General features: G+C 46.9%; 2 protein-coding genes across 2 annotated transcripts in view; both read left to right on the top strand.

The window, feature by feature from the left end:
* The window catches only part of CYP26C1 (cytochrome P450 family 26 subfamily C member 1), a 7,875-nt gene extending 5,456 nt beyond the window's left edge, over positions 1 to 2,419 (top strand). The window contains exons 6-7 of the mRNA XM_024739544.1: positions 1 to 88; positions 2,017 to 2,419. Coding sequence (XP_024595312.1) covers positions 1 to 88; positions 2,017 to 2,394 — 466 coding nt within the window. The 3' untranslated portion in view covers positions 2,395 to 2,419. The remainder of the gene's footprint in view (positions 89 to 2,016) is intronic.
* Positions 2,420 to 4,133: 1,714 nt separating this feature from the next.
* On the top strand, positions 4,134 to 10,638 carry CYP26A1 (cytochrome P450 family 26 subfamily A member 1). The gene is made up of 9 exons (XM_024739537.1): positions 4,134 to 4,612; positions 5,010 to 5,116; positions 6,682 to 7,347; positions 7,541 to 7,765; positions 8,016 to 8,306; positions 8,396 to 8,554; positions 9,042 to 9,176; positions 9,681 to 9,833; positions 10,103 to 10,638. The coding sequence occupies exons 3-9, from the start codon at positions 7,159 to 7,161 to the stop codon at positions 10,442 to 10,444; spliced, it is 1,494 nt and encodes a 497-aa protein (XP_024595305.1). The 5' UTR covers positions 4,134 to 4,612; positions 5,010 to 5,116; positions 6,682 to 7,158; the 3' UTR covers positions 10,445 to 10,638.
* The last annotated feature ends 54,207 nt before the right edge of the window (positions 10,639 to 64,845 follow it).

Below are 64,845 nucleotides of genomic sequence, written 5' to 3'. Positions count from 1 at the left end.
GGCCGGCTGCGTGGTCAAGGAGGTGCTGCGCCTCCTGCCGCCCGTGTCCGGGGGCTACCGGACAGCCCTGCGCACCTTCGAGCTCGACGTAAGTGCGCCGCGCCGCCCGCCCCGCCCCTGCCGCCGGCCGCGGGAAGGTGGGGTAGGGGTTAGGACCGAGCTGTCTACTCTTCCCCTCTCCGGCCCTCCGCTTTCCCTCCTGGAAAATGGGCTGAATCCTCTTCCATTTCCCGGGAACCACGGTTGAGGGAGCAAAGCAAGGTTAGGGACCCCGTACACTTCGGCTTTTGGCAGTGGTCCGGGTGAATCAGTTAGAGCCGAGTTTTAGAATAAAAACATCCTTTTCTCCGCCCAGCACCCGCTTTTCAGCCAGTGAGGCTGGGTGGGGCACAAAGAGAGACCCCCACTATGTCCCGTACCCCATTTATCTGGCTCCCTCACAAGAAAAAGGGATTAATCATTGTTACCAGTCCAGGCCTCCGGCTGAGGCCGGATTCCAGGGAAGCGGGCTAATTAAAGTATGGGGTATGATCAGGTTGGCATGAGCTGGACAATGAAAGTTAAGGTCTAGGACTGGCTCCATCTCTTAATGACCCTGGGCAGTTTCCTTCTCACTCTGGGCCTCAGTTTACTCTCTGGAAGGAAGCTGTCTTGGTCCCTTCCAGCTTTGACTCCAGGTGGGGCCCGGCTGTGCTTCGCAGTGGCAGCATCGGGGGAGGGGAGCCCTAGCGCCGCTAAACTGAAAGTGTTTGCCTGAATGGCTGCCCCTGCATCCCCCCTACCACCAGCCCAGTCTCTGGGCAGCTCCAGGCAGAGTGGGCACCTCCTTCCCTGACCCTTACTTTAAGCTAAACAGCAAATGTCCCTAGTGCATTGCATACCAGGATTTGAGAACCCCTAAGGGAATGGGATTGTGCCCCTGAGTTGCTGTCATGGAAAGAAAGGGGTTCAGAGCCAGCAACTTCATCACAAACTGGTGTGAAGAAGAGACTGATCTCTAGCTGAATGAAACCAAAACATTTTGGGAGCTGGCATTTGAACTGGAACAGTGACGGGTTAGGATGGGGACAGCACATCACTGGGAGGGGATGGCCCAGACAAAGGTAGGTGGATTAGTGAGGGGTTTAGAAGTGTCGTGGATGCTGAATCTTGGAATTCAGACGTCATGCAGGCGCTGGGGTGCAAGACCTTAGAGAAACCGCAGGAGAAGGGCACTGGACCACCAGGGTGAATAGAGGCAGGGGTCTTAGCCATCCTCCAGGTTCCAGATGGGAAAACAGGCCTAGAGAGGAGAGGGAGAGCGCCTTGGTGATTCCAAGATCTGTTTGCCTGTGAGAGCCTCCTGAAGCTGTTCAGGCAAGGGAAGCAGGATGCTCGGGGCTGGAAGACATCTCAAAAGTGGATTAGCTGAAAAAGTTGGAGGTGAGCAAAGGGAACATGAAAGCTGCCTTCCAACAATTTAATTGTCATGTGCACCTTTTTAGAGTGTGGCTTCCTGATCTGAACATTACTGTACAGCTGATGGGTGGCGAGGACAGAGAGGCAGTTTTCAGTTGAGTCCCAAGAAGAGCTGTAAAATTGAGATGACCATAAAGGAGCTGTCGTTGGCATTGTTCTGACCCAGGGAACTGGTGGGTGCAGGACTAGAATTTAGGTCTCCCGATCTAACGTGAGAACAAAAAAGACAAAAAAACAGTGAAACAAATAATAGAGCACATTTACTGACCACTAATATATATGGCCAGACCCGTTATTTGAATCCTCACAACAAGATGGGCATTTTGTTCTCACTTTATCAGTTAAGAAACTGAGGCTCAGAGACTGAGCATTTAGCCCATCGTCACACAGCTCACCAGGGAAGGAGCTGTTATGGGTATGCAGAGCGGTAGCTTCCGGGTTAGACGCGCCTCCCTGCTTGTTTTCGGAAGCCTGTTTGATATACCCCAGGTGGAGGATCGGTTCGGGCTGGGTTTCCGGGTGCCTCGTGGTCAGGCGGGTCTCCTCACCTCCCCGCAGGGCTACCAAATCCCCAAGGGCTGGAACGTGATGTACAGCATCCGGGACACGCACGAGACGGCCGCGGTGTACCGCAGCCCGCCTGAGGGCTTCGACCCAGAGCGCTTCTGCACTGAGGGCGAGGATGCGCGGGGCGCCGCCGGCCGCTTCCATTATATTCCGTTCGGCGGCGGTGCGCGCAGCTGTCTCGGCCAGGAGCTGGCGCAGACTGTGCTCCAGCTGCTCGCGGTGGAGCTGGTGCGCACGGCGCGCTGGGAGCTGGCCACGCCTGCCTTCCCCGCCATGCAGACCGTGCCCATCGTGCACCCGGTGGACGGTCTTCGGCTCTTTTTCCACCCGCTTGCGCCTTCGGCTGCGCAGGATGGGCGACGCCTCTGACCCGCTGCGCCGCGGAACCTGACTTGGCCAGTGGCAGCGGAGCACTTGCGGAGCCGCCCATCTGCCTTTCCCCAGTACCGGGTCGGGCGCACTCTCTAGTTCACCAAACGGTTACTGAATGCGGCTCTGTGCCGGACTCTGCGGGAGGAGACGCGTGAGCCACCGCCACCGCACTGGAGAAGTGCCCTGGCCAGTGGGAAGGTGCCTCCTGCCCTCCGCATACACCCTGAGGAAGGAAAGGTGGTGGGCCAAGTCTTTTAAGCCATTCCCAGGATTTCGAAGCAGGGATGGAGGGAACATCTCCACTAGAAGCCAAGCCCGGGAGGAGGCATACGATTGCAGGGCCGTGGGGAGGCTTGCTAGGGGAGGATTGGGCCGTAGAACAATGCGGGACCTGCAACGGTCGCGAGGAAGAAGGGACGCCGGGAGCGCATCTCTGGCCTGGCTTTGGGCCATAGGAAGACACCGAGAAGGCGCCCAACGGAAGGCCTTCAGGCAGCTGGCCTCCGCCAGGTGCGCCCTAGCCACTCTGCAGGTCTCGGCAGAAACCCAGAACGGTGGGCGCTTCCAGGGCTCTAAACAGGCTCAACACTGCCGGATTCTGCTGGCGACTTCTTAAAAGAAAAACTCCTAGTTCAAGAACACGGTTAATCTTTCCATTTATACAAGGGAGAATAGGCAAACGAGAGGACTCTTTAAGGCTGGATTATTTTCATGGGAGATTGAGACATAAAGACGTTCGAGGTATTTGTACCCAAAACAGAAAGGCCAAGAAATAGTTTCCTGCCAATAGTTGGGTGAGGGGGCTACAGCTTAGCTGGGCAGCTGCTCCCTGGTGGGAAAGTGGGATGAGGGCGGAGGGAGACTCAGGAAAGACCCCCTCCCCTTCCCCCAGAAGGACCTACCCTGCATATATCCAGAGAGAGACTAGGAACTGGGGCAGCCTGGGGTCCAGGCTGCTGGAACTTCTCTCTTGAGCATAGCTCCAGGGAGCTGGGCTGTGAATTATCTCCAGGGTAGTTGGCTGCAGGGACATCCTGGTTTACCGCTTCAACCACCTTTATTACAGGGGAGAAACTGAGGCGAGAGACTGGACCACTCAGCCAGTGCTCTCCTCCACCCCCATCACTTACTCCCTGCTCCAGCTCCCAGGCCTGTGGCTGCTGCGAAGCTCTTGGCCTTTTACCCTTTCAATGCGATCCCTAGATTGGCCTAAGGACTCTCTGGACCTTTCCAACACAGAAGTTCCCAACAGTGTTTAAATCTAAACCAAGAGCCTCCGGCGTCATTATTCCTAACAGCTCACTGTAACCTGCCACCCACCTTCGGACAGGCTGGGGGCAGTTGGACATGATGGGTGAGTCAGGAAAGTTGCCGCCAAGGCCTGAGCTGACCCCTTAATGAACCAGAAGAAAGCTGGTGCCCTCCTGACCTTACGTTTAAGGTGGATCCTGGGGCCAGAAGGAAAGGGGGAAGCAGCAGACACAGGCAGGGTCGGTAGCTCAGTGCAGCGGGCCCTTCCGAGCTCGGCTGACACCGCCATAACCCCCTCCAGGGCAATTCATCACCCACTGCTGACCACAGGCCCTGGCGCCAGGCCATGGGATCTGCAGGCAGGTGACAGAGCCGGCAAGAAGTGGTGGATCTGGGGGCCTGCCCTCAGGGCGCTCCTGAGGCTGCAGAGACAACATCTCAGCCTGAGAAACTCCACTAGGCTGAGGTGGTGGGAGGACCAGGGCTTGGGGCTGAATCTGACTTGGGGAGAGAGACTGGGGGAGGGGGCTCTCAGAAGCCCAGACTTAGCTGTTTCCAAGAGACCTGGTTTACCTGCTGGTGGTCTGCACTAACTATAAGCCCCTGTAGGGGCAGCTCCAATTTTGCTCTAATTTCCCATTGATACTTCATTCTCAGTAATTTCCAAGAAAATCTGAGCTCTTGCTTTAGTAGCTCTTGATTCTCTGAGGAAGGAGCAGGTGTGGTTCTTGCCCTCCTGGACTTGGCGTGCTCACCAAGGAGGTAGACAGTAAATAAACTCACAGACAACAGCAAGAACATGTCTGATGATGATAGTGCCGTGGAGAAAATAAAACAGGCCTGCAAGGCACAGTGCCGGGCAGGCTGGGGCCTGGGAAGACTTCCCTGGGGTGACATTCGACTTTGGAAGGAACCAGCAAGCGGTGAGCTGGGAAAGAGGCACCCCAAGCAGAGGGAACAGCAGGTATAGAACCCTGGGATGGGGATGAGTGCTCAAGACAAGGGAAGAAGGGGTTGGAAGAAAGGTGGAAGGCGGTGCTTCAGCTGCCTGGGCTCCCCTGACCCCAGTCAGGAACTCACTCCCCACCCCCCAACCCTTAGCAACAGGCTGTTTTGCAGACATCTTGGAAACATTTTATTTTCCAGTGAACCCTCTCCCCACCTACTGCCACCCACGAAAGTTTGGCAAGAGATCTAGATCAAAGTTCTTATTGGGCTGGTAATTTATGGGCCCCTTCCCCTCTTCAAGATGTTCTTTAATGATCCTCACTATCCCATTTAATCCTTTCCTGCCGATCGCCCCCTCGGGTCTCGATGGGCAGGTAGATTAAAACATTTTTCCCCCTTGTGGCAATTTCCAGCACGCAGGCCCCGCTCATCTTGTGACCCGGCGCGCGCTGAACTTGGCGAGATGGCCCTGCAGAGTTCACTCGGATGTCACGGTCCGGCCTGCGGGGGTCACAGGCAGGTCAGGCCGGAGGATTGGGACTGGGCCCCAGGTCACGCCCCCCGCTCGCCAGCTTTGCTCACCGGCCGGAGGCACTGTCCAGAAAGGGGCGGGCCCGGGATTTCTGAGAATTACCTCCAGCGCGTCTCGACCCGGTTCCAGCCGGTGCCCCCGAAGTCGTCTGTCACTGTTTACAGTTGTGAAATCGTTAGAAGAAACAACAGTGGGAGAGACCCTTCCCTAGAGCCTCTGAAACGCCAAGTAGGTTTACGGAGAAACGCCGACTCTCCGAAACACATCCTGGGGCGACCCAGGCTTGGAGCGTTTCGGCGAGTGTGCGGTCCCTGCGACTCCGCAGACACTTCCCGACCCGCCGGGTTTGGGGACCACCGCGGGAGGGCCGCGTATTTAACAGCTGTCAGGATCAAAGTATATTCCATCCCCAAGGGACGCTTTCCAATGAGTGAGGCATGCTCCTGGGAGAGCCGGCTCTTCAGTTTTAAACAAACATATCATTGCTTCGTTTTAGGCGCGACTGGAGGGTTCATCACTCAAATCAAAAGGGGGCGTGTGGCCCTGACTGGTCCGAGGCAGTTTGGACCCAGTCCCACTGGCTCGACCAGGCAGGAAGCAGGGAGCGCACGTGCGCTTCCCGCAGTGTCCGAGCTCCAGGCATTGGCTGCAGGAGCAGCCGACTGTATAGCTGGGCAAAGGCCAGAAGACTCACTTCCCAGTACGGATTCCCTCAACACTCTTATCAGCGGCTGGCAGAGGCCTGAGTTTAGGACCCAGTCCCCCTCTCGCCTGGGTGGCTTTCTGCCCGGTGGGAGCTGGGAGAGCAGAGGATGGCTCCAGTGCCCGGAGCCCAGGTCACCTTGGTAACGTAGCCTAGCGTGCCTGGAGCTGGGAAGAGTATTTGCAACCAGGAGCCCCTTTTGGAAACTCACAACTTCCCCGTGGTGTAGACAGGCCAGGAATGATCACCTCCATATTAAGGAGGAGGAAACAGGCGCAAGGATGTGCGGTAACTTGCCCAAGGTCACTCAAGTAGAGATGGAGCTGGGACTCACAGCCCAGACTCTGGGCTTTCCATCCATCCTCCATCTCGGTGTCCTTATCCGGCCAGGGCTAAAGACCCTCTTCCCCTCTGCCTAGCTGGAGCTGCTAACCCCAGGGCGCTCGGAATCTGGCCGGCTGTGGCAGGATCGCAGAGCTCTGGTTGCCGCCGAGCCGCGGATGAATTGTCACCGCGGTCCCCCACTGGGGAGTCAGAGTTAGGGCTCAGACTTGTGCAGGGCTGCACCTGGAGTCCTGAGGATCTGGAGCCTCTCTTGTACCTTAAGTAGGACTTTCCAAGACTTCATGAGTGTGGACCTCCTTGAGGGGTTTGGAGAGCTGGCAATCTATGGTCAGCCGGTCACGACTCCCCGCGACTCTCGCTTGGGTCCTGGCCCTGGGCTCTTCTGCGGGATCTTTGGAAGAATCGGGAGGCCTGCGTTTTGCTCTGCGTTCTGCACCTTAGTTTCCCCACCTGTGGGACAAGGAAGCTGGACGATCTCTTAACGCACTTCCCTTTGCTCTCCCAGCAGGTGGAAGGGGGCCCACACGGCGCCTGTAAACGGAAAGCCAGTGCAGGCAGCTCTGGTCTGGGACCGCCCGTCGGACCCGGCGGGAGGGATTCCAAAGAGACCGCCAGGAAGCCCAGGGTTTGGAGTTCCCGCTCCCCAGAGCCCGGGTCGGCCCCTGCCAGCGTCCCAGAGCCCCGCACAACTTGTATGGGCGAAGCAGGCTGCTCCTAGCCCCTGCACCCCAGGAGGCGCGCTTCGAGGGAAACCGCCACCGCGCCGCCTCTGCCTCTGCGCGGAACAAACGGTTAAAGATTTTGGGCAGCGCCTCGAGGGGGGAGGAGCCAGGGGCCCAATCCGCAATTAAAGATGAACTTTGGGTGAACTAATTTGTCTAAGGTAACGTGGGCAGCAACCTGGGCTGCCTATAAAGCGGGCGCGCGGCAGGTTCGGAGCTCTGGCGACGGCGGCAGGTGGCGCGGGAGGTCGCGGCGCGCCATGGGGCTCCCAGCATTGCTGGCCAGTGCTCTCTGCGCCTTCGTGCTACCGCTGCTGCTCTTCCTGGCAGCGATCAAGCTCTGGGACCTGTACTGCGTGAGCAGCCGGGACCGCAACTGCGCCCTCCCGTTGCCCCCCGGAACTATGGGCTTCCCCTTCTTTGGGGAAACTTTGCAGATGGTGCTTCAGGTAAGGGAGATAGGGGCGGGACAGGGCGGTTTCCCGGAGCCCAGGAGCCCGACTCGGCTCCAGGCTTCCACTGAAACCGGGGTAGGCGCCCCCGGGAGGGAGGTGACTGAGGCTAGGATCAGTACTAGCCGGAGGCTCGGCGCTCCCTGGCGCCCCCTCACTCCCGCCTTTCTCCTCCGCTTTCCTCTCGCAGCGAGGGAAGTTCCTGCAGATGAAGCGCAGGAAATACGGCTTCATCTACAAGACACATCTGTTCGGTCGGCCCACGGTGCGGGTGATGGGAGCGGACAACGTGCGGCGCATCTTGCTCGGGGAGCACCGGCTGGTGTCAGTCCACTGGCCCGCGTCTGTGCGCACCATCCTGGGCTCCGGCTGCCTCTCCAACCTGCACGACTCCTTGCACAAGCAGCGCAAGAAGGTGAGGGCGGGGTGGCGGCGCCTGGGCAGGAAGGGGGACCCGATTCGCGTGAGGGGTTCAGGCAAATAGGTGCTGGGCGAGCGCCAGCTGCATAAGGCGTCGGCTAGGGACCCTCTCAAACCCAGTGTAGCTTTCCCAGCCGGGAAGTGCCTTGGGTCTGGTGGGGTTGTGGGTTTCCGGAAGGGGGCCCCGGAAGGCGAGAGGGGCGGGTGGGGCCCGGTTTTAACACTCTTCCCTCCTCGGATCTCAGGTGATTATGCGGGCCTTCAGCCGCGAGGCGCTCCAGTGCTACGTGCCAGTGATCGCCGAGGAAGTGGGCAATTGCCTGGAGCAGTGGCTGAGCTGCGGCGAGAGCGGCCTCCTAGTCTACCCCCAGGTGAAGCGCCTTATGTTCCGTATCGCTATGCGCATCCTGATGGGCTGCGAGCCCCGGCTGGCGAGCGGCGGGGAAGCAGAGCAGCAACTGGTAGAGGCCTTCGAGGAAATGACCCGCAATCTCTTCTCGTTGCCCATAGACGTGCCCTTCAGCGGGCTGTACCGGGTAAGGGTGGCATGTAGGGTGCGGAGCTAGGGGCTCCGGGAGCGCGGGGTCCGGGCTTCTGTTCACCGCCGTGCGCTCTCTGCGCTCAGGGACTGAAGGCGCGGAACCTCATCCACGCGCGCATCGAGGAGAATATTCGCGCCAAGATCTGCGGGCTGCGGGCGGCCGAGGCGGACAGGGGCTACAAAGATGCGCTGCAGCTGTTGATCGAGCACTCGTGGGAGAGGGGAGAGAGGCTGGACATGCAGGTGAGTGGCAGCTTCAAGGAGAGGCACGGCGGAGTTTGATCCCCTGGCTTTCCAATCGCAGTTCCTGGGGTCCCCAAAGTGCCCGCCTGGGGCCCAGGTTCCGAGAGTGGGAAGTCCGCCCAGACCCCAGGGATGGGACACAGAAGTTGAGACACCTGGTCCGCGGAGCTGTGGCGAGAGGCTTCGTTCCCTATCCCTTCCAGGTTTTAAAGGGAAAGTTGGAATTTGCAAGATGTAAATAAAGAAGGTTGGGTGATTATAATACAACCAAGGCTTTAATTTAAGAGTTCCTGGGAGAGTGGGATCTTACTGGCCTTCCTGCTCTAGCTGAACTAAAGGGTCTTAGCATTTTATTTAAATGGATTTTCTGTCAGCACACTTTCAGCCCTTCTCATCTTCCCTCCAGAACCCCCAGTTCTATTCTGAGTAGTCGCTCTGTAAAATTGCATGCAGACTTGTCAAAACGTTCGTCTTAATCCACTCTTAGGCACTAAAGCAGTCTTCAACTGAGCTCCTCTTTGGAGGACACGAAACCACAGCCAGTGCAGCTACATCTCTGATCACTTACCTGGGGCTCTACCCACATGTCCTCCAGAAAGTCCGAGAGGAGCTGAAAAGTCAGGTAAGGGAACTGGGGGGTGGGGGGATTACCTTAAGAAACTCAGCTACTCTCTAGCCAGCTTCCCAAAAGGTAAGTGTGCTTTCCCGATGAAAAAGACGGAATCTTGAGCTGTGATCCCACTCGGGCAGCGTTCAGCCTTGTACTTCTTCCTCTTCTCCCCGTTTTGCAGAACCTTGGAGATTTTCAGATAGGTTCCACTTGGATTTGTGTGTTCAAGGGCATGAATGGGGAACTCCTGGGGGACTGTGGTGGCAGCCAGCAGTGGTGGTGGTGATTGGGGGGAGGGGAGAAACTTGGTGGTTCTAACTGGTGAGCAGCATTCTCTTGGAACTGTAAACAGATAGTGGACTTGGGCCCAGGGGTGGAGGCAAATGTTTCCCCCTCACACTCTCCCATCGTGAGGCCCTTTGGGTCCAGCCGCTACTTAAGCCCTGTTTACGTCTGCTGGGCTGATTTTATTGGAGCACAGAATAACCGTTCACCTCTGTGTGACTGTTTTGATAGGGTTTACTTTGCAAGGGCAATCAAGACAACAAGTTGGACATGGAAATTTTGGAACAGCTTAAATACACTGGGTGTGTTATTAAAGAGACCCTTCGACTGAATCCCCCAGTTCCAGGAGGATTTCGGGTCGCTCTTAAGACTTTTGAATTAAATGTAAGTTAAAAGTTCTCTCCCTCCCACCCTTACCTTCTGTGTTGTAGTTTTAAATCTCCCTTTGTTTCTCTGTCCTTTGACTCAAATTTCTTAGGCTTTTGATAACATTGTCCTGCCTCTGAATGTCTGTCTCTCTGTTTCTCTCTCCACCTCCCCCTCCTCCTTTCTTTCAGCTCATAACTCCTCCAAGGATATCAGTGATAGATTTTTTTCCTGTTGAAGGTTGAATTCCAGTTTGTCAGTCCTTTGGACTTCATAATCTTTTGCAGGGATACCAGATTCCCAAGGGCTGGAATGTTATCTACAGTATCTGTGATACTCACGATGTCGCCGATATCTTCACCAACAAGGAGGAATTCAATCCTGACCGCTTTCTGCTGCCTCACCCGGAGGACGCATCCAGGTTCAGCTTCATTCCATTTGGAGGAGGCCTTAGGAGCTGTGTAGGGAAAGAGTTCGCAAAAATTCTTCTCAAAATATTTACAGTGGAGCTGGCCAGGCATTGTGACTGGCAGCTTCTAAATGGACCTCCTACAATGAAAACGAGTCCCACCGTGTGTCCTGTGGATGATCTCCCGGCAAGGTTCACCCGTTTCCAGGGGGAAATCTGATGGACGGGAATGCCCAGACCTCAGACTTATTTGAAGAGTACATATGCGTTTTTACCTAGTGTCATGTTGATTTTATTATATTTGATTTCTAAATGTATATTATAATATTTATGTGTCTCTTCTACAGTACCACAGTCTTTAAATATTAAAATAATGAACTGGATAGTTTACAAATAAAGTAAAATCTCAAGGTGCTTGTGTTGCATTTAATATTCCTGTGGGGGAAACTCACCGGTTTTATATTTGTATATTTAACCAGATTTCTAAATGTCTACATTCATGGCTTGTCATCTCTACATATCCATTTTCTGGGAGGAAGAAACTTTAGCTGTTTTTTTCTCTTAACAGTTATTAGAAAGCATGTATTATATGTGTGTGAGTTAGTCTAAAGGTAATTTTGTTAAGTTTTCGATGATAATTTAGATTCTCTATTTGGAAAATCTATCAAAGTTAATTAAAAATTTGGGGAGGGGTTTGCTTTACCTTAGGGAAAGCTGAATTTGAAAAGAGAACACTTTGAGAAGATCATCTAATATAACACCTTCAGCCACAAACTTAGTATGTTTAATAAACATAATAAATCTACGGTGTCACACAGTGTCAGAACTGTTTCCTGAAATTAAAGTTTTAGGTAAGACAAAGTTATTGACTAAAATGAGACCCCAAAACACTGGCGTGTTTCCTTTACTCTGAAGTTGCATATGAAAACAGTATTGGAAAAGGCCAATCTCTGGTTTAGATAAGCGAGTCCAGGTTTCCTTTATTGAAAATAAGGCAGGAGGAGTAAATTTAACAAACTGACAGATAAAGTTTTTATCTATGCCAGGCAATAGGGTGTGAGCCTGACATGACTGATAAAATGGCCCAGTCATGACCCTGTGAACCTTGGCTAACCTCCGTGAAAACGCAGTTTTGTCACATTTCTGACCCTGGCATAGCCATGATCTGAACTGAAGGCCAGACTCTCAATCCAGAAAGGTTAGCCCAGTGACTTGCTTATGCAAGCACATTTTCAGTTTTGAAATGGCACAATCTGCTTACTGAAACTCTGATGGCTTGTAGGTTTTGGACTTTAAATTTTTCATTACAATTTTAGAATTTGGCAATACTGCAGAAAAACTAGGTGGTCTAAATAGGTGTTTGAGAAGGGTTCTGACTACAATGAGAATTACATGTTCTACCTGACTTTAGTTTTTTAGGTGGAACTTGGATTGTAACTTAAGGTTGGAATCCTCTGTTTTTTAAGGGGTGTTTACATAATAATTTATATATAATAACCTTATAAATGCCTTTTTTTTAAATGAGAAATTACAGGCTTTTTTTTGTTTTCAGACAAAGCTTTAGTGTACTGTGGTGTACAAAGCTGACCCCCCACCCCCCCATAACATTCGCCCGGGATCATTCCAGTTAGGAGCACACTAGCCCGAGGACATTATTTCGGATAATTTATACAAGGTCATTTTTTAAGGACTTCAATACTTTTCTTTTTGCCAGAGGACAGTCAGTGTTTCAAAACCCTGTCTTCGGTGACACCGTGACCGCGTGTCTCTATGAGCAGAGTGCAGAAAGAAATTTGAGCCATTTTAGCATATAATTTAATTTTCGAAATCCACCTATATTTTTTATCCGGAGAGCTCTGAGGAAAGTGCTTCTGGGTTGCATCTCCCAGGGCTACACTTAGCTTAATTAGACTCATCGATTACAGAGTAGTGCGGAATTTTCCGAAAATACGTTAAGAACACAATCTTTGATAATGTGCTTAGTGCTGAGTAAAGGCAGGTTCAACGTGTGTTCGCGTGAGGCGGAATCGATGTTTGTGGCTGCCGCGTGGACGTTAGATGGGCCCTGGTCACAATGTCTGGGGCAAGCGTGTTTTACAGCCCAGCCTCCTCTGGGTCAGCGTTCACGCGTCACCCAGTGGAGAAGTGTTTCAGGAGGAGGCCACTGTTCCAGATTTAGACTTGGCCAGCGTTGTGGAAGGACGGGAGACCACTATGAGAAAGGACTCTTTGGGGCTCCCAGGGGCCTGGCACTGTGATGGAGGGTGCTGTGCCCTCCTGGGCCTTGGGTAGACCTGCCAAGGGGGTCAAGTTGGTGGCCTCCGTCTCCCCTTCCACACGTACCCCTTGCCCTGGCTACCTCCCATCCCTCCTTCTCTTCAGTCAGGGGTGTGGTGCCACCAAGGACAGACCATTGTCAGGACTGGCATATGAAGGCATCCAGCTTAGTCCATAAAGCACCAGCATTCAGAGGAATTGTAGTCTTCACACAGCTTAGCCCTGGGAGGCCCAGAGAGGGCCTGTGATTTGCCTGGGGCCACCCAGGGAGTGGCAGAACCAGGAAAGGCCTCCTGCTGCTTTTTCCTTCTTCGTTCTTTTTTTCCCCAACATCTAGTAACACCTGCCTGATTTGTCTCCAACTTTCTGTTGCCAGAAGACCCAGCAGTCTCCACATCCTAACTTCCCTTCACGTCCCCTGCCACCACTCCCCTGCCCTGTGACACTCCAGAGATCAATTGTCTTGCAGGCAACTGGGGAAATGGGAGCAGCGACAGGAAGCGGCTTCTCCCCCCAGACCCCTCATCTCCTTCTAGGTTTCAGGGTGCTTTTTGTACCTTGCCACCCCCCAGAGGTCCACAAGGGGGCGGGCTTCTCCCTTCTATGCCAAGCTCAGCGACCAGTGGTTTCCCCACCAGTGTCCATGAAATCCAGGGTCCACAGACTCTGGCCTGGGGCCTGCTTTTACCCCAGACAGTGAGAGGCTACAATCACCCAGGGCTTAGCAAATACTCAGCCTCAGGCCTGGTCATGGCTTCCCAGCCCCTCTGGAAGAGTCACCCCAGGCGGGGTTGATCTGGACCGTCTTTTAGCTTCTGAAGTAGCCACCATCCACTGTGGCTTTGGTTTTGAGCGTTGCCCACGTACTGCCCATGACTTGACCTATGTTGCTTTCACTCTCCCTGGAAAATGGCTCTCGGTTTTTAGGGAGTGGGGCCCATGTTTCTCGAGGGACATGTGCGTACTAGTCAGGGTTCAGACGACCCTCGCCAGGTCCAGGAGCCGCCCCACAAAAGCACTGTGAGAGGAACTAGGAATGTTTAGAGAGGCTGTGGAGGCCCCACCTTCCAATAGTTAAAGTGCTGCTGTAGTAAATGCGGGTTCAGACCTGTTCTGAAGGACAGAGCGTGCACTGAGGAGGGTAAGCGAGAAGGAAGGAAACGTTAGCACCATATAAGGAAAACACTTTGAGGCAACTAGAGCCCTCTGGTGATGACACAGCCAATAACCTACGTCCCTCTGCAGCTTTTTTTGTACCTTGCCACCCTGGATTTCATGGACACTGGTGGGGATACCACTGGTCGCTGAGCTTGGCATAGAAGGGAGACAGCAGCTCCCTGTCAAGTGAGGCATCCAAACTGAAGCCGATAACCAAGCAGCCATAAGGATTCTGACACAGAGGGAGAGGTTGGGTTACATTTCTCCCAAGTTCCCTTCCAAAGTTCAAGAATTGTGATTCTCTGAGACTTGATTCTGTATTAATTCAACCGCTCAGATACTCACTTTACTTTGAAATGCGTTAACTCCAATCTAGGGAGACGGGACGTCCTGTCATCCTCTTCCAGAGGCATTCAGCAGTCCTTGGTGATCATTCTGTCAAAGCTCCAAGCCAGATGTGGAGGGGGACCCAGGGAGGCTGGTGCGTGTCTTCACAGAGACGCTGAATCCCTGCGTTGATTGCTGGGAGACCTCTCTCCTGCCTTGTGACCTGTTGCTTGCAGGTCCAGGTCCTGTGTCTGCTCCTGCAGCCCCTACGCCTCTCCCAGCTGTGCCATGCTGACCGTCCTCTTGACCTGGTGTCTGGGGCAATGCCCTGAGACGTTCCCCAGAGCTCCCTGAAAAGCTACTCAAAGGCAGGAGCTGTGTCTCATCGTTGGAATCTTGTAAATTCATTCTCATGTGCTTCCCTGCCCTCCCCCAGAACACACTCACACATAAGAGGTGTTCTCTGGGAGAAAATGTTTCTTGAGGCCAATCGACGCCATTCACCTTATGTCTCTCCAGCTTTGCGGTGCCATGTTTTTCTTTGAAAAGTGAAACTTTCTTCCTTGGAAAATCTCAGCAGCCGCAAGCTTACACGGCTGTGGTTTAACAGCATGTCACATTCCTGAAACCGATGCTCCATGGGTATTTGGCCAAACAAGCTTTCCTTCTTTTGAAGTAGAGTCAACTCGAGTTAGAACCCTGGGACAGAGTGGAAACTTAGCCCTGGATTACGAGGTGGGTTTTCTGGGTGAGAGTTATCATGTTGCAATATTCATAACCAGGCACCGCAGCACAGAAGCTGACCCACAGCTTACGAGTTCTTACCACTGCCAAACCCCTCCCTAGTCTATCGAGGGGTCAGAAATCTACTCACTCATCTCTGACCACAGACGCTTCAAGTATTTTATCTGGTCACTAAAAGATTTATTGAACTCAAATGCTTTGTGAAAAGAGGACAAGGTACTTCGCTTACAACAGACATTTGACAAAACATGTTGATTGATTCATTAAGTACAGCCATACCATCCAACATAACGGTGATTTGTTTAATGATAGAGGAGGGGATTTGGTACTTTGAAACGGAAAGTTCATTTAATCGTCAATTAGTCACAGACTTTTAGAGCTGGAAGGGAGATTATGGATAGATCATCCGAGCCCCTCGGTTTACAGCCGAGAAATCTGAGGCTCCAAGAAATTTAAGGCCACGACGGAGAATCAGGACTGGCAGTCCAGTGTCTGGGACATCGCAGCGTTAGTCTTCAATTAAAAAAACATAGTGTTTATTTATATACATGTCAGGAATAAAGGCAGGTGAGCAGATTAATTGAGACTAAGTTGCTTACAGGTTCTTGCTTCTCACTGTGCCTCTGAGAGCACCTGGGTACAGATTGCAGGCATTTCTGGTGGGGCCGGGGGCTGGGTCTGCGTGTTGGTAGAGCTGGACCCTCAGACATTTTAAGTTTCTTCTACCGCACAGCCGAAAATTGTTTCTGTTATGGGTTAAATTGTATCCCCCTTCCCAGGGGAGAAAAAATGCTGAAGTTCTAACCCTCAGTACATCAGAATGTGACCTTATTTGGAAATAGGGTCCTTACAGAGGTAATCAAGTTAAAATGAGGTCTTCAGCTGTGTCCTCATCCAATCTGATTGGAGTCCTTATAAGAAGGGGAAATTGGGACCCAGGGAGCCGCACGTAGATCCGACATGATGTGGAGACACGCATGGAGGATGCCACGTGAAGATGGAGGACTGAAGTGATCTGCAGCCTAAGGAAGGCTGAAGATTCGCTGACAAACCTCCAGAAGCTAGGAAGAGTCAAGGAAGGAGTCCCCTGCAGCTTTCAGAGGGAGCCCCCTTCAGCCTTCTAGACAAGAACTGTGAGAATTGATTTCAGCCTTCTAGACAAGAGCCGCCTCCGAAACTGTGAGACAATCAATTTTTGTTGTTCTAAGCCACCTAGGTTGTAGTACTTTTAAAAATGGCAGCCCTAGAAAACTAACACAGTTTCCAAAGGCAAGAAACCTTGTTTGTGAGAAACAGTGGTTCTCAATGTTAGCATGCATCAGAATCCCCTGGAGGGCTTGCTGAAATTCAAATTACTGGGCTTCACCCCAGAGTTTCTAGATTGACCCGAGAATTTGCATCTCTAGCTAGTCCCCAGGTGATGCTGTGGCTGCTGGTCCCAGGACCACGCTTTGAGGACCACCGACAAAAAGTTTCTGATCTCTAAGTCAAGGATCACAGACTCATGGGTGCCGGGAGGTAATTTAACAAGTGATATGAACCAGGGAGAGAAACAGCTGGGGGAGGCAAGTGTGTTAATGCAGGACATACCAGTCCACTCTAAAGGGGCAGGTGCTGCTCAGTCTGGCCTATCCTTGACCTGTAGAAATGAAAGCTCTTCCCATTTTTCAGGAGGTGCTAGAAATTCAGATTTGCATGGGAACATTCTGCTGTTTAGATGTTCATAACTAATTCACATTAAAGAAAAATGTGTAGGCGTATGTTTGAAATGGATGGCCAACGGGGACCTACTGTGTAGAACAGGGAACTCTGCTCAGTGTTATGTGGCAGCCTGGATGGGAGGGGAGTTTGGGGGAGAATGGATACATGTATATGCATGGCTGAGTCCCTTTGCTGTGCACCTGAAGCTATCACAGCATTGTGAATCGGCTATACTCCAATATAAAATAAAAAGTCCAAAAAAATGTGCAGGCAGAATAAAACTTGTTTCTGGCCCTGATGGCTGCCAGTTTGCAACATCTTGGGGCTTTGATCCTTGAGAAGTTTTCAGAGTGCTTGATTGGGAATGGCTTGACTGCGGTTCTGTCTCGGAGTCTCTCATAGGGTTGCAGCTAAGATATTGGCTGGGGCTGTGTCACTTGAAGGCTTAGCTGAAGCTGGAAGATCCACTTCCAAGGTAGCTCCCTCACAGGGCTGTGGGCAGGAGGTCTCAGTATCCTGCTATATGAATCGCTCCTAGGACTGCTTGGGCATCCTCACAGCATGGTAGCTGACCGACCTCCTTCAGAGCAAGTGGTCTAACAAAGCGGCAAGACAATACTGAAGCCTCAGTATTTTTCATGACCTGGCCTTGGAAGTCACACTCCATTTCCACAGTGTCCTGTTGGTTACACAGTTTAGCCCTATTCATTGTAGGAGGGAGCCACATAGGGATGTGAATACAAGGAGGTGAGGACCATTGGGGGCCATCTTGGAGGCTGGCTACCATACTCAGTTTTTGAGTGCTCTCTCTTAGAAGCATTTTCATCTCTTTTCTGGGCAGTGCTTGATTTCTAATATTTTCATAGTGACCCATCACCTATGGGAACTTACAACTGCCATCAGAAAAGCTCTATTACAGCATTTCTCAGGTGCATGGAGTCTGAGGGGTCATGTGCGCCAAGGTTGCAAGTTGGAGACCCTTGGGTAGAGCCTCAGAGTGGGCGTTTAAGCCCTTCTGAAAGTCTCCAACCAGCCCACTTCATTCATTTATATTACTTTTCAGGCCTCTGAGTTATCTGACCCCGCCCTAATCCAACTGTTCTGTTTCCTAGTACTCAGGACTTTCAGTGCAAAACTGAATAGTCCTGGGAGAAGTCAGATGGTTTGTCACCCTAATCGACCACATTATTTGAAAAATAGGAAAATTCAGTTCAGGCAGCAGATGTGAATCGATGAGGTCCTTACAACTCAAAGTACGGTCCATGGACCAGCATCTGCATCACCTGGTTGCTTGTTAGAGATGCAACATCTCAGACCCTACCCGAGACCTGCTGAATCAACCTGCAGTTTATCAAGAGTCCCAGGCGTTTCTTATGCACATTGCAGTCTAGGACTCTGAATAGGAGCAAAGCCTGAACTTGGGCTCTCTGAGGATTCAGATTTGCTGTCCATGTGGATGAAATAGATCTGACAATGACCCACTTGTGCTGTGGTAATCTGACCTTGACGTACACATCTTATTTTTTTCTTCCTGCCTCCCAGATTCCCCAAACTGAAGGGCCTCTAAAGTTTCATTGTTGGAAGGACCCTAAAGTTCCCAATTCTCACCTGGGTTTCAGTAGTGGTTTTCATAAATCACTTTTCACAGTTGAAATTCCTCCCCCTTGCCCAAACAAAATGCCATAAAAGCACAGATTAGGGGAGGTTTCTGGGCATTTAGGTTATTTCCAGTTTCTGATGCTCCAAGCAACTTGCAATCAGTAAGTGACCTTGTTTGTGCAGACTTATATACAAACTAGTGCTTTACTTCTGTAGGATTGAGTCCTGAAAGTGAGGCTGCTGGGTCAATGAGAACGTGCATTTAAAACTGTACTGGAGAGCCAAAAAAGGTGTCTATCTAAAGAGGAATGTTTGAAAAAGCAGTGGTTCATTTATGTTATGGCAAGTTATGGAGTCATATTAGGGCGTATATGATAGACTTCCACTGACCTTGAAGGATGACTACGATGTACTGTTAAGTAGGGAGAAAAAGTTGCAGAGGGAGTTAGGTTATTGGCTGGGAAAATTGAGGGGGATATTTTGCAAAGAGATTAATCACACTTTCTGAGTACATTTATGAATGCTTCTTCTGGTTGTAAAGAATATGTGCTCATTTTGTAATTAATTTTAGGAGAGAGGAAAAGTGAAGGTGCTGTGGGTGAAGTGAATGATGCTCTAGAGGTGAGCCCTCAGTCTCCCCTCCCCTCGGACCCTTCCCCCCTCCAACCTTCCCCACTCTCTCTCAGAAACCACCGCCCAGTTGCAAGCATCCGATTGGCTGAGCCCAGTCACATGCCCACGTACCGGCTGCCAATTGCAGGCAGAGGGGTTGTCTGACCTCCTTTGATCCCAGGGGCCTTCGGGCCCACCTACCTCGGGATAACCTCTAAAGAGGAGGTGTGTTGTAATGCAGCTTGTCCATAATCAGCAGCTAAAGTGGAAAACCTTGCAACACTAGCCTTTTGAAAAGCTCTGTGCGGTTCGGAAAGCAGTTTTGAGTTAATTAACCTTTTTTTCATAGAGTGAAAATAAAAGTAACAGCCAGACTTCAGTGAGCATTTACTATATGTGCTAATATTTCACATTGTCTCATTTCGTTCTCAGGACACTTCCATGATGCAGGTACAGTTTTTAATACACCTTTTGCAAATGGAGCTATTGAGGCACAGAATGGTTATGTAACTTGCCCAGAGCCACACAGCCAGTAAGTAGTGGAGTCACGATTTGAACCCAGGCTGTCTGAGTAAAAGGTTCTAATCATTACATTATATTGCCTACAGGTTTATGGTACTTGGAAGGGGCACTGATTTTATCTAGAATAATAGTGATTCTTCTTGTCACTGAATGCTTAGTATGTGCCAGGCACTGTCCTAACTTCTATATATGAATTAATTTAATCCTCACAGCAACCCAAATGAGAAAACTGAAACTCGGAGATGTTAGCAACCCATCCAGAGTCCCTTAGCTCTTAAGGGGCACAGTCAGGGGTCCAGCTCAGAGGGTCTGTCTCCAGAGCCCACACACTCAGCTCGACACTCCAGAGCCATCTGTCCCTTTAGTCATCAACACACTAACCCACCTTTTCTTCTCTACTGATCTGAAAGCAGTTCTCTTGAGAGATACAGAACTTTGCGCAATTGTCAGGATAACCTGGCGGAAGCTATGGGTTTTATTTCAATTTTCCATTCTGTTCTGATATTGAAGATCTGGCCCTAAGCTGATGTCAGCTAAAATAATTTAAATTAAACCTGACCACTGTCATTTGTGAGGATTTGTTGGGAAGAAATCTGAAAAGACAAAGGATGTGTGTATGTGTGTGTGTGCACGTGTGTGTATGATTGTACAGTCATAAATTTCCATCATTAAAGAGTTGATGGGAAAGAATAATAAGAAGAAAAGAGATCAATAACATTTTCATGTTAAATTGTTACACATATAAAGATATGGCTCTTTTGCGGGGGGATTTATTCTTAAGAGGGAATGTGTTTTTCTAAGTGAAAATACAGTTTATCCTCAATTTGAATTGAAAATCCTTCCAAAAGCAGAGTGAGAAGGAAGGATAATGCCTAATGGGAATGAGTTTTTTTTTGGGGGGAATGAGTTTTTTCTACTTTGTTTTATAAAAACTTCCTGAGACAAGCTTTAAAAAATCATAATTATTTTTAAAAAGTCAGGTATCATCCTGATCTGAAAGTTTTAGATAAATCAAAATAACCAGATCATTTTATACAATATCAACTTGGTTTAAGATGGGGAAAAAAAGACACTCAATACTCTTGCGGCTGAATGACTGGAAGCAGAAAATTGCAGGGTGTCTTTGGCAAACTACAGATCTAGAAATCAGATTTGTCCCTAGAGGATAAACCACATCATGGAGAACTGGCCTGGAGAAGTGGGGGAAGAATTAACGTTTGTTTGGCACTTGTTAGGTGATTGATATTTACATATGTTACCAGAGTTCATCCTCAAGCTCAAGGAGGTAAAGAGACTTGTCCCAAGTTCCCCAGTTGGTAATTGGTTGTGAGTTTATTGGAGAAGTTCAGAGGAGAGGAAGTTAGGGCACAATTGGGTGTGTCAAGGAGAAGACAGAAGCCAGAGACATCTGGGCGCTGGATGTGCTTGGGCTCTGTGATGCTCTAGATCAGGAAATGAGGAGTTGCAGGAGCCCAAGCTTAATAGCAATGGTGACTAGGCACAGGTGAGGTTCCTGAGAGGGACGGGGACCAGAAGCAGATGCTGGTTTGGGGAAGAGATGCTGGTTTGGGTGGAGACCCACAGGACATCAGGTGGACATGTCCACAGGCAGGTGCTAGGTCTGGTTTTCAGGAGAGCTTGGCTGTGGACCCAAGTTTGGAGGGAGAGAATGCTGTTCAGCGGGCGTGGTGTCTAGAGGTGTGTAGAAAGGGAGGGGGGTGGAGAGCTGGGTAGCCAGGATCTCTGAAGCCAAGGGAGGAGAGAGACAGACTTTTGTGGTTGTGGTTTTTCGAGGCCCTTCAGGAGGTAACTCCCAAGGGCACAGAGCAAGGTGTAGGCCTGAGAGAGAGAGAGCTATAAAGGGAGGCTGAGACTTTTTTTTTTTTTGCAGTATGCAGGGCTCTCACCGTTGTGGCCTCTCCCGTTGCGGAGCACAGGCTCCGGATGCGCAGGCTCAGCGGCCATGGCTCACGGGCCCAGCCGCTCCGTGGCATGTGGGATCTTCCCGGACTGGGGCACGAACCCGCGTCCCCTGCATCGGCAGGCGGACTCTCAACCACTGCACCACCAGGGAAGCCCAAGATATTCTTTAAAAGACATAAAAATTGAATTTTGAGGAACCAAGCTTTCATTACAAAACAAACAAACGGGACAAAAATCTGCTTTGTCGTCCCTGTCTTCCATCTTAATGAACATTAAGATCTTCGTTCATAATGATAACACAGCGGAATGAAAATGGCATTTTGTGAGCTTTAGGGGAGGCTGTGGGTCAACTGAGATGAAGGAAGACGAGAGGGGGAGGGGAGCCTCTATATAAATTTCAGGTGACCGCAGCATGGCTGGAGGAGAGGCCTAGGGCTGTCCATTCCCCAACCCTCCAAGGTCCCCGTCTGGCACTTTCCACACATCCCAGCAGGAAAGCCTGGGGAACAAGGTAGGAGGGGCCAGTTCTCCTTGTCCAGACAGTCCTGGGCTGTGCTCCTGCCTCCAAGGCCACCCATTTGCCAAGTGGAAGAACTCCTCTGCTCACCGAGGAAGCAGCAGGCATCAGCAGAGTAGGCTGGATGCACACCCGGGGGGACTGGCAGAATTTTGTCAGCTCCCGGATCCTGGTAGAGGGGTGGCTAAGGGATGAGGCCAGGGAAGATCTGGGGGCTTGCTGAAGAGCCTTCCCGCTCATGTCTCTCGGGAAGCTGGTGGCTGCCGTTTGAAGCAGGTTGTGTGCATTCAGGCAGTGCTGCAGGGCAACTACCCTCATATGAGAGCCTGCTCTGCCCTATTTTGAAGAAGAGGTGATGCGTCAGCCAACTTGGGCTGCCATAACAAATACCGCAGATCAGGTGTCTTAAACAAAAGACATTTATTTTCGCACAGTTCTGGAAGCTGGGAAGTCCAAGATCAAGGTGCCAGCCGATTCAACTCCTAGTAAGAGTTGTCTTCCTAGCCTGCAGATGGCTGCCTTCTTGTTGTGTCACAGGACAGAGAGAGAGAGAGAGAGAGTTCTGGTGTCTCTTCCTCTTCTCATAAGGATGCCAATCATATAGGATTAAGGCTCCACCCTTAGTATCTCATTTAACCGTATCACCTCCTCACAGGCCTTATCTCCAAATACAGTCACTTTGGAGGTTGGGACTTTAACATATGAATCTCGGGGACAGAGAACACACAAATATTCAGTCCATAACAGGTGGGAAATTTTAATCTGCTTCCCAGCTTCCAATCAGACTGCTTTTGTCCTCAGGAGTCACAGGCTGTATAGCTGGAAGAGGCACTTCAATTGTTTTCTAGATGGAGGAAGTGAGACCCAAGGAGAAAGTGCTTGTCTGCAGCTGGATGGGAATCCTGGAAGCCTCAGCCCATGTGTATTCAGGTGACCCTGGCTTTCCCAGATCCAGCCACAGAAAGAGCTTATATCTGTTTGTGGACTGGATAGCCTTCTCACTTCGCAGAACATATGGCAGGACATGGCTGTGGGGAGCTATTAAGTCGGTCTCCCACCTATTCCGTCCACCTGCCACGACTGATAAGCTGTCTCTCAGTTGCCATCCAGATTCCTGGGTGAGAGTTTCATTGGTCCAGCTGGGGTCAGGTGTCCCCATGTAGGCCTGGGAGGAGTGGAGCATTCAGGGTTTCTAGAAAAGAGACGAAAGTATTGTGAGTTAGGAACATGTTGCCGATGTTACTTCAGAAGTATTTAAGAGAGGATGTGATTTTTCTCTTATTGGCAAATGCTGTTCGCCTGTCTGTATCATCTAGAAGAGTTTTATGCCCCCCCTTTTTTTTCTATTTTGAGAAGTAGGATCTTTCCCTTAGTGGGATATCATACATTTAATATATATTTTTCGTATTAGCTGGAATAGAACTGTCATGCTATGTGATTTTTTAAAACTGTATGGCGAAGGCTACTTTTAATTAGCATTCCCATGGATTTTGTTTTTCCCTTTTCTATTTTTTTTTTTTTTTTTTGCGGTACGCAGACCTCTCACTATTGTGACCTCTCCCGTTGCGGAGCACAGGCTGCAGGCGCGCAGGCTCAGCGGCCATGGCTCACGGGCCCAGCCGCTCTGCGGCATGTGGGATCTTCCTGGACCGGGGCACGAACCTGCGTCCCCTGCATCGGCAGGCGGACTCTCAACCACTGCGCCACTAGGGAAGCCCTCCCTTTTCTATTTTAATCCAAAAATTGAGCTAAAAGTATAGAGTTCCTTTGTTTTGGGGTGCCACCTAGAAGGAATATTGTACAGTCAGAACATTCCTATCTGTGGGTTTCGCATCTGCGGATTCAGCTATGAATGTGAAACCTGCGGCTACAGAGGGCCGACTGTACTATGGTTATTTCCCATCAGGGACTTGAGCATCTGTGGATTTTCGTATAAGCGGGGTCTCCTGGAGCCAACCCTCTGCAACTACCAAGGGGTGACTGTATTTTTATTTTTATTTTTATTTTTTTTGCGGTACGTGGGCCTCTCACTGTTGTGGCCTCTCCCGTTGCGGAGCACAGGCTCCGGACGCGCAGGCTCAGCAGCCATGGCGCACGGGCCCGGCCGCTCCACAGCATGTGGGATCTTCCCGGATCGGGGCACAAACCCGTGTCCCCTGCACCGGCAGGTGGACTCTCAACCACTGTGCCACCAGGAAAGCCCTGTATTTTTATTTTTTCCTTTTTCTGTTTTTAGGCAGAAATGTGACTCTCATGGAATAAAGAACTAACAGTAAATAAGCTCCTACATCTTCCTATCGCAATTTCATGTATAAACCTATTAAAATGCTTGGGCCATTTAACAATGGTAATTGGTGCCCTCTGAAGTTCTGAGTGAGTCCAGGAACTGCTGGTGCTGACAGCTTTTTCTTGGGTCTCTTGGGGGAGTGAGGATCCCTGGAGCTCAGGACCCACCTGCAGCTGCTACCCCCAGTACTTGTTCTCCCAGTCCTGTTCCTCCTGCACAGCCCTTTACGGTCCTGGACCACCTAAACGGGACGTACCAAGGCCCCTGCTTAACTTTCAAACCCATGGAGTTTTCCTTTTAGTTCTAGGAACCACTGTGGATTTCCGCTCCCCAGGGCCTTTGCACATGCTGTCTCCTCTGTCTGGAATACTGCCCCCACCACCCCCTGCCACACACACTGTTTGGTTGGTTGGATCTTTGCTTAGATCCCGTTTATTTTATAACAATACGGTATCCTTCACAGCACTTGCTACAACGCATAATTATTTTATTTCTTATTTGGATGATCACCTGACCATCCTCCCCCGCAAAGCAGCAAGCTCTGTGTTCAAGGTGCCTGCTATGCAGTAGGAGCTCAATAAGTATTAGGTGAGTGGAAAAAAAACAAGTGCTTGGGAGGGGACAAACTCCACCTGCCTGAAGGACTGGCTCCTGTAGTGGGCTTTGCTGGCTTGCTGGCCAACTAGTTACTAATCTCACTTGCTTCTTCCTTCTACCTGGGCTGATCTTTTAGCCACAGTCCCAGCTTCCTGAGGCCCTGAAAACTATGTCCTCCTGTTCCCTTTCTGTCTTATTCTTTTCACAGACTCTCAGCTGGCCTTAGACCCAGGCATTCAATTCACTTACTCAAGAAATATTCACTGAGGGCCAGGATTTCAGATCCTGACCTGGTGTTCCTGGCCCAGTGAAGCAGCCCCACCCTATATACCTCCACAGTTTTGTCCTCCACACACTGGCCACAATGATCCCTTAAAAATGCAAGCAGGCTCATGGTGCCCCTCTCCTCAATACCTGCAAGGGCTCCCCTTTTACTTTCTGAGTAAAAGCCAAAGAGAGGCGTGACAATAGCTGAGGAGGTCCTGTGTGCTCTGGAGCCCCTGCCCTCCTTGCTGCTCTGTCTTGTCTCCTGTTTCTTTTCCTCTTTCTCCAGCTGTGTCTGGCCCTCTCGCTGTTTCACAAACACACAAACCACGCTGTCTCAGGGCATCTGTGCTTGCAGCTACTTACATACCCAGGTGACTCAGCCCTTTATTACCTTTAAGTCCTAGCTCGACTCACATGTCAACTTCTCAGGCAGCCTTCCCTCCTACCCTATTTAACATTGCTTCCTTCCTCCGTGCGCCTTCCCTCTCTGCTTTCCTGACTTTGTTTTTCTCCAGAGCACTTTATCACCATCTGATATGTCATATAATTTCCTTATTTATCTTGCTTACAGTCTGTGTTCCTCACTAAACCAAAGGTCCTTGAAGACAAGGGTTTTTATTTTGACATCGTTAGACCCCTGACACCTAGAACAAAATGTCTGGCCCATTACAGGTCTTCCAAAATCATTTTTGAATGGATGAGTACACATTTCAGCCAAAAGGCATCCCAGAAAGAGGTGGAACTCATATGCCTAAAGACGATAGTACGCTTCATGTTGAGGGTGGTGGAGGTTTCCCCAGCTGCAGACAGGGACGGTCATCCCCCTTCTCCCTGAGATGAGCGAAACCTCCTAAGTTATACACAAGAGCCTGAGCTGGTGTCACCACCAGGCTCATGGAGGACTGAGCGGTCATCAATACAGGTTGAAAGGCAACTGACCATGGAGATTGTCTTAGCCTCTTCTTCCAGGAACATTCTTTATAGTGGCTTAGCTCTTGTCCAACTCTCTGGGCCCATCTGATACTCAGGAGGAATGTGGTTATGGATTAGGGTTATTTTATGAACTAGAAAGAGGAGACAGGGTAAACGGGGCTGAGATCCATGCCTTTCTCCATGGACCAGCTCAGTGTGGGGTGAGACAGTGGCGGCTTCCTCGATGTGCCTTTCATGGCTGGGGTGAATGTATGTAGCTTTCCCAGGTCAGATGTTGGTCTCTGTGAGAGGCTGTTCCTCAGAGGGGATGGTGTAAACACCCACGAGGTGGGAGAAGGGAAGGGAAGTGGGATTTGGCATGAAAGTTTTTTGTCTCATAAATAAGGTGTGATCTTTTCATCTTTACTGCTGTCTGGATTATTATCACTTACCCCTGCTCCAAGCTTCAAAGAACAGATCATATGTTCAGCTTCTGTGTAAGCTTACGCTCTGTCAGATGCTGGGGACAGAGGGGAGCTCTCACGGTCCCTACTCCTGGGAGAGTGAAGCAGGCCTGGGATGTGCAAACTCAGATCCCGAAGTGAGTGCACATTTAGACCATTCTCCTCCCTTCTATCTGCACAGGCGAGCACTTCACTTATTTATGCATTCATTCCGTCATTATCTATTCTCTCAGTCACAGTCACTGTTGTAGGCAGAATTTTAAGATGATCCCCAAGATTCCCAGCTCTTATATAGTCCACTTCCCTTGAATGTGAGAGGGATTTGTGATTGTGGTGGGCTGTCATCCTTGTGGTTAGTTTGCATTGTATGGCAGAAAGGATTTAGATCCCTAAGCAGTTGACTTTGGATTAATCCAAAGGGAGCTTACGGTAAGTCCCCTACCTACGAACCTTCAAGTTGCAAACTTTCAAAGATGCGAACGTGCATTCGCATGTCCAATCACGGAAGTTAGTTCATGTGTCTGGTGTACATTGTCACATGCGTGAAAATATCCTCTACAAGTGGTTGTGCTTTTGTGTACTTTACTGTACAGCACTGTGTAGAGTACTATAGTACAGCATCTTTATTTCAAGCCCAGGAGGTCAGGAAGCAAGCGTAAAAGCAGCGGTAGATAGCAGATTGACTTAGCAGCCAAGGTACTCAGGACATTCCACACACTGTTCTCCCTTTTGATCGTTGACAGTGACTGTTCAATGACAATGGTTGAAACAAGGCATTTCTGAGAAATTTAGAATTACTGGGCTGATTCAGTCAAGTAGACGTTGGTCTTGTGTTCTCTGCCCCAGGTTCCTTTCTTCCCAATGTCTGGCTCCAGTTCTTCTGCTCTGGGGGGATGGAATTTCCACTGGAAAAGGTTGGGCTACCCTGAGCCCCTAATTAATCTAATTTTTATTATTCATGCAGTAGAATTTGAGCTGCCTCTAATCACTTGAGTGAAGAATGCTTTGTAGTCTGGTTGGATGGGGATGTAGGAAGCATAATTTGGTCCATTATTTTTGGAGGACAATCTTGGCAACATGTATCAAAAGCCTTCAAATTATACATATTCTTTGACCCAAGGTTTCTAATTTTAGTTTTGGAGCAAATATTTAACTATAAGGATGCTTGTTGCAGACTGTATTATTCAAAACAACGTGGTGTCCACTGATAGGGGATTGGGGAAATTATGGTACATCTGAACAATAGACTATTATGTAGTCATTTAAAATGACCCTGAAAGCTAGGGACTTGGAGAGACATTTAAGGATATTTAGTCAGTTTCAAAGCACTAGGAGTGAGAGAGTCAGTTCTGGAATCAGATCTCCCGGGCTGAAATCCCAGCCTCACTGTTTCATTGCTGGATGACATTAGACAAGCTACTTAACTTCTTTAAGCCTCAGTTACCCCATACATGGAATAATAATTACATCATCACTCAGAGCTATTGTGAAAATTAAACGAGGTAATCCACGTGAAGTGCTTAGTGCAGCCTACCTAGGCAAGGTAAGCACTTGCTCAATAAACGTCACTATTATCATGAACCCACTTTTGCTTTCAAAAACATATGCATTAAAAACATAAGGAAGAAAGGAAAACAGAATGAGAATGGTTATCTCTAGGTGGTGGGATCACATGCGGTTTAATTTTCTTCTGTGTTTTCTTTATTTCTATTATACATAAAATCCACTCATGTAAGAAGGAAAAAGATCAAAGCGAGGAGAAGAGCACTGTGTTGATTTGTTGAAACCCCCAGATGAGTTGCTCAGCGATTCCTCTGTCGGCTTAGAAGCACCTGAGGTTGGGTGCAGTGGGGAGAATGGGCAGGAGCTGGGCCCAGCCAACCCCACACACTGCCCACGCTTGCACTGCCCACGCATCCTTCCCTGCCTTGCCCAGCCCATGAGGGCCCCAGAAGCACAGCCTGGGAGCTTAGCTGCTCAGGGAGGTGAAGCGACCTAAGTCCGGGAGACAGGAGGTGCCCCAGTCATCTACGTGTCTGAATCTTATCAGCCCAGCCGCCAGGAAGAATTCATTAGAAGGCCCCCACCCCCACCCCGCCCCTCCTGCCCTTGTGTCTGCTCTGTCAGCCCGGCTGTTCATTAGCATGTGTGACAAACTCCTCAAACAGAAGCTTTAAGCAGAACCAAATTGTTTCAATCTCCCTGGAGTGACAGCGGGGGACTTCCCCAGAAGTGCCTGACAGAGAGGGGTCTGGGCTGGGGCCTGAGCGATCAGGGAGGGTCCTGGAAGTGCTCTCCTCAGCCTGGGAAGGTGAGAGCAGAGCCTGGAGCGGGAGAAGGGTGTCCCCGTGCAGACATTCAGCTGTTGGTTGGGGACAACTGATAAGCTGACAGGGGCCCAGGGTTGGGGGGGGGAGTTGGAGCCACACACCGAGAAGGGCATAAAGGTAGGGGCAAAGGTAGGGGTTGGGGGCTGCTCTTCCTTTCCAGTGAATCTGCTGAAGGCCGTGGGGAAAGGGGCTGAAAAGGCTCTGGGCCTGGGGGATAGGGGAGGGGGCGGGGATGGAGCAGCGCCTGGTGTCGTGCTGACCACAGCCATGCCAGCCTCCATCCCAGTTTCTGTGCAGCAGGGAGGGCAAGTGACCAGGAAATCAGATGCTGCAAGAAATTGTGAAGGAAAATGCTGATTCTGGGCAGATTTTTAATTTTAATTTTAATTTTTTTAGGCCACGCCTCACGGTTCGTGGGATCCTATTTCCCCAGCCAGGGATCGAACCCATGCCCCCTGCATTGGGAGCATGGAGTCTTAGCCACTGGATCACCAGGGAAGTCCAGGGCAGATTCTTAAAAATTTATTATATATATGTATTACTTTGACAGCTCTATTGAAGAATAATTCACATACAATAAACGGCACATAAAGTATACAATTTCATAAATTTTGACATTGGTATACACCCGTAAAACCATCACAACAATTGAGAGGAAACATATCTATCGCCCATAAAAGTTTCCTTGTAATCGTCCATAAAAGCTTCTCCTTTGCAATCTCTCTCACCTGTTCCTGCCTGCTTCTCTAATGCCTGGGAGATCACTGGTCTGTCATTATAGATTAGTTTGCATTTTCTAGAATTTTCTATAAATGGAATCATACAGGATGCTCTTTTTGTGTTGACTTTTCACTCATTATAATTATTCATGTTATTATGTGTATAATGACTTGTTCCTTTTTGTTGCTGAGTAGCACTCCATTATATGGATATACCACAATTTGTTCACATATCCACCTGTTGATAGACAATTTAGCTTCCAGTTTTTAGCCATTACACATAAAGGTGCTATGAACATTCATGTACATGTATTTGTATGGACATGAGCTTTCATTTATCTTGGGTAAATAACTAGGAGTTGAATGACCAGATTATATAATGGACATATGTTTAACTTTTAAAAAACTTCCAAACTGTTTTCCAAAGTGATGTACAATTTTACATTTTTACAACCAGTATAAGATAGGTCCATTTGCTCCACACCCTTTCCAATGCTTGGATAAGAACCTTAAAACAATAATCCTCCAATGGCAATTCTCTTCTCTACGCCTATTGTTGAGATATGTATATCTTTCAAGTCAGTAACTGGAGTAATCGTGGGGTTCACCTCATTTGTTCCCTGTCTTTCAGGGATCACAGTCCTTTGTTGCCTGATGTCCAGTGTCTTGAAAATTATTGTTTCATATATTTTGTCTCTGTATAAAAAACATATTACATATAAATCTCTCATTATGTTGTTATTTTTTGGTTAAAACTATCAATTATTTAAAATATATATTTGTGTAATTAGAGCAAATCTTCTGTATTTGCCAATGTAGTCACCATTTTTTCTTTTTTTTTTTTTTTTTTTTTTGCGGTACGCGGGGCTCTCACTGTTGTGGCCTCTCCCGTTGCGGAGCACAGGCTCCGGACGCGCAGGCTCAGCGGCCATGGCTCACGGGCCCAGCTGCTCCGCGGCATGTGGGATCATCCCGGACTGGGGCACGAACCCGTGTCCCCTGCATCGGCAGGCGGACTCTCAACCACTGCACCACCAGGGAAGCCTGCTCTTTTCATCTTAAAAATCCTCTTTTCTTTCTTTGTTTCATTTTGGATTGCTTCTATTGCTATTTTTTCAAATTCACTCTTTCCTTTTTCTGCAATGTCTCATCTGCTGTTAAGCCCATTCAGGATACTTTTCATCTCAGACATTGTAGGGTGCATCTCTAGAAGTTCAATTTTAGTTAAACTTTTCTGGTACCTTCCTTGCCTCTACTTAACTTTTTGAACACATGGAATGTAGTTATAATAACTGTTTTAATGTCCATCTCTGCTAATTCTGACATCTGTGTCAGTTCCAAATTGGTTTCGACTGGTAATTTTTCTCTTCATTTTGAATCATATTCTCCACCTTTTTTACATACCTGGTAATTTTTTAATTGGATGCCAAACATTTAAAATTACATCTTGTTTGTTGTTAGGTATTTCTGTATACCTATAGATATGATTGTATACTCTCAGTGTCTTGATCTTTCCAGACTCAGCTGTGTTTCTTCATACTGGGGAGTCTGGTGGATTCCACCTGGATTCCCCCTCTGTGTACTGTGGCCTGGAAACTCTTTCAAATTAGAAACTGGAGCAATCATAGAGTTTGCCTCGTTTGTTCCCTCTCAGGGATCACCGTCCTTTGTTTCCTGATATACAGTGTCCTGAAAATCATTGTTTCATATATTTTGTCCATACTGTTTGGTTGTTTTGGGCATGGAGGCAAATTTCGTTTCTGTTTCTCTTTCTTAGTTGGAAATGGAAGAAACTCCTCTTATTTATGGTGGTAAAATTCAAATAACATAAAATTAACCACTTTATTTATTTATTTTTGCAGTACGCAGGCCTCTCACTGTTGTGGCCTCTCCCGTCACGGAGCACAGGCTCCAGACTCGCAGGCTCAGCGGCCATGGCTCACGGGCCCAGCTGCTCCGCGGCATGTGGGATCTTCCCGCACCGGGGCACGAACCCGTGTCCCCTGCATCGGCAGGCGGGCTCCCAACCACTGCGCCACCAGGGAAGCCCCAAAATTAACCACTTTAAAGTGAACAATTCTGAGACATTTAGCACATTCACAATGTTGTACAACCACCGCCTCTATTTAATTCCAAAACATTTTCATCACCCCAAAAGGAAGACTATCGAGCAGTTCCCCCCCATTTCACCCCTTCCCTCAGTCCCTGGCAACCACTCTCTGCATTCTCTCTCTATGGTTTTACTTATTCTGGATATTTTATATAAATGAGATCCTACTATATGTGACTTTTTGTGTCTGGCTTCTTTCACTTAGCATAACATTTTCGAGATTCATCACCTTGTAGCATGTATCAGTACTTCATTACTTTTTTTTTTTTTTCTGCGGTATGCGGGCCTCTCACTGTTGTGGCCTCTCCCGTTGTGGAGCACAGGCTCCGGACGCGCAGGCTCAGTGGCCATGGCTCACGGGCCCAGCCGCTCTGTGGCATGTGGGATCTTCCCGGACTGGGGCACGAACCCGTGTCCGCTGCATCGGCAGGCGGACTCTCAATCTCTGCACCACCAGGGAAGCCCAGTACTTCATTACTTTTAATTACGAATAATATTCCAGTGTGTGTGTGTGTGTGTGTGTGTGTGTGTGTGTGTGTGTGTATGTGTGTGTGTATACCATGTTTTGTTTATCCATTCAGCCATTGATGGACATTTAGGCTGCTTCCATCTTTTGACTATTGTGAATAGAGCAGCTATGAACATGCCTGTACATGTGTCTGTTTCAGTATCTTTTCCAATTCTTTTTGAGTATATACCTAGGAGTGGAATTGCTGTGTCATAAGGTAACTTTATGTTTAACTTTCTGAGGAACCGTCAAACTGTTTTCCACAGTGGCTGGACCGTTTTACGTCCCCAGACTTTTTTTTAATAGTCAACCTTTTGGCGTATAATTTACATATCTTAAATTGCACGCATTTTCAAGTGTACAGCTCAATTAGCTTTAGTCAAATGTATACCTTTGCCGTAATTACCATCACGGTCAAGAAATGAAACATTTCCATCACCTTAGGAAAGTTTCTCATGGCTGTGGAGTCAACCTGCCCTCCAGTCAGCCACTGATATGTTTTCTGTCCCTGTAAATTAGTTTTGCTTGTTTTAGGACTTCATATAAAGGGAATCATGCAGTATGTATTCTTTTGGATTTGACTTCTTTTGCTCAGTATAATGTTTTTTAAGATTCATCCATGTTGATATGTTCATTGTAGTTTGTCCCTCTTGATTACTGAGTAAAAATCTAGTTTACTGACACCACAATTCATTTATACATTCATCTGTTTATGTACTTTTGGGTTGTTTCCAGTTTGGGGCTGAAAAAAGTAACTATAAGAATTCGTGAACAAGTCTTTTTGTGGTCATGTATTTTCATTGATCTTGAGTAAATACCTAGGAGTGTACTTGCTGGATCAAAGCGTAGATGTATGTTTAATTTTTTAAGAAATGCCCGGGCTTCCCTGGTGGCGCAGTGGTTGAGAGTCCGCCTGCCGTTGCAGGGGACACGGGTTCGTGCCCCGGTTCGGGAAGATCCCACATGCCGCGGAGTGGCTGGGCCCGTGAGCCATGGCTGCTGAGCCCTGCGCGTCCGGAGCCTGTGCTCCGCATTGGGAGAGGCCGCAGCAGTGAGAGGCCCACGTACCGCAAAAAAAAAAAAAAAAGAAATTCCCAAAATGTTTTCAAAGTGGTTATCAAGTTGGTTGACGATATTGCTCCTTAATGACTTTTTTGCCTACTCGCTGTATCAAATTTTGAGATAGGAGTGTGAAAACATCTAACCACAATTATGGATTTGTCTATTTCCCCCTTTATTTCTTTTAGTTTTTCTTCATGAGTTTTGAATCTCTATTATTAGGTACACACAAATTTAAGATAGTTACACCTTCCTGTAGAATTGCCCCCGTTATCATTATATTTTTAATCATCTCTTTTATTTCCAATGTATTTGCATCTTCAAAATTAACCTGTATCTCTTATAGATAGCATGTGTTTGAGTCTTACTTTTCATCCAGTTGGATCATCTCTGAGTTTTGAATAGGATTCTTACATTTAAAGTCATGATTGATATGGCCGTGTTTAAACCTCTTATCCTGCTACTTGTTTTCCATTTGTTTATTCAGTTTTTCTGTTTCTCCATTGCTCCTTGTCTGCCTTCTTTTGGGTTAATCAAATATTTTTTGATATCTCACTTTACTTTATTTGTTTATTAGCCATTAAAAAGATATTTTTAAGTGGTTTCTCTAGGACTAACAGTATGTATCCTTAACTTACTAAAGTCTGTTTAGATTCGATTTTACCACTTCAGACTTCATATATCACACTTCATACTGAAACCTCATACTTCTGACGTCCTACGTCACAAACGTAATAACCTTCCAACAGAATAATTCTATTTACCCACTCCCATTTACAAGAGACCTCTTATTTCATACAATAGGCAAGATTAAAACAAATTGCCTTCAGTGAGCCCAGCACAGGGGAGAAAATGGATATGTAAAGGAAGAATTGTATTTCAGGGAGATAAAGAGAGAGGGAAGCCTTAAAAGGAGGCATATGTGGTCTCAAAGAGGGACTTATCCAATAAGATCAGAGAGGTTGGGAATCCAGGAAGACTTCACAGAGGAGGTGCTAAAATTGGAGTTGTAAAAATAAGTATGACTTACCAGGAGCAAAAAGAGAAAAATGGTGCCATGGGCAGAAGGAACTAGAAAGTACAAGTAGTCCAGTGTGTCTGGAGCAGGCAGCAGCAGGCAGCATGGCAAGAGTGAATAGATGAGGCTGACGTTTAGGGCATTATCTCTGGTTCATGGAGTGTATCATGTGTATCCTGCTGAAGTTCCAAGTCCAGTGCATAGGTATTAGGGAGCCACTGAGTAGGGAACTCTAATACATTCAGATTTGTTTTAGCCAATGAAGGCTGGACTGGAAAGGGGCAAAGTGGGAGAGCGGAGAAAGGAGTTTGCAGGAGCAGTTGGTTGTCCCTGTGAGAAAAAATGGCTGCTCCAAGGCACCTGGAGAGAAAGGCTACAGAGGCAGGCACTACAGGGAGTTGAACCACAGGACCTCATAATCGAATGAATGTGAGGAACGAGCGTGAAGGAGGTGAAAGTAACACTCACTAGGACAGAGAAGCAGACCGTGGTCAATGTCAGGAGAAGGGGGAAGAGGAAGGGTTCAGGATGGGGCATGTTGAATGTGGGTGTGTCTGCGGGAAGTATATCTGGAGATGTCCAAGAGACACAACTGCAACTATGGTCTGGTGTTCAGGGCAGAGAATAATGGAATTGGGATTCATCAATGGATGGCAGAGGGGAGGTGCCTGGCCGCTGTGGTTACGGATGAAACTGACCAGAGGGAACAAGTAGAGTTAGAATAACAGGAAAGAAAGGAGGCTTGGAAAGGGACTGAAGGGAAACCATCCAAGAAGAGGGTGGCTTGCCAAGATTCTACGCTCTGAGGGACCATTACTGGTTTTATTCACTTGTTAAATATTCCATTTGCCTTTTTGCTTAACCTAAGAGGACATTACACACTAATTGAGCAGGTGGGGTTTTTATTCCGTATTAATGGAGCAGTATCTGTGTCTCAAAGCCTAGGAGGATGGGTCCAGTGATATTTCAATGGATCACAACCCTTCCCTGGGCAAGAGAGGGAAGGATGAGGCACCCACGCCGGCTCTCTCTTTCCGCTGTGTCTCGACTTGTTGAGCACAGCCTCAATGGAGATAAAAGAAGCCACTGTTCACACCATTGTAAAGCAATTTTACTCTAATAAAGATGTTAAAAAAGTAGAAAATAAAAACAGAACAAAACTAAAAAGAAACAGATAATTAAAAAAAAAAGAAGCCACTGTTTACTGAGGACCTACTATGTGCTAAGCACTGTAGAGACCATTTACTAACATTATTTGTCCTTCCAACCTCAACAGGGAAGTGTGATAAAGCTATTAGCTCATTCTACTGGTAGAGAAAAACCCCAAAGGCTCAGAATTCTGGAATGTGCTTGTGACCTGAATTCTTTGTCATATTAACCTTTTTTTCCTTTCTAGTATTTCTGCCCTCGTCTTTTTCCCATTCAAACAGAAAGTCCGTCCTATGTTCCTGAGCTCAAGGTAGATTTGAGACAGAGCTTCCTGGTTTTTTGTTTCCAAAAGCTTAAAAACTTTAAGAATAGTATTTTGAGAAGGGAAGGATTTTATTTACACTAAAAAAAAAAAGCTTCCTGGGGCTGGGGGTAGGAGGTAATGAGAGTGAAGAAACACCCCCACCCCCCAGAACTGCAGGGAAGGGCTTTGTGGTGAGCCTTAAGTGAGGGAACAAGGGGGCAGCCTCCCAGAGGGTCCCTTCAGCAGAGGCGGCACAGAAGGGGGAAGAGAGAAGTGTTCTGCCGATGCCTTGCAGACGAGAACAGGGTTATCCTGGGGGTGAGATGTGTGGAGCCATGCCCGATGGGCCCTACTTCTTTACCAGATCTGCCCTCCCCCCTCTTCCCCTCCCAACCTGAATGCAAGCCCTGGGAAAGGAAGGGGACCAGTGGAGTCTGGTGAACTGGCTTTCAAAGAAAAGAAAGAAGCCCTGATTTTGTAGCACTTGCTGATTTTGTGGTGTAACTGCTCCATCACGGCTGATTTCAAGCTACCAACGTGAGGTCACTGTATGCAGAGTTGGGAAAAGCTGTGTACAGTCTGCTCTCATGAGCTGGGGCAGGCTGGCTCCCACCACCACTGAAACCCTTCTGGAACACTCCCAGAAAAGTCTAGAATCATCGTTTCTTATGCAAAATAGAAATGAAGTTGTGCTTTCAAAACATACGAATGCATCTTTCTTGTCTACCTGATTTATGAACAGAGATTGTATCTGTTACTTAATCTAAACACCAAGAAAGTGGCTGACCTGGGATTTGAACACAGGGCTACCTGACTCCAAAACCTTGCCAGCCTTGTGACGGATTCTGTTCTCTAGACTGAGGCCCTGTGGGGGAGCCTGGCCTGTGGTGCTGTCTGAGATTCTGCCCCCATCCTCCACTCTTGCCCTTCCATGGTCCTATAAGAATATCCTTGGCTGGGGCTAAGGCAGTAGTCAGGGTCATCCTTTCAAACCATCCCTCTCCTGCTCTAACCAACAGTTCCCTGGAAATCACTGGGTGAGAGGTCTAGAATTTACTTTCAGATTCTGGACACAACAACCTAATCATGAACATTAGGTGAGTGATCGCTGGCCTTGAGGGACAGGAGTGGGTCTGGTGGGTCGCCATCTTGACTCTGCAGCTCACTTTGCCCGCCCAGCTGTCCATGAACTTGGAAGTTGGGAGGTAGCACTCACTTTTCATGCTCACTGTGGTAGGTCATTTAGTCACCAGAGGAAGGGCAAATATGTGGTATTCATGCCACCATTTCTCTTTTCTAGGCTTCTGGTCCACATCACCAATTTGTCACGAGAGTTTTTTTCTGCTGAGCCTAGACTAGACTTCATAAGCCTCAGTGTTGCACTCCAGAAGCAATAACCAGGTAGCTGGGCCAGGTAGCAAGCCCAGATGCCGGTCTCTCAATTCCAACCTCACCCTTCCATACCTGCTTTGGGATGCTGGGGCTGGGACTCTGCCCAGCAGGGGGAGCTAGAGGGAAGCTGCCAGGCTTGGGGATGGAAGGGACTGGCTCCTTGGGGTCTGGTTGTGTTCCTGTGCGTGTCACCTGGGCAACGGTCCTTCACTCCAGCAGTGGTAGTTTCTTCCTCTAGTAAAGGCTGAACCCGGTTTGTAGTTTTCCCAACACACCTATAAAACCAGCCTGCTTGTGCGCCTTTAGAGACACTGGCACCAGTCTGCCAGCCCCTTCCTCATGGGTCTGAGTCTTGCCTCTGAGGGACCCTCCTCCAAGCTTCTATGTTTTATTAATTCCCTTTGGGCCCTGGCTGTAGGGGTATAGCTACTCCTGCAGTTGCAACCTCCGTGATACCCTAGAGTTCTCTTTTTACTTTTTGGGTTGCCTAGTTCACAATTCTTTATATTAAATTCTGTCTATAAAAATACCTGGTGTGATTTCTGTCCCCTGACTCGACCCTGATTGATATAATGCAAACGAAATAAAACCTATTTGCCATCCCGGGACTAGGCCGCTCTGTGGTATTAATGGCAGAAGCTCTGCTACGTAAAACGTGCTGCTTTTCTATGGTTCCAATATAGTGCAAACCTAACTCCACAAGCACAGTGAGGCAAGATAAAGTAGAAAGGGCCCTGGATAACTGTACTCTCTGGGGCTGGGGTGTCTGGGTGGCAGGCTCCCCTCCCAGCGCATGTATTAAAACTCCCACTTTATAGCTGGGTGGGAGGGAACCTGAGAAATAAGCCTCCTCATCATAGAAGATAAATCTGAGACATCAGAAAGGGAAGGGAGTTGACTGAGGTCACACAGCAAGTGAGTGACAAGGTGGGATTGGACCCCAGGTCTCCTGAGGCCCTGGACTTCCTTGGATCACCAGCTGGTTCTTAACTCTTGCCACGCGATAAACATCTAGGCTTAAGATAGAGTTCGTGCCAACTCGTTTTTCTACTATATTGAATAAAATGAAGAGAAAGATGTTTCTTTTCCAAAATTGCATAAAAATTGTTAAGACACTTGTTCTTTGTGCTTGAGAGGACCTGATCACTAAGTGTAAATGCACCACCCCAATGCTAAATTTTTAAAAATTAATTAATTAATTAATTTTTGGCTGCGTTGGGTGTTTGTTGCTGCGCACGGGCTTCCCCTAGTTGCGGCAAGTGGGGGCTACTCTTCATTGCCGTGCGTGGGCTTCTCATTGCGGTGGCTTCTCTTGTTGCAGAGCACGGGCTTTAGGCCCGTGGGCTTCAGTAGTTGTGGCACGTGGGCTCAGTAGTTGTGGCTCACGGGCTCTAGAGCGCAGGCTCGGTAGTTGTGGCGCACAGGGTTACTTGCTCCCCAGTATGTGGGATCTTCCTGGGCCAGGGCTCAAAGCCGTGTCCCCTGCACTGGCAGATGGATTCTTAACCACTGCACCATCAGAGAAGTCCCCCCCAGTGCTGAATTTTTAAATGTGGCAACGTAATCTGAAAGCTTGCACCCACGTAGACGCAGCTAGTGGTGAGACTGAGGGAGAGTTCCTTGACTGCTATTTCCTGTAAAATGGCAATTCTGACCATATTTACCTCTCGAGGTCAGTATTGGGGCAAAGTATCCCCTTAATAGGTGGGACCTGTTGTTGACGAATGACTTTGATAATTGCTTCTAATGCAATATATCCACTTCTTTTTCCCAATTGGTCCTTTCGGTCCTGAAAAAAACCCTTTTTTTTTTTTCCAGTAGCACTCTTCTTGGCATCAAGCCTGAGCTCAGTGAATGCTGGAGGATGATTAAGCTGCCAGTATCGGCATGTGGTGTTTTCCTAAGAGCTCTGTGAAGTAAAATTCCTACCCAAAGAGGCAGCCGAGGCCATGTCTTTGGGGGACTTGAGGACGTGTCTCCTGTCACCTCTTCCTAACCCTGGGAAAGGTCCCTTCTGGTGGCTGAGCAGGCCGAGTGGTCACACTCCTGGTGACCCATCAGTGAGGTCACTGAGCATGAGGCCTGCTGGGTGTAGCCTCCAGGAGAAGGGGCCCCTGAAGGCCATCACCCAGCCTGTCTGGGTTCACACCCGGTGATTTACCGAGCATGGGGGCCACCAACACCTTTTATGTCCCTTCCTTGAGGCCAAGGGAATTCAGCGAGCGGAGAGGTGGCCGGGAACCCATCCCTGGGTCACTCTGCAGAACTCTCCCATCATTGATGGTGTCCCTTTGCCCTGGAAAACAAAACCTAGGCCCCTTGACTTTGGGTTACCACACTTTGGCACCACCTTTGAAGCTATGATCTGAATTTATGACACAAGTGTGAAAGACCATTTCAGGCTCTGCTGTCTTTCCCGGCCTCTGAACTTGACGTAGTCCAGAGTAAATCACCCTAATAGCCACCAGGCCGCATTGTTGCAGGAGGTTTTATACCCGTCCCTAATAGCCACCAGGCTGCATTGTTGCAGGAGGTTTTATACCCGTGCTGGCAGTTATTTAGGGGACCAAGTTGCGTTGCCAAGTGTCAAGTTATAGTTGTCGCAACTGTTGCCTCGTGCATAATTATGAAGAGATGTAAGGAGCCAAGGTAGGTTCAACGCAGGACTTTCAAAACCTGGGTTCATGAAGGGGAGGGAAAAAACAAACAAGGCAACTGTTTTCTAGCCCACGAAGAGGTCTCCCTTCTCTAACACTGTGGCCAAAAAAAAGCCACTTTCTCCTGGGAGAAGAGGTGGTACAGGTCACCAGGTGGTCCCTAGACTCAGTGCTGAAGAAAGGAGTGTGTGTTCCAGGCCCCACAGGTGGCTGGGAGCTGGGCCTGCCAGGCTTTGGGTCCTTAATGTACAGAGGGGGTGATGGGGAGAGACAGTCCCAGAGACACTGGCCGACTGAAGCTGTGGCTGGAAAATAATCCTTACTTTCGTCTCCACTCACATTTGTACCCAGTGTTTGTGTTTATGACGAGTTGTTGCATTGCATGTGGGCAGCCGTTTACACATCTGCAGCCCCGGAAGGCCCCGGAAGGCATACTGCCCTCTTCATTGGTAGAGCCCAGCGACATAGGCTCAAATAGCCAGACCCCAAGATGCATGACTTATGGGTGTGTGAGATTTCTCTCCTGCCCTTGTAGGATGAGATCTGTCACCCTTGGGTCAGATAGGTTCAGTGATGGTCTCAATTCCCCCCTTTTTTTCTTTTGTTAAAAACGTTCTTAGTAACTTTATTCATAAGAGCCCCAAACTGGAAACAACCCAAATGTTCATTAACAGGAGAATGGATAAAAACAATTGTGCCATTTTCACATAATAGAAGAGTACTCAGAAATAAGAATGAACAAACTCTTAAAACACCCAACAACATGGATAAACCTCAAAATAGTAGGCTAAGTGAAAGAACTCAGACTAAAAGTCATATGCTGCACGTTTTCATCTCTATTAAGTTCTAGAATAGGCAACGCTAATCTATAGTGATAAAAATCAGAACACTGTTTCCCTGTTTGCTTACTGGGTAAGGGTTAGTCTGACAGGAAGGAAGCATGAAGGATGCTCTGGGATGATGGAAATGATCTATATCTTGATAGTGGGCGTGTTTAACAGGTGTATAATTTTGTCAAAACTTCTTTTCTTGCTGGTGTCGAGCATGGTGATGTCTCTGCTTGTTCATCCAATGATGGAGGATGCAGAAGGGCAGGAGGATGGGGAAGCAGATGGCTCTAAAAAGGGCCTCCGGGCTTCCCTGGTGGCGCAGTGGTTGAGAGTCCGCCTGCCGATGCAGGGGACGCGGGTTCATGCCCCGGTCCGGGAAGATCCCACATGACGTGGAGCGGCTGGGCCCGTGAGCCATGGCTGCGGAGCCTGCGCGTCCGGAGCCTGTGCTCCGCAACGGGAGAGGCCCCAACAGTGAGAGGCCCATGTACCACAAAATAAATAAATAAATAAACGAACAAATAAATAAATAGGGCCTCCCCGTCTGGGTGGCCCCATCTCCTTCATACGTTCCCTGAGGGTCTGACCTGTGGTGCCTTTTCCTTCTTAAGGCTTCCTGCCCTTGATGCACATGCTGTTTAGTAACTACTTTATTATTACAATGTAACTGAAAAACAAATACATTCCCATAGTAAAAACTCAACAAAGAGCATGTAGGGAAAAGAAAAGCTTCCCTCCTCAGACCTCAGGCGCCCTCTCCTCACCCCCCAGAGGAAGCCACTGCTATTGCGTCTGGTTTGGGATGTCCATTTTTGTATTTACTTTTACTTGTATGAAAACGTTGGGGACGATGGGGAGGGAGGAGCTGTGATTTGCCTCTGGCCCTTGGCTGTTGAAGGGCAAGGACAAGGCCGACCAAATCAACAGTCAGCGTCACATCTGAAAGCAGAAGAGCTGCCTTTGTGCCAAGGCCTTGGGAGGTTGGCGCAGGTCTTTCAGGAGGGAGAGGAGGGGCGTGGTAAGCTGTGTAACAAAGCATTATTCTTCCAAAAACCCTGAGGACTGGGGTTCCAGAGTTGAAAGGTAGGACTTGCCCTCTGTCAAGTCTAGTAGGGGAGATGTGCAGAGAATTCAAACACAAGGCAATGATGACATACAGGTGCAATAGCTACAGCGCAGAGGGAGCAGAGAGGAAGGGGGAGTAACTTAGTCGGCACGAGGTGCTGAGCAAAGGCTTCCTGGAAGTAGTAAAGTCTGAGCTGGGATTTGAAGGACCAGGAGGAGTTAGCTGGGTGGACAGGACTATCGGGGAACCATGTGTGCCACAGTTTGGTATTTGGGAAATTGTAGCCAGGTTCACATTGTTGAGCCTGAAGTGTGTGGGGGGGTGGGTGTGAGCACACACGCACGCACGTAGGTTTGTGGTGGTTTGTGTGAGTGTAGGGGTGAGGTTGGAGGTGGAGGTTGAGAGGCACGTGAGGGTTGGATTATGAAGGGAATTGCCTTGACTGATGGTTGGGAACAAAGCGTGTTTCCTTCACCTGTTCCTCATTCTACAAATATTTATTGGGCACCAGCGTGTGCCAGACATAGTGCTAGAGTCTGGGCAATGATGGAAAACAGGCGCCAGGGTCCTCATCCTCATGGACTGACATTTGAAGTGTGTGTGTGAAGGGGGAGCCGGTGGGCTACAAACACAAATGCGTGCTCTGTGAGAATAACGGGGTGCTCAGGGGAGCCCTCCCTGAGCAGATGATGCTGAAGCTGAGACCTGAAGGATGAGAAAGATCTGGAAGACACATCCAGGCAGGGGGACAGCGGGCAGGTCAACCGTGGGAATGAGGAATGGAAGTGGAAGCCACCATGTTCCCAGGTGAGCAGAGGTGACCAAGCCAATGATTAGGAATCCTGGTAGTTTGGGGGATCAGAGGGGACCAGTTTAAGATGGTGCTTGGGGAAGCAGAATCTGGCTGCCAAGTGGGGGTGTGCATTAGGAGTGCAGGCACCGGAGGACCCAGGGGCAAGTGGTCAGGGCCCGGGGGGAGGGTAACTCCCTCCCCTGACCCCAGCCCCACCACCATCCAGTCCATCTCCACGTCTGGCTCACTGCACCTCCTCAATAATCACAAGACCATCCAACCCTTTCCATTCCCAGTTCCCACTGACATCCCACCTTCATATGGTGCCCCTTAATTGGTCTCTGTGGCTCCATTTTTTTTTTTTTAAGATCTACTGTTTATTTAGTTAGTTAGTTTATTTTTGGCTGCATCGGGTCTTAGTTGCAGCAGGCGGGCTCTTCGTTGCGGCGTGTGGGTTTTTTCTATCTCTAGTTGTGGCGCACAGGCTCCAGGGTGTGTGGGCTCTGTAGTTGTGGCGTGCAGGTTTCAGAGCGCATGGGCTCTGCAGTTTGTGGCACGCGGGCTCTCTAGTTGAGGCGCGTGAGCTCAGTAGTTGTGGGTCGTGGGCCCAGTAGCCCCGTGGCATGTGGGATCTTAGTTCCCTGACCAGGGATCGAACCTTTGTCCCCTGCACTATAAGGTAGATTCTTTACCCCTGGACCACCAGGGAAGACCCTCCATTCTTAACCTCAGCAGCCAGAGTGATGTTTTAAAAAGGAAATATGATCACATCACTACCCAGCTCAAAACCCTTCAGATGTTCCCTGTTGCCTTTAAGCTTCTCAGGATGATGTGGCCAGGCTGGGGTCAATATCGTCACCTCTCAGAACTCCCTGCTCTCCCCGCAGCTCCCCCATTCTTTTCCTGTCATAGAAGGTTTTTTACTGCCCTGAACTTGTCTCTCCTCACTTGTCTCTGGGCCTTTCTGTGGGCTCTTCCTATAATTTTCGTCTTCACCTTTTGTCTCCTGTGACCCCCTAAGTGGTCTCATTTCTGTTCATCTTCTGGGTCACTTTGTGCGGGAAAGCTTTTCTGGTTTGCCAAGCCTGGATTAGGTGGCCCCATGGCAACGCACCTACCCTCATCCTAGCTCCTTTCATGCGGTGTCGTGACTGCCCTGTTTCTTGTCTGTGTCCTGGACTAGATTCCAAGAGAAGGGCAAACTCATTTCCTTAGCCCTTCGCACGGTGGCTTGTAGCTGGTGCTTGATAGATCTTTGTAGCGGGAGGACGGAAATCTGAGATGTGAGAAGGAAGAATGGGTTGGGGGAGTCAGGCTGAGGAAGGAGGAGTTTGATGGAGGCGATGGAGGTGATGCAAGGGCTGGTGGCCGTGGGACAGCAGCAATCATGATGGTGAATATTCCCTGGTCCTTACTGTGTGCAAGGCACCGTTCCAGGTGCTTTACATGTATTAGCTCATTAATCCTCCTGAAAATAATGTGAGGAGGATACCATTAGTATTCCTGTTTTACAGATGAGGAAACTGAGGCACAGTAAGGTTAAGTAACTTACCCAGCGTCATACAACTAGTATGACAGTCCACCAGTGGTCAAGCTATCACCTGGTGTTGGTGGCGCTCCTTGAAGTGACTTTCTAAACTGGGCAGCTTGTGGATAACAGTGAATTTCGTTAACAGAAGAGACTATGCTGGTCAAGAAACTCAGCGCTCCTTGGTGACGTAGTAACTGGCTATACTGCAGGTCACTATTAAAAATTTACATCTGTTTATGGACCCCAAAACAACTCTTGTAAACCTGGGGTAAGGGCAGGTGTGGCATGGGAAAGACAAAGATGAATCATTCAGTCACTCAACAATATTTATTGAGCACTTGCTCTGTGCTGGACAGAGGGCCAGGGCTGAGCTTACAGTTGTGAAAAAGTAAGATGGCCCCTCATGGAGTTTACATTATAGTGGGGGAGATACACAAGAAACAAGTGAACAAAAAGTTACTACTTGCAATTAGTGTTATGTAGGCAACATATGAGGGTGGTGACGGTGGGGTTCTGGGTGTCGTGAGGCATGCAAGCCAGTTTTAGTGCAGGTGCCTTTGGGGTCTCACTAAAAAGATGGTGGAGAAATTTAGGATGATTTCAGGCTGTAGGAGTTGTTTGAAGCATGACGCCTCTTTAATACAGCGTGGTTCTCTTGAAGAAAGTAAGCAGCAGGGAGCAAGGTCAATCCCTCTTGAATGCTTGTTAAGTAGCCCTTACAACATTTACTCACATACCAAAGGGGCTATTTCATCAGGACGCCACGACTAAAAGCGGCCCTTTTAGGTCCCTCAGACTTTGCTGATGGGGTTGTAAAGCAGTACAATCTTTCTGCAGAAAGTTTGCAATATCTACCAAGAGTCTTAAGAAGGGCATTGCATTCTGACCCCAAAAATCTCCCTCCAGAAATTAATCCCAGAGAAATACTCAGAATTGAGGACAAAAGATTTCTGATAAAAAATGTATTTTTCAGGGTAGTGTAAATTGTATAAAATTGGAAACCATGAAATATATGTAAATAATCATATTTACGGTACAATCATTTCCAATGAATATTCAATCCTGAGAAATGTTCACCATATAAGTGACAAAAGCAAAACATACAAATATGATAAAAACGTTAAACAATGGTAAGAGTTTTTTTTTTTTTTTTTTTTTTGCGGTACGCAGGCCTCTCACTGTTGTGGCCTCTCCTGTTGCGGAGCACAGTCTCCGGACGCGCAGGCTCAGCAGCCATGGCTCACGGTCCCAGCCGCTCCGCGGCATGTGGGATCTTCCCGGACCGGGGCACGAACCCGCGTCCCCTGCATCGGCAGGCGGACTCTCAACCACTGCGCCACCAGGAAAGCCCGGTAGGAGTCTATTTTTAACAAACATAGAGATATATGCACATGGAAAAGATGGCAAATGTTATTAGTATCTCTGGGCAGAGGGGATTTCGGGGGATTTTCATCTTCTTTGAAACTTGCTGTGTTTTTCCAAAATATCCTGAATAATCACGTCTCATTTCTAATCAGGAGAAAGACATTTAAAAATGTACCTTTATTCTTAGGTAAAGAATAGAAATGTGTTCAAAGGTTAAACTGCTTCTGCTACTTCCTGACCTGAATGAGTTACAGAGGCTTGGAAAATAGGCAAGAGGAAAAGTGAATCTCCCTCAGGAAAAGTCCTGCAGGTTCCTTAACCCCCATGAAGGTTTGTCCATCCCTTCTCCTCTGCTACTTTAACACATCCTCTGGCAGTAGTGAGAATGAGTCTGGCACATGAGGGGCCAAGGAGTACTCCCCCAGGTTTGCTGGCAAGCCCATGCTAGCACAAGTGAAAGACACAGAGGAGCTAAAAGCAAGAACTAACAGGTGTTGAGTGCTGGCTCTGCACCAGCCCCAGTGCTAAGTGTGACACACACAATCACTGTCTTCTGAACGTATTAATTCATTGAGTCCTCATAGTGACCTTATGACTTTGGTATTTCCACTACTCCCATTTTAAAGATAGGGAACACTGAGGCTCAGAAGGATGGTGTACCCTGTGCCACACACCTAGTAAGTGGTACTGCCAGAATTTGAATCCAGATCTGATGGTGCTAAGTTGCGGAGTGGGAAAAACAATGAATTCGGGAGGAAAGGAAGGGGAGCAAGACAAAAGAGGGGAGGAATCCAGTGTGGGTACAAGCAGGAGTCCAGTAAGCACAACATCCTCTCCACTCTGTAGAGCACACCAGAATGGGGTGCCAAGAAGCAGTTCGGAGTAGAAGAAAGATGGCCACCTTCACATATGTGGGCCTCAGTGATTCTAGCACTACCTCTTACGAGGGCCACACCTGTGACCTAGACCAGGGTTTCTTCCCTTCATGAGCAGCAATAAAAGGATTAAAAGAGAAATTGCTTGTGACTGATCATGAGCGCTGGTATTTGAGAAAGTTTTTCTTTTTTTTTTCCTGTACGTGGGCCTCTCACTGTTGTGGCCTCTCCCGTTGCGGAGCACAGGCTCCGGACGCGCAGGCTCAGCGGCCATGACTCACGGGCCCAGCCGCTCCGCGGCACGTGGGATCTTCCCGGACCGGGGCACGAACCCGCGTCCTCTGCATCGGCAGGCGGACTCTCAACCACTGCGCCACCAGGGAAGCCCGAGAAAGTTTTTCTTAAAGGTTAAGAAAGGCACGAGTTTCTGGACTGATTCTGAAGAGAACTTCTGGGTACCTTCAAGGACTTCCCAGGTTGACAGCAATGCTTTTTATTCCAATTTCGCTTTTCTGTTCTGTGCTACGGGTAGAATTGCCCCTACAGCTCCCTTATGCTCATCAGCTCCTTTTGAGGTTGGTTTTGTCACCCAGATCGAACACAGATGGAGAGTGTTGGGGGCAGGTAAGAGGAAGTGTTTTCAGAGGTTTTTGAGCAAAAGAAGGGGAAAAAATAGAGTTAGATGTTTCATGTGAAAGACAACGCCAGTTGCCAGTAATAGAAGGGGAAATGGTGACAGAAGAAAAGGGAGAGTGCAGTGTGGGTATGAGCCCCTCAAGGGGAAAGAGGAGAAGAGCTGTCAACAGGTGGCAGTACTGGCACAATACAGCTCGGTTGTGTCTAATTTGATCTACAGAAGTCCGGTGTGATTGTGGCTGGGGCTGGTGGAGAAGGATAATGGCAGGGTGCACCTGGCTGATATAAAGAGTTCCGCACTTGTAGCTTGTATTGGCCCATATTATTGTTCATTGGACCCGTTTTCCAGCAATATACAAGGTGAAGTGATTTAATAGCTACTGCACACTTACTATATGTCAAATAGCATGCTGAGTTCTCTCATTTACCTACCTTATTTCATTCTCTTATGGGTTGATGTTATACCCATTTTACACACCAGGAAAAAGAAACTTACAAATGTTAATTACCTCTTCAAGGGCTTGGAGGCAGGAAGGGGGAAAGCCAAGTTCCAACCAGACATCTGCCTGCTGCCAAAGCCTATTTCGGTTTACCTTCCACGTTGATTCCAGAGATCAGCTGGAGGCACTGTGTTTATTGTTTAACCATCCTCACTCTTAATGTCCCAACTTGACTAAGTCAGTGTTTTTTAAACTTATGTGAACTGAAGGATTCTTGGGATATTTGTTAAAATATATCAATTCCTGGGCTCTACTCCTAGAACTACTGTGGGATATATCTAAAAAATCTATTTTTAACATGCTCCAAATGTGATTCCCATGTGCTGGGGCTAGCTTGGTCAACATTGGTAAAGGCAGATTGTCACATTTATGAATATAAATTCAGTTGGCTGTGAATGGTTTATCTTTGCAAGGTTTTATGTGGTTCAGGAAGTAAAATCTCTCATGTTATATTTATGGACTTTCCCTCTGATCTCTGTCAGATACTGCTGAGATTTGTTACATCGGGACATTATTCAAATAATCAATGGAGATTATGTTTACATTTGGTGGTAAGGCTGAAATACAGCAATATCTTACTCCCTGTGGTGTCATTCCCCATTTTACTTTGTATGTTAGAGCTGAAATATTTATTTGCATGAATTGAATCGAAAGGAATTCTCTGGTTAAGCAGCAGGAGTTTGAATTCTGGTTAACACTAAGTCACGAAAGGCCAAAGTTCATCTTAGACTTATTTTTAAAAATACATTTATTTATTTATTTTTGGCTGCGTTGGGTCTTCATTGCTGCGCGGTGGCTTTCTCTAGTTGTGGCGAGCGGGGGCTACTCTTGGTTGCGGTGCGCAGGTTTCTCATTGCGGTGGCTTCTCTTGTTGCGGAGCACAGGGTCTAGGTGCATGGGCTTCAGTAGCTGTGGCTTGCGGGCTCTAGAGCACAAGCCTCAGTAGTTGTGGCGCACGGGCTTAGCTGCTCCGCGGCATGTGGGATCTTCCTGGACCAGGGCTCGAACCTGTGTCCCCCGTATTGGCAGGCGGATTCTTAACCACTGTGCCACCAGGGAAGTCCCCATGTTTAACTTTTTAATCTTGCCTTTGGTGGGCCCTGCTGCTCTGCCCAGCTTTGTCCATCTGAATGGGTTTAAGAGGAGCTGGTTTAATCTACATCCATAAAATCAAAGAGAAATGGAGATTTGGGGGAATTGTCAAGATAATTAGGCCAAAAACCTTTTAGGCTGAAATACTGAAATGTCAGTTCTAATAATGCTTTTCAGGAGTTTGGGGCTATATATGATTTACATGAGATTTTCACTTTATACAAGATCATCTGAGATACAGTATTCTAGTCTCAACGATTGGCAGGTAGCACAGGGAAGCAGAATTCCCTAATAACTAACAATTTATACAATCAATGCCCTTTGAATACCTTCACCCTACGTAACATCAACATCTATCCAAGCTAACAGCACATTAAAAAACCTTGCAAAGATGCAGGATTTCATGAAGCATTCTGAAGGGTGATGTTGGAGAATTCCTATGGTTTCAGACAAAGCTGTTAACAAATGTGGATTTGGCAGGATTAGTCCACTTAAAAACTGAAGGAGAGAAAATCAACAGGATGCTTCAACAGAGAATGATCTGAATGTGAAATATTAAGGAAGGCTTCAGAAAAGGGATGAAGCCCGCTAATATTTTTGTGAGAATTACTATTTTTATGACTGTGCTGAAAAATAAAATGTGAAGAATTTTACTGTTGTGCTATCATGTAACGTTGTCAGAAAAAATTGCACCAAAGAAATCCTCAAAACATTTATCTGTTGTTTGGTCTAAGAATTAGAGCACATTTACTACTATTTTCCTAATGTGGTTTAATATAAGATAAACTTATTTTTACTTAGTTTCATTTTTCAAAGAAAAATGTCCATCCATTTTTGTCACTATTATGTCACTATTTACCGCAAACTTTTTTTTTTTTTTTTTTTTTTTTTTTGCGGTACGCGGGCCTCTCACTGTTGTGGCCTCTCCCGTTGCGGAGCAACAGGCTCCGGACGCGCAGGCTCAGTGGCCATGGCTCACGGGCCCAGCCGCTCCGCGGCATGTGGGATCCTCCCACACCGGGGCACGAACCCGTGTACCCTGCATCGGCAGGCGGACTCTCAACCACTGCGCCACCAGGGAAGCCCTACCGCAAACTTTTTAATCTTGTTTAAAGAGGATTCACTTTAAGTGTGAGGATTAAATGAATTTTTACATGTAAAACATCTGTAACTGTGCTGGGTACATAATAAGTACTCTAACTTTAGTTATTATTGTTATTAAAGTGTAATTTTTCTTTTTATTTATTTTTTGGCCACGCCACATGGCTTGCAGGTTCTGACCAGGGATTGAAGCCCAGCCCTCGGCAGTGAGAGTGCAGAGTCCTAACCACTGGACCACCAGGGAATTCCCAAAGTGTAATTTTAAAAACACCAATTATACTTGAATAACGAGGGCAGCATGTTTTATATTTGGTCTTAATTGCTGGTGCCATTTATTACATACAATTTATTAGACACATGTTACATATATGATTTTATTTGATTCTTACAACCCATGCTAGGCGACGGGTGCTATTTTTAGTTCCATCACAGTTAAGGGAACTGATGACAAGTAGTATCTTAAGTCTCACAGCGGGTAAGTGGAAGAGCCAAGATCTGAATCCAGGTTTGACTGCAACGGCTAGGATCTTCCTTATTTTCCTTTCTCTTTCTTTCTCTCTCTCCCATCCCTCAGCATCCCCAATAATAATATTTTATTATTTTATAATAAAAATAAATTTTTATTATAGAAAACCTCAGATATACACAAAAATAGCAAAACAGTACCAAGAACCCCCCATATAGGCTTTTCCCAGCTTCAACAATGACCAAATTGAGGCCATTCTTCTTCCATCTCTACCCCAACCTCCCCTCCAACCCCCAGATTATTTGCACAAAATTCCTGCCATTGTGTCATCTATTTTTTTAATTAATTAATTTATTTGTTTATTTTTGGCTGCATTGGGTCTTCATTGCTGCACGCAGGCTTTCTCTAGTTGTGGCGAGCGGGGGCTACTCTGGGCTTCTCATTGCGGTGGCTTCTCTTGTTGCGGAGCACGGGCTCTAGACGCGCAGGCTCAGTAGTTGTGGCTCACAGGCTTGGTTGTTCCGCGGCATGTGGGATCTTCCTGGGCCAGGGCTCAAACCCGTGCCCCCTGCATTGGCAGGCGGATTCTTAACCACTGAGCCACCAGGGAAGCCTCATTATGACATCTTGGCTGTAACTATTTCCATGTATATTTCTAAAAGATAGGGACTCTTATTTAAACACAACCAAGGGAGTGTTTGGCAAAGGACGCTCAAAGCAAGGGACAGTCAATCTCACTGTTACACCTAAACAAAAACAATAATAATGTTAACCAACATTCATATGGTCTTTGAAATTTTCCTGATTATCCCATAAATTTAACATTTGGCTGGTTCAATCAGACCCACACATCACATCTGTTTCATATATTGCTCAGAGCTCTCTTAATCTGTAGATTCCTTCTCCACTGTTTTTTTTTTCCCACTTGAGATTTATTTGTTGAAGAAACTAATGTTTGTCCTGTAGATTTTTTTGCAACCTGGATTTTGATGATTTCATCCCTATGGTGCTGTTTAGCATCTATAAATTGGTTATTTTTCTCTTTTTTTTTTTTACAAAATTTTCTTGAGCTCCTACTGTATTTTAGGTGCTGGGTTCCCATCCACCTAGTTCCCTCCCACATGGGGCTAAGGACCTAGTGAGGGACACAGACATGAAGCAAGCAGGATATTTTATTTCTATTATACTTATATACTATATAAATATGCATTGCTTATGCTATCAATATAACTCTATTTGTCTTCATAACTGTGAAGTCAAAGGTTTTTTATTATACTAAGAAAGCCACTGTGACATCAGAGAACCAGGCAGGGTTCAAGTCTTCCCTGTCATATCAACTATGTGTGACCATGTGGTGGTGATGGGGGTGTCAGTGGGAGAGTGGAGGGGGCTTGGCGGGGAGTGAGCTATGTCTGGATTCTGGAGTCTTCATCATTAAAATGATGGGTTTGGACCAAGTACGTGTTTTTCCAATCTTCTTAGAGCAATGGAATCCTTTTTGTCCCCTACATGAACTCTCAAGCTGATTCCTAATACATAAAGCAGGTAAGAGTGGAGCTTCCCTGAATGAAGCAGGGGACGGCTGTTGAGCCCGGTCCCATCTCAGGCTCTATCCCTGTTATTCCCTTCCCCCTACCCGGGATGGCCACTGAGACATGTCCTTAGAACCTAGGTCTCCATGGAGAAGGCAGAAAAACACTGGATTAGGTACTGTTTGATGTTCTTCTAAGTATTACCAAACCATGAAAGACCTGGGTGGGTAATGCCTGGGTTTCCTCAGTGGGGTTGGAGCTCTATGCATGTTATTCTGTGTGTGTGTGTGTGTGTGTGTGTGTGTGTGTGTACATGCACGTGTGTGAATTTATCAATGGAAGCATGAAGTGTCAGAGCTGAAATGCTCTAATCTGACCCCTCTTTCTCAGGCAGCCCCCCTTCAGCTGCAAGGGACAGAACCCAAGTCAAACTAGCCTGTGCATAACAGGGAAATCATCGTTACATTTAACTAGAAGGTCCTCGCATGGGTCTGGCTTCAGTGCAGGGGTTTAAGCCCACATCATCAGAATGCTGGTTCTTTCCACTTCTCAGTGCTTGTATATTCTGTGTGGCCTCCTTATCTGGCAGGTGTCCCTCATGATGTAGCCGCCAGCAGCTCTAAATTGACATCCTACCAGCAGCTGAGCAACCTCCCTGGAAAGAGAGGGCCTCCTCCTTGATAGTTTGTATGGAAGTTCCGCCTGTCCACCCTTATTGGCCAGGTGTGGGCCACATGCTCAGCTTTGAACCAATCGCCATGGCCCGGGGGAATGCAGAACGATAATTGGCCAGCTTGGGCTACCTAAGCCATATAGGGCAGGAAGATGCTGTTACCGGAACCAGGTTCGTTTTGCGCGATGCACAGCAAGCCGAGGTGCTGAGAGTTTTGCAGCAAAGAGAGGCGTTATTTGCAAGGCAGCCGTGCAGGCAGACGGGAGACCAAATCTCAAATACTCCTCCATGAAGCCAAGGGGCTGGAGCATTTCTGAGGTAAAGAATAAAGAAGCAGGGCGGTCTGAGGCACGGAGAGTGTGGGGAAAAGGTGCGGTAATCGTCATTCTGCGCAGGCATAACTAGGCTACAGGTCTCGGTACCTTCTGAGGGTGGCGTTTTCGGCTCTGATATTGAAAGGGCATGCGACACTCATGTAAGCCCAGTTCGGGGGTCGGTGGCCCCATCCAGTCTTAACCGGCTCAGTATGAACTAGACGCAGCTGACCCCAAGTTCCAGGAAAATAGCTCGGGCAAAACCTCCAAGGCTACGTGCTGCTTGGAGGACGTGCAAGTCTTAAAACAACCTTGATTAGTGAAGGCAGGTGAAAAGAATTTAACCCACAGTTTCAATTCCTCAGACATCTAGGTGCTGCTATGAAAAGAATGGAAATAACCTCAAGAGAGGAACACTGTACTTGAAGTGACCATATAACTTATGATCCAGACTGGAATACTTTACAGTAATAGGGGGCCCCATTCATAGTTACAATGGGGCCATAGATGTAGATGGTACTGTTCTGGGCAAACTCGAACAGATGGTCACCCCAACTATACCCCTCAGAGAAGCTAAATGAGTTAGCCAAGCTAGTGAGTGAGAGAAGGGTGTAGAACCCATTCCAGTATTTTCCATCAAAAAGTCATTGTCAGCCACCAGAAACTGTCTAGAGTAGGTTTGTCTCGATGGAAAAGGGTTTAATAGAGTATTAGTAATAGGACCTCTGATGTAATTAGGCCAAGTGAGGAGTCGACCGTGGTGCCATGTCAGTGACCATCTGCAACAACTTTCCCATCTTTGACATGTTTAGATATCCTGCATTACATAGTTTGGGCGCACAGACATACACACCCTGGGATGCTATGGCATAGTCAGTGGTTAAAGACTGTGAGGTTTGAATCAGCTGGGTTTAAACCCAGCTCTACCATTCATTAGCTGTGTGACTTTGGGCAAATTAACGTGAATCTGTTTCCTTATCTCTTAACAGAGACTAACAACAGCACCTACCTCAGGATATACTGTGAGGATAAAGCGAGACATTGTTTATCAAGCGCAGTGCTGGAACACGGTCCATGCTCGAGAAATGTGAGTATTTTTTTAAATTCTATTATTGGCATGCATATAGAGACCTGTGCCGTCCCTGGCTTGGTCTCCCACCAACCATTGTTAAAGTCTGGACTTTGGATGCTCTTTGGTGATACGTGTAGGAGGACCACTGGGTAATGTGACAGGCATAATGACCTGCTCCGTCTCTAGCCACACACCTGCCCAGGTGTTTCTCCTCTGTGGCCAGCCCTTCTGTGACCCCATCAGGTATTTGCAGGCCCAGTCAGCTGGAGAGCGGTCAGTTTGTGTGTGCGACATCACTACGTTGAGAGGTGTTGGTAGGGAAACTGCAGGGATTTTATAGCATCTCTAGGGAGTGTTAAAACTGCAGGGAGGAAAAACTATGTAAAGGACAGTAAAAAATGTATTTAAAAAATCAAGTCAGGCCATCACCATGTCTCCACAGTTCACAGTGTTAAATCCCAAGCCGAAAAGAAAAATCCGAGCCAAATATTTTAGCGAATGTCTTTAGCCTCCGACACCTGGTTTGGAAACGCACCGCCACCTGTGCTGCATTAAACCTGTGAAAAAACCCAGGAAGGAAATACAGTGTGTGAGGCCAGAAAAGGGTGGGCTCCTGGATCCCTTAGGTCAAACAGCAGGCTGTAAATGACTCTTTTCAAAACAGACATATTACTTCCCAAGATTGCGGCCTGCCACAAAGGAAGGTACACACAGCGGTTGTTCCCAGCAAGAGTTATACTATATGGCTATTAGGGGGAATGGAAGCAGCTTGATTCTCTCCAATGACAGGAAATAAGGTCAAGTAAAGATAACAGGTCTTTGAATTAAGGAGGCTTTAAACACACATCCTGGCCTCACGGCTTTAGCAGCGAATAAGAATTATGGAATGAAGCCTCAGGTTTTCTCACTCCCTTTAAGCTGGACATCTGAAACACACCCTTCCCCTGATTAACTCGAAGGAGGCCTGCGTGGGGAAGGCACCAGCTTCCTCATACCTTCAGCTTGTTTATGCTCTTTCTGAATAGACCTCACTGCCATGTTGCTCGTGAGACCTGGGCTGGGGTGTTTCAGGAGTTAAGTCTCATAAGGAGCATGTCTGATAGTCTTAGTGGTAAATACCTTCAGATTGAGAGGTCAAGATTGCAGAACTTCTGTCTAGGTAATGGGGAGGGGAGCTCAGAGACCCTAGGAGTGGTGGGGCCAGTATATTTCTATGTTGCTGTATTTTTCAAGGACAGGATATCCAAACAGGCTTGACTTAATTGAACACTACAGAGTATCAGTTCGGGGGGAAAAAAAACAACACACAAAAAACAAAGCCAACATCAAAAGGTTGTTTAAAATGTAGAGAAACACCTGGTTGCTAGCCTGGGTTCTCTGCCCAGTCGCGCAGTGTTTTTTATTATATACCCACCTTGATTTTCTTCCTCCCTGGATGGGAGGGAGGGGGCAGGAATGGGAGGAGAGAGTAGAAGTGGGGAATGTAAGTCAAGCGATCAATTAAAACATTAAAAAAAAATCCTGTTGAGTCAGCCAACTGGTTAGTCTACAAATAACCAGCTGGTTGACCAAACTGGACCTTTTTTCTATGCTTGCTGGTGTTCTGGTACACAGGACTGTAGACTTGGGTTAGCTTTTTCCCTCCAGTAACTGCTTGAAGAAAGTACACAGATTCTTTGTGACCTCAGGGTTTTTCTCTTCTGATAATTAAAAAAGAGAAAAGGTCTTGATTTTGACAGTTAAGTGAGGACCCTGGCCTAATATGGCTGAGAGACATTGTTTGTTGGCAACATCCATAAGGTGTGGTGCTTGGAAAAATCAAACGAAAGGATTTGCATCTATGCAGGGACAGAGGTCAGGGCTGTCTGTTTGCTAGCCCTGGGTCCTTAGGCATATCCCTTTACATCTCCAACTTTCAGTTTTCTCACCTGAAAACTGGAGCTGATGATTGGGAGTATCTACTTCACAGGGTTGTTGAAAGATTGAATGAGATAATCCCGTGCTTAGCCTGATGCCTGGCACAGAGTAAGGAAGAGTTCTGGAAATGATAATGGTTCACTGTGTCATCACTGGGATCTTTGTAGCTCACACATACTTGATTGGCTTCGTGGAGAGTCTATAAATCTGTAAGTTTCAATTTCTATTGTGTAGAGAATGGTTTGAAGCCTTGCTGAATTTTCTTGCTGTGGTTTGGTTTTAAATGGATCTTTGGTTCCTTGGTTTTCACCTGAATTAAAAGCACTATTCTAGGTTCTGGCGTGCTTAAAGATTTTTCATATGTGTAGATGAACTTTTTTGCTTTTTTACAAAAGCAGTTCATATTCACTGATTTTAAAAAAGTGAATGATTTTTTAAAAAGCGAATGAGTGTCATGAAAAAGAAAATAATTGATAATTCTACCATTCAGAGATTACCACTGTCCGCCTTTGGGTGGATTATTACTGCACATGTTTTGCAACTTTTCACCTAATTCTGTATCGGCTGTCTTTCACATCATTAACTAGTCTTCAGTGTCACATTTAATGGCAACAGTTTTATCCATGAGGCACCTCATTTATTTTAGCTGTCCTTTTACAGACATTCAGACCCTTGCCAGGTTTTCCACTATGGAATAACATCATTGTTAAACTCCAAATCACCAAATTCTGAGATGTGGCTTCCAGCTTTGGGCCTTCATGCCCTGCATAAACCTATGGGTTTTCCTGAAAATGAGAAATCCCCTACATCCAAAACTAGCACCAAGGATATCCCTTCAAAAGCTTGGGAAGGGAAGTTCCTCCCTCCTTCCCAAGTGAGAAGAGGCAAAATTGGGGTCATTTTCATGACAGCTATTAACCTCGGGTGAGGCGCTACAAAGAGGCACTCCCATCCTTTCACGTTTCCCCATAATCGTAGGCAATTTCCTCACTGCAGCAGCAACCCCACCTTTCATGGGCAGGTCACGATGCATCATCCAAAGAGATGGTGTCGAAGACAAGGGGAGAGTTCACACACGTGTGTTCTGTGCAATGCTCTAGCACCTTTAGGCAATGTCTCACCTCTTGTTCCGGGGCAGAATTGACTGGTGGGGCCTTTTCCTGTAACTGGGATTCAGACTCATTTGAAGGATATACATGACTTCATTTGCAACTAAAGACAGGTTGTTCATTCCAGGAGTGGGGATGTCCAAGGGATTTGGAAGTATGAGATGAACTACTCAATAAAGAAAAATGGCTCGGGAGAGCAGGAGGGAGTTCCGTGGGCAGTTTCGGTTGACTTCCCAGCCCTAGTTAAGACCTAGACTAGTCCTGGGCCAAACTGTCAAGTGAGTGAAGGCTGACTTCTGGGTCTCGCCCTGAAAACAGGACCTTTTCACTGTCCCCGTGCACTTAAGAGCATCGTGGGCTTCGTAGGGACCTCTGGCTCCCACTGGGCCAGCTGCTCAGGCCACCTTTTAGGGAAGCCCCTCACTGCAGGCTAGAAGAGGCCCAACCTTGTTCTAGAGGAGGTGAAAGCTTTTCTTTCTGTCGGCAGAGGTCTGTTGGGACACAAAGGTTACTGAAAGGATGAAACTCCTTCTGAGTAAAGCTGCTATTTGGGGGTCTTAGAAGGAGCATGTGGAGGGGCTCACCAGTAGAGTGGCCAGTGAAATACAGAACACTCAGTGAACGCAGATTCCAGATAGACAACAAATAACTTTTTTCAGTATACGGGCGTACCCCGAGGACACAGTCTGGTATGTTTGTGATTTCCTCCATCTTTCTGAGCTGTATTTCTCACACATAATTTGAAAGCTTTTTTGTCTTGAGGGATCTTTTCAAAGTAGTGAAATGAGATTCAAAGAAACAGTAACTCTCTCTTATGACTCTTGTTTCTTTGCTATACATATTAATTATAGCCACACTCTAACAAGTACAGTGGGCATAACAGGCTTGGGGACAAGGACGCTTTACTTTTGAAAAGCACAGAGCTCAGTCATAGGAACAGGATGCAGGAGTCTTCTAGAGAGAGGCCAACTGGGCTGGATGTTCAGCTCGTAGCAGGCAGGACATCTTACAGGACGATGATCAGAGGTCAGTCAGTGAATCTGTTTGCCAGAGGCTAGCAAGTGAGTGACTTCCGTGCCAAGTTCTCAGTGCCAGGCACACTGAGTGTTCAAAGAATGTTACTGTTGTTCTTTTTAACTATCTATTAACAGAGGCTTAATTTTTGATTATTGATTTTATAAATAATAATGTGATAAATACTCTTGTAGTTTAATCTTTGCACAAATCCTTCATTGTTTCCTTAGGATAACTCACAACATTTTATAGATGTGCCAAATGGGGTCTAGGCCTGTTTGTGAGAGTAAATTGTTACATTTCCAGGAAATTTTAATCTGGTTGTTAAACACAGCCATTTAAAAAAATAAAATTACATAAACTTAACTAAACTGTAGTTAAATAAATTATATATTAAGCAAGCAAAAATTATAAAGACTCAAAACTTATCACTCCCTAATTATTTTACTATGTTTTACTGTTATGAAATTTTTGAGGTTATTTGTGTCTATTGTATGTGTGTGGTGGAAATATTAGAAAATAATGGGCTACTGCATGCCTTCTAGAAATCAGCTATGGTGGGAGTATTTACACCGTGGAAATGGGCACGTGATACAAATTAGGGCCATGTTTTACTCTTGTTATACATTTATACCACTGCATTTATACCATATTAGAGAAGTGAAATAGCTAAGCTGCTCATGTCAGAACTGGAAGTGGAATCCATTTCTCTTGACTTCACCAGTGCTTTTGAACCATGTTTTGAAAAGTTGTTTTTTCAGTCCTTACCTTACTGACATATTCTAAGGTCTCTAAACAGTCTTCACGCAAAAGCATGCAAGTGTTTACGTACAGTCTATTGAGAAAGTCATAGAACTACATTCAACAAACATTTATTGAGTACTTGCTGTGTGCTAAATACAAGGAAGTCAAAGATGAATAAGATATACAGTGTTATTAAATAGTGGGTCACAGGGTTCCTGAAAGTCTTCAAGTCATTGCTTTGTATTAAATTAAATAATATAAATTATATAATCTATACGGATATAATGTTATTAACATAGTATATGAAATATACATATGGCAATATAAGTGTATACACACACAGTTGCTTTACCATCATATGGTGGGCTACACATTAAAAAGCATAAATAGGGCCCTATAATAGGAAGAGTTAATGGAAGCAAAAAAATGTAGTGATTTGAGCATGAGCTTTGAAGTCAGACTGACTTGGGTTCAAGTACTGACTGATCCCCTCCTAGCTCCGTGACCTTCGGCAAATTACTCAATTGTTTTGAGTTTCTGGTTTCCCTCTGAGAATAAAAATGGTAATCCTCTCATAAGGGTTATTTGAAGATTACACAATAATGTATGGAAAGCACTCTATGACTGGTGTGGAGTCAGCACTCAATAAATATAAGTTTGAAACAGACCATGAAGAAATAAATCTTAAAAGGGAAGGGTACTAATTCTTTGGAATTACAACCAATTCATGTGTTCCTGAAGTCTGAATTTCTTTTACACGAGTCCCGTTTACTCTGGGCTTCAAGTGGAGGCTTATATGAGGTCTTTGCAGGCACACAAGGTACCCTTTGATCTCTGTGTTTGTCCTTGTGCCCCTCGTCCTCATCCTCTAGTGAACTGACCCCACATGTCACATCTCACTCACTACCGACCACTCCCTCGCCCATTACCCAGTCTCACTTCCAGCCTCCACAGTCCACGAAAAGTACTCTTACTCAGGGCACCAAAGATGTTCCTGTTGGTCTTTTTATGGCATTTGATAATCTGCTGACTCCTTCCATCTTTAGGTGAGATTTGGCCAGTTTAGCTTTTAACTGTACCCAAAGGTGGAGAAAGTGAAGGCAGGGAGGCTTGAGGGAAGAAGTAGAAAGAAGTAAAAATATTTGCGAAAGCTGCGTTTCTCTTGAGTGAATATAATTCCCTAAGAGTGCTCATCACAAGGAAAAAGAATTTTTTTCTATCTCTTCATTGTTGTATCTATATGAGATGATGGATGTTCACTAAACCTATTGTGATAATCGTTGCATGATGTATGTAAGTCAAATCATTATTCTATATACCTTAAATGTATCCAGTGCTGTATGTCAATTATATCTCAATAAACCTGGATGGAAAAAAAGAATATAATTCAGAGAAATTTTAAAGCAGAGCATTGCTACGTTTTTTAGAAACTGAAGTGCTTCTTGTTAACATTATTCATGGTGATTTACGTAGAATCACCTCACACTGGTCAGAAGGACCATCATCAAAAAATCTACAAACAATAAATGCTGAAGAGGGTGTGGAGAAAAGGGAACCCTTTTGCACTGTTGGTGGGAATGTGAATTGATACAGCCACTATGGAGAACAGTATGGAGGTTCCTTAAAAAACTAAAAATAGAACTACCATATCACCCAGAAATCCCACTGCTGGGCATATACCCTGAGAAAAACATAATTCAAAAGGACACATGTACCCCAGTGTTCATTGCAGCACTATTTACAATAGCCAGGACATGGAAACGACCTAAATGTCCAACGATAGATGAATGGATAAAGAAGATGTGGTACATACAAACAATGGAATATTACTCAGCCATAAGAAGGAATGAAATTGGGTCATTTGTAGAGATGGGGATGGACCTAGAGTCTGTCATACAGAGTGAAGTAAGCCAGAAAGAGAAAAACAAATACTACATATTAACTCATATATGTGGAATCTAGAAAAATGGTACAGATGAACCTATTTGTAGGGCAGGAACAGAGACGAAGACGTAGAGAACGAACATGTGGACACTGGGGGATGGGGAGGGTGGAACGAATTGGGAGATTAGGTTTGACATAAATACACTACCATGTGTAAAATAGATAGATAGCGGGAACCTGTTGTATAGCACAGAAGCTCAGCTCAGTGCTCTGTGATGACCTAGATGGGTGGGGGGTGGGAGGGAGGTCCAAGAGGGAGGGGATATAGGTATACATATAGCTGATTCACTTCACTATACAGCAGAAACTAACACAACATTGTAAAGCAATTTTACTCCAATAAAATAAAAAAGAATCATATAGAGTTACTCATACCCATAGGGGGATGTGCTTCATCCCCCTGCTTGCATCTCAGATATTCCTCTGGGGGTAATTTTCTTTTCTGAGATCTACCCTTTAAGAAGCACTTTTAGTGAGAATCTGTCAGTAAATTTTGTCAATTTTTATTTATCTAAAACTATCTTTACTCTCATTCTTGAGTTTCTCTAAGTACATACTTTTAGGTTGAAAGTTCTTTTCTCTCAGCACTTGAAGATTTTATTCCACTATCTACTGACTTCTATCTTTGTTGTTAAGTCTTCTGTCAGTTTAATTTTCATTCCTTTGAAGGATTCCATCTTTGCTTTCTGACTACTGTTAACTTCCTTGTCTAGGATGTGTCCTGCTTCAAATTCATTGGAATTCCTGAATAAACAGATTGGAATCATATTAGTTTGGGAAAATTCTCAGCATTATCTTTATTTCCTTCTGGGATATCAATTAAGTGTCTACAGGACCTTCTTACTATCCTCGTGCTTACTTACCCTCTCTTTCGTATTTTTTGGTCTTCTTTCTGTGTTGTTTTCTGTTTAATTTCTTCAGATCTATTTGGTTTCTTTAGTTATTGTTTTCCCTGTGGTTTAACCCTTCCATTGAATTTTAAATTTAAATTTTTATATTTTAATTTCTAGAAGTTATAGTAGGTTCATTTTCAGATCTGTTTTTATTTGGTTTTGATTTTTTTATTTCTGGAAAACATCTTAAACATTCTTATTTTATGTTTTGTATGCAGTAATCCTAATACCTAAAGTCTTTATGAATCATCTTCTGTTATTAGTTGTTTCTGCTGACTTTCACTCTCGGTGGCTTGCTTCCTTTGTTTTATGTATTTTTTGATTGTGAACTCATTTGCTGAAAATCTTATTTTGAAATAAAAGTTTCCTCACTCTTTTTGTGGGCATTGTAGGCACAACCATTTGTGCCCCCAAACGTCTGTGTGTGGCCAAGTTTGTGGTTACAAAATCTCAGGGAAATTTTACTGTTATTTTTGTTACTATTAACTCCACCCAGAGCCAGGGCAGACACTGACCATTTTCTTTGTTGTCTGCCACTGCTGGGTGGGTTTTCCTCCAGGTCACCTTTTCCCCAGGGCATAGCCTACTTGAGTTGTGGCTTTTTGCAGGGTGGTCTGGCTCTTCACCCTAGTTGAGATGCTTGAAGATACATAGGTGGCCCCAGCATAGGCAGTGGTGGCAATAGTCGCTTAGCTCTGGTCTCCTGCTTCAATCTTGGCCTCAGGGAGGTAAAGTACTCTTATTTCCTTGGAAGCTAATCTATTTAAAGAGAGCTTTTTCTCTTGTGTCTAGACTTTTAAACTTTATTTGTACCCATGCTATTTCAGGATACCTAGGCCATTGAATTGAGGAAGTGGAAATGTGTGTGCTTTTCTCTTATCACATTCTGAGTGTGCTTTGATTATACCTTTCAGCTGTTATTTCTCACTAGCCCAAGCAAAATTAATTTCTGACAATGGAAACCAGGAGAAAAATGTAAATCACTTAATGGAAACTCACTTTCTAGGAAACTTGACTCTTTTGGCCAACTCTGCAGTCTCGCCAGCTTACAAAGCTTACATTCAACATGTATTTACTGAGCTTCCAGGGCTGCTAAGGAATGGAGGAGCTATTCTAACAGAGGGCAGCCCCTCCTGTTGAAGATTCACAAACAAGCATTATTCCCATAATGCTTGGATGGGAAGGGCCAAAAATCTCCTTTAGGCTAGCTTTTCATTTGCACATCAGTGGATTGGTAGTCAGAGAGACGGTTTCATTCAGGGTCACAGAGCTGGTTAGCAATGCCTGGGATTTTCCTCAAAGATACGAATGCAAAAACCCATTATTAGTTTTAAAAATTGGCTTGTGAACTCATTTAGACTTTTGTTCACTGAACATTAATCGAACATCTTCTCTATGCCAAGTCCCAGGATGCCCTTTAGCTAGTAAGTACTCAGTAAATGGGTAATGTACACACATCTTTGTATACAGAAACAGAGCCTCAACTGCTTATAAATATCTCTCTTCCCCCTCTCCCTACCTCCCATCCTGACCCTGAGCTACATACTTCCACATATAGGTGGGAGGGTTTGTGGATGGTGAGGAAGAGAATAGTGAAACAGGAAACACTGTTACAGAGCCCATGGGACCTGGGTAGGATTGGCTGAGCTCAGAGCCTTTACTCTTGGGACCACGAGCCCTGGAGAGAAATCAGTGAGAACTGGCCACTGGCATGTATTTGAGTCCTGACACTGCCACACACACTACCTGTTAGACTAGCTCTGAGTCTTAGTTTCCTTTTCTGTAGAACGGGAGTTCCCAGTACTGAGTGTTAAGCACTCAGGGGACACGGTCCTTGCCTTTAAGAACCTTTTTCTTTAAGAAAATGGGTTAGAAAAGGGATTTCTACAATGTCCTAAGTAACAACAACAAAAAAATCACTCTTAATCCATAATGCCAAGAAGTCCGTGTGGATCTGTTTAGCCAGGATGGATGTTTCTACAGCCTGGCTTACACTGGCAAAGATGGGCAGTCATTCCTGTGAGCCTACCCCTCTTCCTCCTTAGAGATGGAACCTGCTAAGTTTTGTCTTTAGCTCTCATTCCTTAAATGGCTGTTACTATCACATCGGCTACTATTACCCAGCCACTAGGGGGCCGGAGTCATTCATAAAAGGCTGCATTTAGCAATGAAATCATAAAAATCTTAAAATGTCTTGAAGTTGGGGAGCCTGCTTTTGTGAAACTAAATCCAATTTGTAGAAGCCAACAAAAGTAAACAATGACAATGAGCAAAACAAACATCTTGACACCAAAGGAAAAAAAACCTATAGCTCATTGTTTGATGAACAGATGGCTCCAACTCTGCTCCCAAAGCCAACCCTGCTCGTTCAAAAACTGTCAAGGGCAATTTTTCATGACTTCAAAGTTAGGTTTTAAACTTCCTTCCAGTTCCCATCATAACAGTGGGATTCCTGGACAGACCCGTTTGAAACAGCCTGTGCGTGAAGTGAGTAGTTGATGCTGAGTGGGGAGTTGTTTGCCTAGGAGGGGGGTGTGTGAGGGTAGGTTTGGACACCCAAAGGCTACGGGAAATGTGGGTAGGCTGGGGTGAAGGGTTCTCTTGCAATGAAAACCTCTTATGCTCCATACATGGAGGGCGGCATCCCAGATGGACCTTTGCTAGGTCCAAGCCTATGAAATGGTTCTGCCTGATCTCTGACCCACTCTGAGGTGAGAAGAAAGTTTGCTTATTGAGGAGAGTGAATAGGACACAGATGCTGCAGGCCATGGGCTTGCCCCGGCTTGCCCGTCTTCCTGGCAAGACAAGCAGTGATTAGAGCCTGGTGACGACTCCCTGTGTCTGGGGACGCGCTGTCTGCATTTCCAGGAGCCAGCTGCTTCCCAAGGGGAAAGAAAGGTGCCAGACTGTGGAAGGGTCCAATTATTGGCGGCTCTATTTTTCAGAATGATTGTCTTTGAGTGAAGCATGTGTTGTAGAATCAAACTTGGCATTTTAAATTAACATAAAAAAATCTTAGTTCCCACCTGCTGTGTACATGTATAAGAAAAAGAATTCTTTACACACATCTCAGGAAATGGTTTCGGAGCTGCTCTGCTACGCTGTGTCTTCTTGGACAATGACCCACGGACAATTGCAAACACTTGGTTTCGTAAATGGATTTTTCTAATTAATTTGTATTTGAATGATACTTCTACTCAACTTTCTTAGGATTAAAAAAATCCTTCATATTACTATCAAAGGTAGCTGTTTCTGCCAGCACTGTTGTAATCAGATCGGAGGGGTTGAATGGGCCGTGAGCATCTCACCAGTGCCAGATACCTGTGACAAGATTTTCCAGGCACTTTCGGGATATGTGTGGCCCAGCATTGCAAGCTGGAAAACTGGCAGCAACATTCCTGGGTCTCAGAACGGGTCTGTGCTTGATGGCTAATGGTTCAGAGAACTGTTCTGACCTTGATCTTTGCGTAAACCAGAGAGCTAGCACCGCTGACCTAGCACCATGACTACAACGACGAGCAACTCTGGATTTTGTTGTTTTTAGACTTAAAAAAAAAATGTATTTATTTATCTTTGGCTGCGTTGGGTGTTTGTTGCTGCGCACGGGCTTTCTCTAGTCGCGGCGAGTTGGGGCTACTCTTAGTTGCGGTGCGCGGGCTTCTCATTGTGGTAGATTCTCTTGTTGTGGAGCACAGGCTCTAGGCACGCGGGCTTCAGTAGTTGTGGCACGCGGGCTCAATAGTTGTGGTGCACAGGCTTAGTTGCCCCGCGGCATGTGGGATCTTCCCGGACGAGGGCTCGAACCTGTGTCCCCTGCATTGGCAGGTGGATTCTTAACTACTGCTCCACCAGGGAAGTCCCCTAGACTCTTTCTTAATCAGTTGGTTGGAACCACAATCCTTTCTGACATTTGAATACTTCCTTCAATGTGCATTTCTTCATTCCATTTTGGGGGCTAACATCCTGGAGTCGAATAAGACATGACTTGTGAGATGCCCCAA

The sequence above is a fragment of the Neophocaena asiaeorientalis genome, unplaced genomic scaffold (assembly GCF_003031525.2).
Source record: "Neophocaena asiaeorientalis asiaeorientalis breed wild unplaced genomic scaffold, Neophocaena_asiaeorientalis_V1.1 scaffold597, whole genome shotgun sequence".
NCBI classification, from domain to species: Eukaryota; Metazoa; Chordata; class Mammalia; order Artiodactyla; family Phocoenidae; genus Neophocaena; species Neophocaena asiaeorientalis.
This window is presented reverse-complemented; position numbering and strand designations above follow the sequence as displayed.

What these genes read in the sequence shown, in the direction of transcription:
- CYP26A1 (XM_024739537.1), top strand. Translation starts at nt 7,159, where the DNA reads ATGGGGCTCCCAGCATTGCTGGCCAGTGCTCTCTGCGCCTTCGTGCTA. An exon ending in TGCACAAGCAGCGCAAGAAG is followed by an intron (nt 7,766 to 8,015) that starts GTGAGGGCGGGG and finishes CTCGGATCTCAG; the next exon opens with GTGATTATGCGGGCCTTCAG. An exon ending in CCTTCAGCGGGCTGTACCGG is followed by an intron (nt 8,307 to 8,395) that starts GTAAGGGTGGCA and finishes CTCTGCGCTCAG; the next exon opens with GGACTGAAGGCGCGGAACCT.